The sequence below is a fragment of the Ammodytes marinus genome (assembly GCF_949987685.1).
Source record: "Ammodytes marinus genome assembly, chromosome: 17".
NCBI classification, from domain to species: domain Eukaryota; kingdom Metazoa; phylum Chordata; class Actinopteri; order Uranoscopiformes; family Ammodytidae; genus Ammodytes; species Ammodytes marinus.
In genome coordinates, this window is record NC_137221.1 from 19692008 (window position 1) to 19764096 (window position 72089).

General features: G+C 42.5%; 2 protein-coding genes across 2 annotated transcripts; both read right to left on the minus strand.

The window, feature by feature from the left end:
* Positions 1-21871: 21871 nt before the first annotated feature.
* On the minus strand, positions 21872-31758 carry khdrbs1b (KH domain containing, RNA binding, signal transduction associated 1b). The gene is made up of 9 exons (XM_080045037.1): positions 31432-31758; positions 29175-29296; positions 27814-27930; positions 27291-27437; positions 25362-25495; positions 24728-24962; positions 24005-24072; positions 23608-23666; positions 21872-23123 (listed from the first exon to the last, which is right to left on the minus strand). Exons 1-9 carry the CDS (start codon positions 31523-31525, stop codon positions 23017-23019), a joined length of 1083 nt encoding a protein of 360 aa, XP_079901163.1. The 5' UTR covers positions 31526-31758; the 3' UTR covers positions 21872-23016.
* A 25614-nt stretch (positions 31759-57372) lies between these two features.
* On the minus strand, positions 57373-60615 carry marcksl1b (MARCKS-like 1b). Its single transcript, XM_080045239.1, has 2 exons — positions 60329-60615; positions 57373-58960 (listed from the first exon to the last, which is right to left on the minus strand). Exons 1-2 carry the CDS (start codon positions 60413-60415, stop codon positions 58349-58351), a joined length of 699 nt encoding a protein of 232 aa, XP_079901365.1. The 5' UTR covers positions 60416-60615; the 3' UTR covers positions 57373-58348.
* Positions 60616-72089: the final 11474 nt, after the last annotated feature.

Here is a 72089-nt window from a genome sequence, read left to right on the forward strand (position 1 = left end):
TTAGTGTCTTATATCCTCCAGCAAACTTGATTGGTTATCGTTGTTGTCTGAAGCTTATTTACCTCGGAGACCTTCAGGGGGTCGGCGGGGAAAATGGACCAGGGTTCATTGTAAATTATGCAAGCCAAAGGGCACACGGATCAATAGGAGTTTTAAGTGCTGTAAAGTCCAACCTACAAGACGTATTGATTCGGGTGCATGTCTCGTCGGTGCACTTGTGCATGAAATTCACTGTGTTACAGCAGCGGCCATCTTTTTAATTCAAGGTGTCTAAAACCCCCTCAGGTGGCTTTTTCCGCTCTCTCGTTATGGTTTTGCTTCAAACAATGGAACCGAGGGGAATGGAACACACAGGTCAATTGAAAAGGCATTGATTAAAACTGGCTATATGGTCGTTTAGATTAGAACATGTATACAGGGCGCAGTGCATTGTGTAGCGGTAATCAAGAAGATGCATCAAGATGTCAGTTGTATGGATCGCAGGAGGAGGTGCAATACGCTTTTAATTGAAAATCTGTCCTTAACCATGCAGACATGTGCTGTCGTTAGGTATCGGGTGTTCTTCTCTGTTGACTTGATTTGTGAACCGTTACCATGGCTACCACATAGGTGATAATGATGTTTTATTTCCGGTGTAAAATGTGCAAATCATTCATCCTTGTGTGATGAGGACAATTCTTTGATACATTGACACAAGTAAAAACACCACTGAACTGCCGTTTACGAGGAAGTGCATCATCTTCAGCGAAACACTATCTACGGCGAAACACTATCTAACCCCCCTTACAGGCATTACTATTCTGATTCATCTGTTGTTTCTCCCACCGGTTCATTAACCAGCACGGTGTCTTACTCACTTTAAGTGTATTTGAGAAGATTACAAAAGAAAACAAAGAGCTTAAATATTACCCATCCATCTGCGGAAGCTGCTTCTATTGTTATGATTTGCAAGAAATGCAGAGGTAGAGCAAATGATAGGATGGAGATATAATGAAATGAATGAGAGACTGTTCATGACTGAGAGGTTCCAATACAGTTAGGTTTTTTTTATGGGTTTTAAAAATAATAATTGAATATGGAGTCAGCGATATTGGAAAATACTTGTTGAAAAATCAGCAAAAGTCTCCTCATGATTCCCCTACCTGTCCCTATACTGTGTGCACTGAAACAATGTGTTGATACACAGCCCCCTAGGCTCTGTAAACTATGTTTATGTGTATGTACGTTGCCTTTATTTGTGAATCTGTGTCCTCATGTAGCATTTTTTGGAGCTTAACATCCAACTAGCTAGCAAGACTACAACATGTTTAAAAAACAAACAATAATGACCATTCAGTGATTATTTTCTGGACTGAAGCAAAGCAGCTACAGTAGGCCTATATTGGATAGATTGAATCATCAATTTATTCCCAGGATGTCAACTTGACATTAGCCCATGATATAACACAGTACAGTATAATGCATTATATAATGTATCACTGGCCAGTCTGTCATAATAACAAAGTCAATGATGTGCTTGTTCTGTTTTTAACTGGACTACTCCACATTAAGCTCAGGCTCAGACAATACACCGGGGTTAAGAGAAAAACTTGCCACAGAACAGGGAACAACTATAAAGTCTGAAGCGAGAGGAGGATTGAGTGAGAGAATGTGCCAGCCGGAAGGACAGAGAGAGAGAGAGAGAGAGAGAGAGAGAGAGAGAGAGAGAGAGGATGAGAGAGAGAGAGGGAATCTCATTAACGATGTGAGGAGTCTTTGGCCTTGGCCTTTAATGTGATGCTATGTCTTTCAGTCTACGCTGGAAGCTGCAAACTTTCCCCCCTCCCTCCTCCCCGCTCTCTATATCCCTTTCTTTTTTTATTACACTTCTTGCAACTCCCCTTGCCCCGGCTTCTCGGTGTCTTTTCCGCTGCACTTCTTAGCGCTGCCGAGCATGGCGAGATGGGTATTATTTATTTATGGCCGTGCATTGTCTGTGTGCGTGGGCTTAAGTAATATTCATCGGAGCTGTGCCGCTATAATACAAAGCCTCATTCCTTCTCATCTGTGAGGGATGAAACACGAGCACTGGAGCCTGCTACGGTCCCCGAGTCTCAATACTCAAGCTCAAAGTCGAGCGAGCGAGCGTGTGTGTGTGTGTGTGTGTGTGTGTATGTGTGTGTGTGTGTGTGTTTGTGTGCGCCAATGTGTGTGCGTGTGTGTCAGTGTGCGCGCGCTTTGTTAAGAACTACAAAGAGGACAAACTGACTCTGGCTTTTTCTCTTTTAACTTACTTCTTGCTTGTTCCTCTTATTTTTCTAAGGCCCTTTTTTTCTTTTTGCTCATGTCCGTTCCTGTTTCCTTTTCTCTCCAGCACTAGAGAGCTGCGGGGCAGGTCACCGCTGTATAGACGTTAGGATGCAGTGAAGCAGAAGTGCTTTATCCCACTGTAGAAAAAGCCCTCTTTATCCATTCAATCTAAGCGGGTGTATTCTATCTGTCCCAGAGCAGGTTTTAATGGCCCGGCACATGACTTTAAGATGTATCTGGGGGATTTGTGCAGAGCAATACTGTATGGCGTTTTTTTCTTCCCTCGTGACTGCCATCTTGTTCTTGTCTGTCAGCAGAAAAAAAGGAGGCAAAAAGGTTTTTCAGTTGAGCTATTTCTACCAATCTGTGCTGGCCTTTATTACGTAGACAAAGAGCTATTTTGTAGTTTATACAGTATTTCCTCACTCAAAAAAGTTCACTCATTTTCCCCTTGAAAATGCTGATGGGCATGGAGAAAGAGTTAAAGGTGTATGGTGGTAGAACATAAATGTAGTTGGGAAACTTGCAATCTGTTGCTAATGCAATAGTAAGTTGTTGTGTGTGGGCATGAGGGCAGCACTGAGCACAGAGAGGAAAACTAAACTATATCCCATCGCGCGCACACACACAGACGCACGCACACTCACGCACACACAAGCACAACCCAACCAGCCGAGAGCTTCCTTTCTGAATTAGACAGCAGTGGATGTCGTTCTAATTTCCTTCTCTCCTCCTCCTCCTCCCTCCATCTCTCTATCCCTGTTTCTGCCGAGCGAAGCCTAATGATGTCCCCTGTGACAAGTGCTGGTTAACTACTAGCCATCAACACTGGCGGGCACATAGACACAGAAAGATGCACACACTGCTGCCACATCCACACACTGAACTGCCTGCCCCCTGCTCATACATTCTGGCCAGCAGCTGCTAGCTTTTGCCAACTGTGTCCCCCTGACTTAAAGGAGATATGGGGTAGCAGATGTGACTCTATTCTGCCCTGACAGGCCAGGGAGAAGGAAACAAGAGCTGGGAGACGGGGTAGTAAGGGGGGCGGAGGGGTGGGGGGGTACAGGGATATAGAAGAGCTAGTCTCCACTATTTACTGCTCGGAAATGTTCAACGGATTTGTCTGACAATGTATGACTTTGTTCTATGCAGACCCTAATGAGTGAGTGACCCGGCCTGCATCATCCCATTACCCTACAGAAAGGCCTCTCACACTCTCTCACACACACACGCACGCACGCACGTACGCACGCACGCACTAATCTGCTTTTCTATCTCTGCTGCAGCATGCCTTGTTGCAGGAAACATGCGGGACCATCCTTTCAAGAAGCCATTCCACTGCAACGGGCATCAGCTACAGTTTAAGCTGACGTCTTCAACAATGAGACAAGAATCCCACGGACATTAGACACTAAGTATAATCGGCTTAGGGAATTTCTTAACTTGATTTTTTTATTTTTTTTTATTTTTTTATTTTAGGATTTCAAAGACCTTCCCATGGGCAAGTCTCCAGGCCTTAGTTGTTAAACGTCTAAAGAAATGTCAACAGGCTGTAGCCGACATAGAGTATAGCTCACACCACACCACAGCGGTTTTAATTGTGACTGTGATCGGGAGTATTTAGCCCTGTTATTGGCCAAGATGACAGAAGGGAAAATCATCTGTGATACTGTGCAAAATCATCACGATATCCTTCCACCTAATCTACTTTCCTCTGCCAAATTCATAGCCTTTCGCATAAAGAAGAGCCGCCTTATAAGTTGCTATTTTAAAAATGATGATAAATGTGAGTCACGCATTAGCATGCCCCATAAAGCCGTGAGCCAATAGATAAGATTTAAAAAAAAAAACTTGATTTAAATTTAAGCTGTTGCCGCTCGTGCCTTCTCAGCTCCTGAATATTAAGCATGATCCAAATTCCATTACATTACTCTGTGATGTAGGATTATGATACAATAACGAATTCTTCACGTGAGGTTATACAAGCCAAATAAACACACAAAGACATGCTAATACTGAATGATCAAGTGATAGCTAAACATTCCCAGAGGACATTTCTGAGGCGTTGTCATTGGCTGTCTATCGTTTTCAGACATTTTCCCCCCCCAACATGCATGTGTGTATTATGTGTATATTGATATGTATCTATGTGAGCCTCGGAGCTTCTGCGTGTTAAACGAGTGTATTACTAGAGTTTACTCACCATTTAATAAATCCTTAGGTGAAGGGGCTTATCTGCAATCAGGCTCATTTTCTCTTATACGGGGATTAGCGGGGGGAGTCATTTATCTTTAATCTCATAAAATAGTGTGCTCAGCAGTGTTTGCACGCTGGAAACATAACATGGCAGATTCAAAACACCAACGCACACACACACACAAATAGTTGGCCGATTAACGAGTAATTTGCATTGTGTGTGTGCACTAATCTGGGACAAGGCCATGATTATACTTAGCGCAGGATGCTTGCTGGAATATTTATTGCGAGTCAGTTGGAGTAGCTGTCAGTATCCTCCAGACAGACAGACAGACAGACAGACAGACAGACAGACAGACAGACAGACAGACAGACAGACAGACAGACAGACACACAGACAGACACACAGACAGACACACAGACAGACACACAGACAGACACACAGACAGACACACAGACACACACACACACACACACACACACACACACACACACACACACACACACACACACACACACACACACACACACACACACACAACAAAGCTTTAAAATCAGCTGTAAATCCAGGAGTGTCATTCTGTTTCACTCATGTTATTATAGCACATGATAGCGAATAGAACACATTAAACATGCAGCAGGGCTTAACCCCGCTTGGTACAGGAAGCATGCAATAATCTGGTGATAAACTAGATAATGAATTTCTAACGAGGTGTACAGTCAGCAAATCCAGATATCTGTGGTATAGGGAGGGAAAAAGACGAAGGATTAAAAGTCGGTGGAATACTGATCTTAAGTCAATTTGAAGTAACTAGCAAGTTTCCATAGAAGAACATTACATCCAGGGGTGAGGAAAACTATTTTTGGGGGAAAATGCGACTAATATAAATCATATAAAATCTATATTTTATATATCTAGTCAATGTTCAAAAAAAAATAAGAAGAGAACAACTCGGACAACAAGGATTCGTATAACTTTGACCTTACAGAGAGCCGTGTGATAGAAAATGGTGATATCAAAAATGACTGCCTAAGCGTTATAGGCAATAAACTACACTGCTTAAAGTGAACCTACAGTGGAGGAAATAAGTATTTGATCCCTCACTGATTTTGTAAGTTTGCCCACTTACAATGAAATGAACGGTCCATAATTGTAATGCTAGGTTTATTTTAATAGTGATAGACAGAATATCAAAAAGAAAATCCAGAAAATCACATAAAAAAAAGATTAAGAAAATTATTTTGCATTTCATTGAGTGAAATAAGTATTTGATCCCCTATCAAAACAGTGCTTAGTACTTAGTGGAGAAACCATTGTTGGCAAGTACAGAGGTCAGACGTGTCTTGAAGTTGATGACCAGGTTTGCACACATCTCAGGAGGACATTTGGACCACTACTCCAGAGCCTCTCCTAATATTTAAGGCTTCGAGGCTGTCGCTTGAGCTTCAGTTCCCTCCACAGATCTATTGGATTAAGGTCCGGAGATTGGCTTAGGCCACTCCATGACCTTAATGTGCCACTCCATGACCTTAATGTGCCACTCCTTTGTTGCCTTTGCTGTATTTTTAGAGTCATTGGCGTGCTGGAAGAGCCATCCACGACCCATTTTTACGGACCTGGCTGAGAGAAAGAGGTTGTCACCTAGTATTTCATGGTACATGGCCCCATCCATAGTTCCCTCGATGCAGTGAAGTCCAACTGTCCACTTAGAAGAGAAACACCCCCAAAGCATAATGCTTCAACCTCCATGCTTGACTGTGGGGATGGTGTTCTTGGGGTCATAGTCAGAACTCCTCTTCCTCCAAGCTTGGTGAGTCACTATGATACCAAAGAACTTGATTTTGTTTTAATCTGACCCCATCACCTTCTCCCAAGCATTCTCTGAGTCGTTCAGGGGTTCATTGGCAAACTTCAGACAGTTCTGTACATGCCCCTTCTTGAGCAAGGGGACATTACGGGCACTACAGGATTTCAATCCATTACGGCATAGTGTGTTACCAATGGTTTTCTTGGTGACTGTGGTCCCAGCTGCCTTGGGATCATAAACAAGCTCCTCCCGTGTAGATCTGGGCTGATCCCTCACCTTTCTCATGATCATTGATACCCCACAAGGTGAGATCTTGCATGGAGCCCCAGACCGAGGGAGATTGATGGTCATTTTGTGTTTCTTTCATTTTCGAATAATCGCACCAACAGTTGTCTCCTTCTCACCCAGCTTCTCGCCAATGGTCTTATAGTCTATTCCGGCCTTGTGCAGGTCTACAATCTTGTCCCTGATGTCCTTAGACAGCTCTTTGGTCTTGCCCATGATGGAGATGTTGGAGTTTGATTTATTGACTCTGTGGACAGGTGTCTTTTATACAGGTAACAAGTTGAGACAGGTGTGTTTTATAGAGGAAACTATTTGAGATTAGGAATAATTTTTTAAAGCACGAGGACTAATCTGTGGGAGCCAGAATTCTTTATAATTGGTAGGGGATCAAATACATTTTTCACTCAATGAAATGCAAAATAATTTATATATTTTTTTATGTGATTTTCTGGATTTTCTTTTTGATATTCTGTCTATCACGGTTAAAATAAACCTAGCTTTAAAATTATAGGCCGCTCATTTCTTTGTAAGTGGGCAAACTTACAAAATCGGTGAGGGATCAAATACTTATTTCCTCCACTGTAGCTGTGATGGTTTTCACCTTTTCGTACTGTTTTCGCTGTCTCTAAAATGGGACACTCAAATCTATGATGCAGAACATCTTGGAGAGAGCCCGGAACACAATGGCATTTCACTTAATGCACCTGGCATTTCGAATCATTTTGCGCGTCTACAAGGCCAACTGACGACTGTTGAGTAGTTTTAGCAAAAACAGGCGTTGTGCTTCGGAGAAACAACTCTGGTGTTGCAGAACTGAGAGACCCAACACACACATAAACATAAACACACACACACACACACTGTCACAAATCTTTTTTAGCTCTCATCTGAAGACAGAACATGCCCTGGGCCGTGCTGGGAGAATAGCAGTGAAAGACAGAGAGATGGGGGAAGAGAAGGGAAAAAAGAGAAGGACAGGGATGGAAAACAAAATGAAAGAGAAAAGCCAAGGGGGAGAACAGGGAGTGATAAAAGGCCAAAGCAGGGAGTGGAACGAGGGAGAGAGAGAGAGACAGGGGCTGTGGATCAGCCCGGAGGATCAGCGCGGGGAAAGAGAGTTATGGTTCGTTGTAATGTCTCAACCTCCCTCCATCCTCCATCCACGGCCACGGGTCCAACCCCCCACACACCTCTAGCAGCTATTTAACATGGAAATTGATTTAAACAGAAGCCGCATATCCGCAGAGGGACCCGAGGACAGGTGCCTCCAGTCAGCAGAGGAGAAGCTAATGAGAGGTGAGAGACCCGCGCACAGCTAACAAGGAAAAGCGAGAGAGCCACAATGAGATGGCAGAGCACGGGCAGACATTAGAATGGATGTGTGTGTGTGTGTGGGGGGGGAAGGTGGGTTACTGGAGGGGGAAGAAATTGAAGTGAAAATGGAGAGGAATGAGGGAGTCGAAAAATGTTATAATTTCCAATTCCACTTCTCCTGCCAACTGCTACGACAGGAAATAGATAAATAAATGAGAGAGAGAGAGAGAGAGAGAGAGAGAGAGAGAGAGAGAGAGAGAGAGAGAGAGAGAGAGAGAAAGTGAGTCTGTGTGTGTGGGTGTACTAGAGAGCTACAGTCTTAACACCAATATACTATTTCAGTCAAGCAGAAAAACTGTCAGGATTTTACCCATATGGAAGAAAAGGTTTTATGTTATTAAATACAGCAAAGTAAAATAAAACTGCTCAATTAGTAGCTTGTGCAAAGTAAAGGTTAGAACATTTGGTAGAAACTACTTTTTCACACACTGAAGGGCTTGTCACTTTTGGCTTCTATCTGTACAGCTGGCTAGCAAGACCGGGGAACTAGCTACAGCACAATTAAGCTAACACGGTTTACTGTGTCCACAATAATAATACCCAAATAAGAGTTGTAACATAAGTTAACCTTAAAGGTCACATATTAGGCTCAGTTTTTCAGTTCCAACATTTTGATTTGGGTTGTTCATGGTTAAGTGTCCAAAGAAACCTTTATATTTCTCACAGTGCCATTGCTGAATCTCTTCTTTTTCAGCCTCTGTCTAAAATGCTCAGTTTAGAGCTTGTCCGAAAAGTCCAGTCTGTTCTGATTGGCCGTGAATAATTAGATTCAGTAGTATCTAGGGGTGTGGCTTATCAAAGGTGGAGGTAGTGCAAAGTAAGGTTGGCAATGAGGGGCCATGACTACTCCCCATATCTCTTCATATGGGGAGAGAAATCTGACTGGGGTTTTTGAACACAAGGGTTGCGTTCCGAATCGCATACTCTTTCTTTTTTCTATTCTACATACTACATCCGACGATAAAAAGAATCTAGTTAGGATGCAGTAGGCATACTATTGGGACATACTTTTCTCTCTTATTTCATCATAACATTGCGCCTTGATCTTGCCTCTTGCTTTTATATCCGTAGCATCCCCGTTTGTTTTCATATGGAGGCTTCGTCGATGTTACGTCACTTCACGTGCGCACTGGATTGTGGGTCAGAATCTCCCAAATAGGATGCACTTTTCAACACTAACAATCTTGGCCGCATGAAGTAGGACATCCGGGTACTTCTAACCATCCTAAATCTGGCCACAAGAATCGGGACATCCTAAATCTTTTTTCTACATACTATATAGTAGAAAGTATGCGATTCGGAACGCAACCAAGGTTTCAGAAAGGTGGAGGTGGAAAAAAGGAATAAGGGTTGTTTTTCCTCATACTTTGGGAGCCATGGAACCCATATGAATGTTGAAAAATCATGAGAACGAGCATTTGGCATTATAGGTGAACTTTAAGTTGAACTTGAACTGAGAAACCACACCTCTTCTAGACCTGGAGCCTCAACTAGAGATATGAAACTGTGAACATTGAGCTATAAAAACATGGCAGGCTGACCAATGAAGTCCAGGGACAAGCTTTGGGTAGATGAGGCTAGATTTAGCAAGAAGACAATGACACTACATGTTCACCTGTAATCAGACAAGCTGGAGAACCACTACATCTACACATGAATGATTTCAGACCTAGTCTTTGCTTGACTTGTCTGTGTGTTAGAATTTTTTTTTAAATAACAGTGGAATAGTCTTGTTCTTCCCTTCATCAAAGCACAGCGCTAATCAATAAGCTAAACCTAAACATATCCATCTAATGAGGGGAGTGCCTACACAAAGCCCCTTAAAAGGCTCATGGCAGGACAACAAAGCCCCTTAACCTGTTGATAAATAGCCTACGCAATTATAACGGGTAGCCTATTTAGTCAATTTAAACCCGCATTTATTGATTTTTCTTTGTGTGCTGATTTGGGGCAGTGCAACACACTGTAAACAAATCGATGACATATTGTCAATTCTTAAAGTCCAATGCTATGTTCACTAACTAGTCATTATTTATTTCTGACTTCTGATTGGTGCTGGGCAGGCGAAGTAGCCTATAGACAAGTGTGTTAATTGGACCTTCCTTTTTTCCAGCTGCATCTGAAAAAGAGGTTGATGATGGCAGTCAGTGACAGCAAGGGTGGACTGGGACACACATTTGACCCCTGCATTTGGTCCGGCCCAATTTCAGAAAGAGGGGGGGGGGGGGGGATGTGTTGCTTAATAATTGCAAAATATTAGGCTCACATCAGATTATGGCACCAGAATCATGTGGCACACTTATAGGCTCTCATAATGAAATATTAAACACGGTGAAGCAATTCAGCTCCCGAATGAAATCACAAAACATTCAATTGAACCACTATAACACAATTTTAGAATTAAATGGAAATGGATATGCTTAGGCTATATTGTTTAAACGTGACACTCAAATGCAGACTACTACTCAGGATCACACAGGCTTCCACTATGCTGAGATAATCCCCTATATAGCCTAAACACATTTCCTTTATTATTAATTCAATAAGCACAAGCAAGCAATCAAGCAAGACAGCAGCAGTTGGCACACAAGGCGGGCGCTCTTTCAGGGAGGCCAATAGGCTAATAATAATGATGATAATCATAATAACATTGCATCTCTCACACACACACACACACACACACACACACACACACACACACACACACACACACACACACACACACACACACACACACACACACACACACACACACACACACACACACACACACACACACACACACACACACACACACAGAGCCAGGTAGGCTAAAAGCAGTGACGGTTCTTACCATCTCATTCTGAAAAAAACTCTATTTTGAGCCGAGTGTCTGCAATCAGAGTCGACTGTAAAAGCGTGGCACGGCGGCCATATAGACGGAATTGAAAAAGAAGCGCCCTACCTTCAGTTGTCAGAAGAAGTCCCATCAGTTTACTCTCCCTCACTGGGTCAGTCAACATGATGTTGGTGGGCCTTCTAGCTGGACTGCTAGCATTAGCCTTTGTTTCCCCATCTTTCTTCGACTTCTCTTCCCTCAACTCAGACATTGGGTCAGTAACAGTGCTAGCTGGATTGCTATTGTAGCTGGATTGCTAATTGCTAATTAGCCTCTTTATTGCTGCTATCACTGGTTTGGCTGAACAAAAAGACATATGTGTTAGCTTTGCACATTTAGCTTCACCAGCCTCTCGGTCTTTCAGTCTTCCTTTATTGTTGTCTTTGATAGGCACTAGTGGTTTTTGAGGTAAGCTTGATTGTGAGGTTGGCCTTTAAATAAGGATAAGAGAGGAGGCTCCGGCAGTTCGATCTGTTTGGCCTTGTGTGGCCATTATTCAAGCAGCATGTGTAACAGTGACAAAAAAAAAAAAAAATCCCCTTCACCTAGCCCAACCCTCACCCTTAAATACCCTCCCACCAACTAATTGAGATGGATCAAACCATTAGTGGGGGTGATCACTTATACTCTGCATTTTGGCCATGCTACTACTATTTACATTTCACATTATCCAATTAATTTGAATAGACAACAATACATATACACTCCTAGTACACATGATTCACAATAACAGAACGCATTACTGGAAAGGCACATCAAGCTACCCCCTCATTTTCTTACACATGCAACAATCAGGAACAATAAAAAAGTCTCCGGTTTCACATCAAAATACCTTTGCTTTAGACTAGGGAAGGCAGGTAAGATCAGCAGTTTGATCATTACATCAAACAATGGGCCAACTTAGTGAAGGATTGACCTTATGACCCTTTTGCTTGAGCACATACACAAAGCATGACTTCCACATGGGAAAGAGCAGAGTCTCCATCACATAAATATTGAACGTGAACGTAGCAATGCAGTTTGAATAAGACAAATTAAAAGGCTTCAAACATACAGTAACCCCTGTACTGCCTGGGTAGGCCACTTGAATGGTGTTGGTTAGGTTATTATGTTTCAATACACATGGGCCCTTCTGGACAGGGAACCAAAAAAAATGCCATTTCTGGAATAAGGAAAATGTACTGAAAGATTGAAACATGAGTGCAGATAAACACACCACCACCACACATTCTAGTGAGGCATACGTGATCATTGAGGAGGGACTATTGAAGTGAGACTCTATCCTTTGTATTTTCATGAAACTGTTGCATAGCCTGCCTTCAACAACACAGACTACTTGGGGGAGGGCATGAACTCTGGTTAAGGAACAAAACTGATTGGAAAAGGGCCAAAACGTATGGGACTGTGTTCACTGCAGCTAAGTGCTATTCCTTTTATGTTTCACGCCCGTTTAGTAATGAGTCTGTCGAAACCTGGCCAACTGGCTTGGGTTCACGATGCACATGCAGTAGTAAAGCTATTTGGCAAGGACCACACCAATTAAGTGTGATACATCGTCAAAAGCTGATAGCTGCCAGCCCCCCCCCCCCTCCCACACACCCACACAAAAAAAAATACACAAACACGCAAATGCTTGTCCTGCCATTTGAAGTAGCGACTGACTGATGGAGGTCAAAGTAGAAATGGCATAGTATTGACGGATGAAGTCAGGGAAGCGTGCAGGTTATACCGTCCAAACCAAGCTCAATATGAACAGTTCCAAACAGCCTCTTTTGACTCAACTTGAACCTCACCTCTCCCTTTTGTGTAAATCGCTTTGGGCTCGCTGCAAACTCATCTCCACAATCAGCAGGGAGATCGAGACAAGAGGAAGTCACTTCATTATTTTTGATGGAAACCACACGCGACAAAGACGCACGAGCACGTCACCGACGAGCGGGGCCAAAATTGGAGCCCCATCTGTAGAAGTCCCCCCCCCCCCCACACACACACACACACTCTTTGGTCAAGATGTCTGCACATTTCAAAAAATAAGGCTGACTTCCGTAATAAGCCGGGCTCCTATTGATATGTGCGAGACCACACGGGGGGAATGTGGAAATTCAACATGTGAACGGCCCTAGACACGTGCTATTGAATATCAATGGGATTAGTGAAAGGTCTGGCTGTCGTGAGCTCTTCAGATTGTAAACCAGACTGAAAAGACGGGGCCATGTTGCTCTTTAAATGTGATCCGGCAAAACTTGATAAATGTTATTTAGGTTACATGACAGGTATGACATTTCCTAGCGATATCCACACACACACACACACACACACACACGCACACACACACACACACACACACACACACACACACACAGATGTAAAGGCACCCTTTCTTTCTCACCCAGACTTTCTATCAGCCTCGCTCTGCAGATACTGATGCCCGCGCACACACAGACAGACACACACACACACACACACACACACACACACACACACACACACACACACACACACACACACACAAGCACTCACTGTTCTTCTGTCTTTCATTAATAAACAACCCAAGATGTGCCTCCAGTCTCTTCCTTGCATACATACACACTCCCAGACACACACACACACACACACACACACATACACACACACACACACACACAGAGACAGACAGCCTTTCTCTAGAGTACCCCACATTGCTCTGCTGCATCGAGCGAGTCCTCCATGGCAACCATTTCAAAAGTAAGATTCATCCACTTTATATAGCTGGCCTAATTTGTCTACATTCCAGCCCCCACTGAGCACTGCCATCCGTGATAACGACTGGGCCCTGTCTGTGTAGCCTGCACAGGGGAGCTGGGGCGCAGAATCCCCTACGCATACACCAACATTTAGTCGCGAAAGTTCTGTGTTCTACTTAATGAAGACTTGGAAAGACCTAAATAAAAGTGAGATAGGTGCTCAAGTTGCAGATAAAAAGAGAGGTAGAGAATATGCATTTAAGTTGTTCCAAATGACGGAGCATGGACGCATTGCCAAAGGATGCGTCCTCATTGTGTGTAGTCATTTTGGCAGCTGTGCAGTTGTTGAGCATCTCTCTGAACTTGTACCCAGTACATTATCTTCCATTTGAAAATGTGAGACTTTGTGCTGCAGATTGGTTTTGACATATGATCATTTGAGAAGGCTAGTCAACTAGTCAAGAGAAGACACTGAGGGACACTTAGAGAAGAGGATCATGTTTAGCGCCACCAACAGTTCAAATGTGACTTTTCCATGGCACATGAGTAGTTTACTGCAAAGGGTATGTGATGTAAAGGATATGTGAATAAATATTTAAAAGGAAAATTACAAAAGTGTCACAAACTATAATCCCATGTCAAGCAATATATCTTATTTTTATTAAATGAGGCAATACTTTGGCTATGGAATTCTTCACACTATGTGTTGTTGTGTTGTGAATAAAAAAAGATTATTTGCTTTATTACTGTATATATTCTTATGGGAAATGTGTATGTGAGACTTTACAAGACGTCTTAGGCTGGAAAAGTATTTTCCAGTGTAGATCCACAACATTAGATGAATGACCACCAACGGATATATCTCTGTATGAAAAGGTGTGGCAGCTTGGCATCTGTAGTTTAGGAAGATGTTCAAGTGACAGAAAAAAAACACATTTCTAATGGGAATACTGGCAGATCGAAGGTTACTATAACAGTTTTGTAAATTAAAAAACTTCCAGATTTTGATCTTCCCTATAAGCATACACCTACATTTAGTCTCGAAATTTGCTTGAAATCTGATCTGAATATGTGAAATACTTTGCAGAAGACTGAAAGCTAATTTCAGCGTGTAGGGCTGCTGTGGTGGCCCCCGCACTGTGGAACAGAGAGGGATAATGTGACAAAAGGTCGGCAGTGGGTTTCAAATACGTTCCATTATGTGTCTATTATCGACCACATTTAAAAATCTTCCCTTTTCGTTTAACCCAATGGGTGAATAGGAAAATAAGCATTTCTCAACCCACCCAGGGAAGTTTCATCCCTCCTTCCTATCTGAAAAATTAAACCTCACCATGAGAAAAAAGATATTCCCTTAAACAGCTGCTCGATGCAGTCTGTTCCTTGCTGGGGATTATTTTCAGCTGCGGATTAATACGCGTTTGGTGCATAACATTTATCGTCAGTAGACGGTATAAATTGAACTCAAAATAAACTACAATAGAAAAAAGGCACCTTTCAGCCTGTGAATCTGTATATCACACAGAAGCTACCTATACACTCTTATAAAGCACATGATACTTCTTGGTAGGATTCATTGTCTCTTTGTTATGGGATGTTAAAAAGCCCTATCCTTGGACACTACACATGACAGACTGCTTGTTACCATAGCCATCCCTATACATCTTCAACCTGGAAGGTCAAGGACCATTGGGGGAGGGCGGGTGGTGGGGGGGGGGGGGGTCAGCTCAACCCACTTGAAGCACCTGGAGTCACCTAGAGATGATTGGCTCTCCTGATGAGGCAGGCAGCAGCTGATGTGTATGTGTGGGAGGAGGATGATTGTCACAGTCTTCACAGGCACCAGCAGCAGTATGTGATGTTCCTCAGATGGTGTGAATCCATCCAGGAGGACAGACAGTGAGATGCAATCCAGCTGTCCACCATATCGACCCACGGCATCATCCCCACCTCGGACGCACACGCAGCAGCATTTAACACATCCTCCCACACATCCTGCACCACCCCTATGCCACCCACCCCCAGCCTAGATAAGACAAGACAGCCTGGTCGCCTGTCTCCTATATGTGACTACACCACCATTTGACAACATGGGGATGGGCAGAAACACTAGACTAAGGTGGTGTTCCAGTCCACATACTTCCATGCATTTTAGTATGGTAAAAAGGATTAAGAATTACCTAAAGGCTTAGGAATATCCGGATGCCCTACTACATCTAGTCCTCAATTTTAGTGTGGAACACTGCATGCTTTTAGGGCCATTATATTATCTACCACTGCGGAACGGAAGTTACGTCACATCGACGGAGCCTTTGTGTGAAAACAACCAGCAAGAGCAAGAGGTAAATTCAAGGCGTTATGTTATGATGAAATAATTTAGTAAAAGTACGTCCCAATTGTACTGCATGCTTACTACATACTTTTCTTGATAAGTATGTAGAAAAGTAAAAAGGAAGAGTATGCGATTTGGAACACAGGGTTTGTTTCAGGCAGCACAAACCAAGAGAAAACATCACAGATGACGGATACGTTTTGCTCATATTAAAGTCTTCGTTTATTGATCATTGCACAGTAACATTTACTTTCTTCTCCTCTCTTACGCTCCTGGTCAGTTCATCGATTCAAACAGAGGAGATGGCTTCCACACCATCACTTATCCTTCATTAGATTACAGGAGACACAGAAATCATTATTCCAGACATAATAGCACATAAAGACTGAAAAATGGTCCGTTTTGGATATGGCCCCGTTGACATCTCATCTCGAATGATGGTTTCTATCCCTTATATCCAATGCTCTATCCTCTAAACTGCTAGCTTTTTCAATAAACCAAATGGAGCCTTCGAACTTGGCTAATGTCGCTCATGACCAGTGAATGGGGGCAGAGAGATGTGCTTTTAATACGGGAAAGTAGAGTTTTGACCTCTAAATGTAACCGCACCGCAGGCAGCCATAATATCATTGGTGATAATAGCAGAAAATGCTTTGGAGAGAATCAAATCAACAGAGGCATGATGGGATGGATGGATGGAGGGGAATAACGTCTTTCCTCACCCTCTGTCCTTTTCTCACATGTATAGCTCTCCTCCTGGGTCCCTCTCACCCAATTACCATACTTGGACGCTGAACGGCCGCGAACAGGCCAGCGTCGGTTGCGAAAGTGTTGCACATTTTGCAGCGTGAATACATACATGCATGCAAATTAGGCACGCTGCATTAGCATTCAATGTCCTCAGGGCTAACACAGGAGCCGTGCAGTGCCAAGATGAGGTGGGCGTGTGCGCGTTGAACTCGGCCGCAGCGAGATAGCGATCATCATTCTCAAGCGCAGTCTAATTTCACGCGGCAGCAGTAAGTATGGACACTAAACAACACGTGGGCAGAATGTTAAATCAAATGCTTGACAACGCAGACCTCACACAGTTCTCCCATCGATGGAAGCATATAGCTTTCCATGCAGGAAATAAGGGAGTTCCTTCCTTTGTCTAATTCAATTGTTAATGGGAAATTAAAACAGAATTTCACAGCATGCTATAACAGGAGTGCTCATTTTATGGTAAATTAGGCCGTGACAATTGCATTTGTCGGACGAGGGGGGGTGGTCTGTGCAGGCTGTGTTCAGCAGCAATGCAATCAGCAAAGGCTCAGAGAGGGCGTCTTCGGAGTTTGAAAATAAGCACACAGTGACACCGATGCACAGTAATTCAACATTGACATTACATGTAGAAAGATTAGAAAAATAGTCCACATGAAGTGAGAGTTGTCTGTTAAAGTCTCTGGTTATTCTGGGCTCTCCGCGGGGCTCACCGTCTCAACTGACCAGCTGCAGTCTTTGAGTCCTGATCCAGTGGGAGTGTGAGCAGGCTCCTGTGGGTCACCTGGCAGCCAGCCACCAAACCCTCTCCATGGCAGGAGCGTAGCTGGGCTCCGGGCCATTGCTTTTCAACAGGGTCCCAACACAAAATCCCCCCTCCCCTCCATTCCATTCCCCCACTCCACCCGAACACTTCCTCTGACCACCTCCTTCATGCTGAGCTGCTTCTGTGTAGCTTTCACTGCAGAGGGGACAAAAGCACGGGGTCTTTTTTAATACAATGACGTCAAAAAGGCAGATAAACCATTCTACTATTAAAAGGTGGAGTCAGCGATTCTGGACAATGATTGTTGTCAAAATCAGTGAAGATCTCCTCGTGATACACTACTGTTCCAAAATGTGCGTGCACTGACAAAAGAAATCCAGTGCTAATACACAGCCTAGGCTCTGTAAAGGGGGATGTTGCCAGCTACAGTGGGCCTCCTTTTGTTTACATATTAGCTTACAGAGCCGAGGGTGTGTATTAACGCAGCGCACACACACAATACAGACAGCTAAAGGATCGTGAGGAGAGATTCACTGATTTTGACAAAGTGATTTTCACATCAAGCATTCTCCAGAAACGCTGACTCCACCTTCAAAGGCATCATACATAAGACACACAGAAGATACAGTATATATATGAGAAAACAATGCGTTCCTCCAAGTAAAACATTTATAGTGGGGGGAGTACAAAATGCTAAGGTCACCGTGCTAAAATACTAACATTTGTTAATTAGCATTAAACCCAAGGTATAGCTGAAGATGGTGGGAATGTGATGAGTTTTGCAGGTTTAAGGACAATGAGAACCATTAAAGATTTTGGTCTGACGGTTGGAGCTTGATGGGAAAGAATCACCATTTATTAAATTGCTTCCATAAATCCCTGTGCTAAATCTTTTCAATAATTGTGAGGACATTTCACCTGAAACCAAATAAGCTAACCTCATGGTGGCGCTAGCATTAAAAGTCACCAATTACAGGATTCACCCAGGTCACCGTGAGCGTCTGAGTAAAAACATTCATAGCCTCGCAGACATGGGGATGAGCAGATCCTCCTCTGCTTTAGTTCACACTGGTTAAATGACAGATAAGAGCTAGTGTTTGGCAGAAGAATAACAAAAGAGCCCACTTGTTTATATTTAATTGGGCCTGTAGTAATTAAGAGCTCACTTTCCTGCCAAGTAGCACAGCTTTAACAGTAGCTAAGCAACATTTTGCTAAGTGAGACCTCATTACTGGCAAGACTGTTGATTTTGAATTAGTGCGTTAATATTTCAATAGACAGCTAATGTGGTCACAGGTCTAGTTTTTTTCTTCTTTTCTGCAGCGGTTCTGAACACAACAAGGACCAGACATATCTCTTTGATAATTCAAGGTTTCTGTCTGGACATGAAGCGGCATATATTTCTTTCTTTATTCAATTCTGCAGATTTTGCTCCGAGGGACATAAATGAGTCAAAGAGTTTCAAAGCAGCTGTTGTGTTGCTTCACGGACTAAAAAAAAACAGGCTGTTTTAGTTTAGTTCCATGCCGGTGGTGGTGTTGAAAAGTTTTCTTCACAAATAATTGAGTGAACTTTCTATCAAAACATCTCAGAAATGCTCTTTAAAAAAGGCTTGTTATCCAGCTTCCCTCAACTCAAATGCCAATGATGATTAACGAGGCTTTCACACCTTGTTTGGACTTTCGGACTTTTTCGTTTGATCCAAACCTAAATTACAGGTGTGAAACCTCCTGCGGATCATGGTCCGGACTATACAGGCGGACCACCGAAAAAAAACGCAGACGTCAGACGCACGCCCATCTACAAACCAATCTATGTCCATCATAGGGGGCCTCAGCCCACGTAGGTCATACAGACAGGACGTAGGTAGACCTAGGTCATGGAAATGTCTTTAGTGCGCCACTGCACTCGCAAATCTGCTATATGAAACCATACAGAGATCAAATCTATGCTGGGGTCATATGGTCCTTGGTTTGGACTTTTAGGTGTGAGAGCCCCCTTAGTTTCTCAAAGGGTGACCACCATGCATTGCTTTCACAGCCTTCATTTAAGTTTTCCTTCCTTTAAGGCACGGACAAGAAAGCCCCCCCCCCCCCTGCCACCATTTCCTCTAGCCACTGTTTTCTTTCCAGCATAGAACGCCCTGAGCCGTGGGTCCTCATTAGTCACTTTCCCTGGGACTACGCTGACACCAGAGTCGCACTCGCCCTCGCTCGGAACTTGCTGAAGGCTAGCGCGGCCACACACCAGTTCACAGGCACTGTCAAAAGGCTGGGCTACTTACAGGAGCTGGGCAATCAACAGAATCAACCAACCTTTGAAACACTGTAAATATGGTTCATGTGCTGCTGCTGCATAATGTTACACTGGCCCACAGGCATCAGCAGCAAAGACTCTTTTGGAAAAATGGCCATACCAGTGGGTTTGCATGTTCAAGACCATTACCTACAAATAGTGTATACTTCACATCACACTTTAAGATGGCTACTCCATCACAGGAGGAATCTGTCAGCTGTTTTGAAAATTGTGTTGCAAGTACATACATTTTTTTTTAAGAAATAGTGGTGACTTAAGCTGCTAAAATCAAATTGCATTAAAAGGATATTACTGAAATAAACTGTAAAGCCAGTAGCACGTTGGCTTAACGACTGGAAAAGGAGAGAACAGCTAGTCGGATTCTGCCCAAATGTCACGGTCAAAGGGTTAAGTGTAAAAGCGACAATTTGCTGTGTTACAGAAAGGAATGTGAATAGTATTATTTGGTTAGAACCAGTTGCAGGCAACCAGCAGTTGATCAATGAAGTAACCATACCCCTGTAAACCCACAATAAGTAGCTTTATTGCATTGGTTTTGTATAGAAGATGTATTTATGTTATCTTTGGAAAGAGCCAGGCTTGTTCCCCCCCCCCCCCCAAGTTTTCAGTCTTCATGCTAAGCTAAGCTAACCAGCTCTTGGCTGTATCTCAGGGTGTCCAAGTGTCCCATGAATGCATCAACAAGGAAATATTCCAAAAATGATGCTTCCTATATAAGCAATGAAGGTTTAACACCCAAAAGTACAGATAAATAAAGATGCTTGATTTCTTTCTTTCTTTCGTGCAAGTTGAATGGACATTAGTGGCTGCCGGTAAGGTAGAAAAAAAAAATCAATCTTTAAGAGCTGCTGAGCGGTAATGGAAGAAAACATATGCAGGTTGAACGTTAATGTGCCTAAGCATGCAAAAAACCAATGGTTCACCCATCTTAAAAGGGAAACGGATGCAGCGGTGGACCCACCTGAGGTTAGCATGGTCCCACTCCAGCAGACTGTCAGTCTCCGGGGCAGAGCTCAGTGACCAGTAACGAAGCCTGGAGGAAGGACAAAGCTCAAATCAATACCCTGTCTAAAAACACTGGGACAAGCTTGAGACAGAAATCATGCAATGTCTACGGGAGAAGATATGCTCATGCAACTCAAGCTCACTTTGTTTGGATAACTTTGTACAGGCAGAACCTTTTTATATATATATATTACAGTAAGCAACCTTTACACAGCAAATTAAAAAGTAACAGCAGCTCAACTGTACAGAAGATATTGACAGATTTGGCTTTGTTCATTTTAGCAAGAGTTGCATTAACACTATCCTAATAGATTTTGTTAGTACACAGAACAGTTATTTTGGTACAGAAAATCCACTACTGTATGATATTGGAAGTTACGTTGTTCTTACTTTTGAGTACTTTTTGTTGCCATGACTGCAGTGATATTTTAAGAAAGTGTACGCATTTAAACAGCAATTTTATGTCAATGGATAAACACACTACGAAATTAAACATTTAGGGTTAGGTTACCTTTACAGTGGAGTTGTCTAGGTTATAACCATCCTCTCCATTGCACTGCCATTACTCTGTACTAAAGTAGCCATCGCGCCAGCGTCATTCATGACAATGAAGCCTAGACCTGAATGGTGGTTTGAATTCAGTTAATTTTCAGATGCTATAAAAGCAATTCTCATTAACGATTACGACCACAGGTAAGAGGATTGAAAAAGTCTTATACATACCCAGGCATTCAATGCTTTAGAACTCTATACACATTAGGAAGCTATCCAGGTTATTTTAGAGGTCTTACCTCTGGGTCCTTTTTAAAAAGTATAGAAAGAGAGAGAAAGAATAAGTTGTGCTCTTTTGATAATCAATCAAGACATCATTTAGTAGGGTTAAAGTCTTCAGACGTCAATACATTCATTTAGATTTAAAATGCGCTTTTGAATGAGAAACAAAGGAAAACACCTACATCTGACTGAGGAAGGTTGTTTTAAAAAAAGTCATTTCAGAATTTTACTAGGACAGGAAACAAATAAGGCAAGTTAAGTTTCATAAAAAACAAACTAAGCTTTATTGACAAACTGCTGCAAAACATCTTTTGGACAGATTTAGTAACCTATTTAGGCAAGCTTACACATGTAGCATAATGCATTTTATGGAGAGGGTACAGATACTAGTGGCAGAATAAGTACAGTTAGGATGTTTTAAAATATGTACAAGAGTTCGGATTGAGCTGCAGGATCCCTTCTCTTTAGAAAGAGAAGACCCATGTGGAGATTTTTGTCCCATTCCTTCTTTGTGTACTTTGTGCATGCAATTATATATAGAGAATCAGATCACAAAATGAAGACCTGGACTATTTTTAGCATAACAGGAGGCCATCTCCCGGCCATGTTTTCATTAAACATTTTGTCTTCAGAATATTAATATTATTATCTTTTTTTACATGATTAACAAATTGAGGATATGAGGACAGGCCATCTCAACAGTGTCTATTAGGGCTATATTTCAAAACTCTAAGTACAATGAAAAAATATTGCTTCCTAATTCTAAAATGGACAACGTTTTAGAGCTATTTAAAAACAAACCATCATCAAGAATGAATTGTACTGATTCCATTAACATTGATTCTTTAACCTTGAATTAATTTAAGATAGTTATTTTTTTGTTGTTTCTATATTACATAATTGAACGTTTAAAAGGTATTTTATTCAGCTATATTAACAGAATTTTGAAATGTAGCCTAAATGGGAATCTGCAACTGACCCTCGACAGATTCTTTGTATTTAAAAACAATTAAATGAATTCATTAGACAAGTGGATAATGAGCCACTAACTCCACTAGAAATGACTACTCCCAAACAGTTAAAAAATGAACTATCAACAATGCAAAACAAGCCAGAGGGAGAGTGGGGGGTTAAAAAAGGGTCAGAAATAAATACAGCAAAATAAATAAAAATATAAATAAAAAAAGAAGGAAAATAGGATGCCAACTTCTCTCTAACCCATCTAAAAGCCGCTTTGGATGGAAGGAGTGGTGGCTGCTTGGTTAGGATGTTGGTCAGTGTGCCAAAGTAGGTGTGGGAGGGGAGGGAGGGAGTTTGCGGTCAAATCTCAAAAACCAGTTCCCATTTTCAGTTCTCAATTTGTTCTCTCGTATAAAGTCCGGTGTAGGAAAAAGACCAAACCAAAGACAAAACGGACAATTACTTTTGTCGGGCTTCTTAAAGCGAGAGCTGCCGTGGTAGACAGGCGGTAGTCAGGGCGACACAATAAGGGTGGTGAGTCGGCTTCAGTACTGTCGGTACGGGTGCTCCCGGTAAGGCGTCTTGGCGCCTCTGGAGGGGGGAGGGGCCTTCCCTTGACCTGTGTGCGGGGTCCCGTTCCAGTCTTCCTGACCTGGAGGGGTCAAACAAAAAAAAACATTTACGATTCAATGTTTATTCAGACCACTTCAAAATTTATCACAGAAAACTAAAAAGCTGGTCTGTGCAATGCATTGGATACAAGCTAAACTGAAAAAAAATATTACTCCGTTAGCGCCACTAGTGGTCAATTATCCACAGCGTACCTTTAAAAGATGACAATAATTGAAGTTTACTTAAAAGTAGTAGCTAAATGTAGTTGGCTGGTGAACCAAAAAGTCAAGTGTAAGTCCTGCTCCAACAGAAAGTCACAAGGAATACATGCATACAATATATGTAGAACTAGTTCCATTTGACACTCTCTGGACATTATACCAATCAGTCATCTAATCGATAAAGGAAAACACATTCATACCACCACGGAGGAATTTCTTTTTTTAAATGAAAACAAATCTATTCTTGTACATTATTACATGCACCAACGTCCTTGTTGACAGTGAATGGCGTTTTTCCCTCACCATAAGACTCGTACGACTCTGTGGTCTCTCCGTGTCCGTAGTCGTAGTATTCTGGCTCTCTGACAGTCAAACACAGGGAGAAGAGAAGATGAAAAATCACTTTTAATCTTTAAAAAACATCAAGTAGCTGCTGACTGTAATGTCTAGGGGGGACGATAATTGGCTTCCATGAATAAGATCAAAGCTAGACTCTCTGGCACGAACATGTTAGTCCCAGCTGGTTCTCACAAAATAACACCGCCATCTGAACCATGAAACAAGTACCATCAGCGCTCAATTTGTGCAGAGTGGCTGAAAAGTATTTCTGCGGCTCTCGTATCCCTCTTTTCCCAATAAAAAACAAGCGACTAGGCAAGAAGCAGGTAAAAAAAAGCAAAGAGATGTCTGAATCACTCACGCCTGCGGCTGACTGTAATAGCTGTCGTATGACTCGTAGGCTGTGTCTGTGTAGCTCTCGTCGTAGCCCTGCAGAGGGAAACAGAGAAACACAGGGAGATTTGAGCAAAGGCTTGTTCATGAATCATGAATGTCAAGGTGTCCCCAAAGTACTGCTCTTGTACTGAAGCAGACACGCTCCCCCTCATGTCTCAAGCCCCCTGAAGCACTAACCCTTGTGTTGACAGACAAGCAGTTCAAAGCCAACCGAGTGGCCAGAACAGGCGCAGTCCGAGGAGACATGCGTTGAAGGGGGCAGATTTAGCTACGTCATCTTTTACTTGTTTGTATAGTTATTATATCAAAAGGTGCAATGTGTAACTTTGGGTATGTCAAAAAAGTGAACATTTTCTTGGGCATATTTACTCACATGAAAAACACATGAAACATTGAAGTGAGAAAGCTACCTTAAAAGTTACTGTTTCACTGTTGTTGTTTACAGCAGCAGGGCCCACAGTTTGGTTATAGGTGCCCCTTGTTTTGATGTATGAAAGACATTCAATACTAAGAATTACATGTAGAGTAAATATCTTTTCTCAACAAACTGCAGGCTCCGCAAATGTAAAAAAAAATCCCCTCCCCAGAAACTGCATAACGCACCTTTTAAATATATGTCATTGTGCTAAGGACCTCCACATATCAACTGAATGTAAAATGAATACCCTTCACCACTAGTTGTACTTACATATTCCTCGTAGCCGTCAGTAGCTGGAGCGGCGGTGTGCTGGTGGGGGGGAGCCATCCTCTGTGGGGGTCCGCCCGCTGGAGGCCTGGCGCGGGGAGCAACTGCCCCCCTGGAGGGTGCTACTGGAGGGCCTCCTCGACCTGTAGGGACGCCCCTCCCTGGACCTCCTCTGGCTGGCCCGCCTCGACTCACACCTCCCCTGGCAGGGGCACCGCGAGGAGGCATTCCCCTACCCCTGGAGAAAAGAGCAGTCAGTAAAAACGTGTTCTTCTATTTGTAGGAACAGTTCATCATTTAGGAACGTTGCATTTTTCCATTATTTATTATTTATATTTGCCTAAATATCTAACAATTTAGTTTTTTATTTGTAGACGTTTATACTTTTTCGACACACTTTAATTAAGAAACTAAACATGAAACCTCAAGAGAGCATTTGGATTTCTTTTGAGTAAACTGTTACGGATTCACAGTCAAACGGTATTTTGCCAAAAATCAGCGAAAGTACACAACAAACTGTACAGATTTATAAAAGGGAGTACATACAAGGCTTCCTTCAGGCCTTGCTCAGAATTTGTATTAATTCTTAGATAAAGAGTGTGTATGTGAGTGAGTGAGTGAGTGTGAATCTCCACACCTGTGTGCTCCAGCAGGAGGGACTCCACGGCCTCTGACCTGCGGCCCCCCTCGGCCTCGGGCTCCGTGCTCCTGCCCTCCATTCAGGTAACCCATCTCCATGAACTGCTCTTGGCAGATATCATCCATCATATCCTACACACACACACACACACAAACACACACACACACACACACACAAACACACAGAGTTAGAAACAAGAGCAAGGAAAGTGAGAAGACAAGATGGCAGTGTGAGAGGAAGCGCGATGAGTTTAAGAGAATGAAACACAATCACAGAGCCACTCACAACATGGCATCCCCCTAATGGTTAATGGAGCGGGTGTTGGAAACTCAGAGTGTTAAAGAGGAGGGGGCAGAGGGGGGTCGTGGATGTGGGAGTTTGGAACACTTCCATCCACACTCCCCGTCTTCCTGTGCCTCTCCATCATGTGCAAAATGCAAATCACCTCTCGACAAGTCTGGTGTGACTGAATGCGTCAACTGTTGCCTGATTCCATCTCCAGAAACAAAACAGTGGGATGGATTAGTGAAGCTGCCCGTCTGAGCAGCACAGATCCAATGCCCTCCTTCAGGGAGCGATCACAAGGGCTGCACTGTGACCCAATCAATTCATTTCCATAAATCAGTCCCTAGAATGGTGACGGAGGTCTAATGATATGGATACTAGCATTTGCAACTCAAACGGCTGCATTCAATATAACTGCAGCAAAAGCAGACAAACACAAGCCATTTGACCGCTCATCCATTCAGTGAGGAGCAGTGTGACTGCAGCCTCATTTTACACGCCAACGAGGTGACATGTCTTTACCTAGCAACGTTTTTCCCAATATAGAAAAGATTTGAATAAAGCGTGAGCCGGTATGGAAAAATCCTTCACATAAGTAAGGTTCTGCTTTTGCATTGGCAGACATTCAGTCATACTGATATAATAAAGAAAAGGAAGAACAAAAGAGTCAATGCCTTCTAGAAAACCTGAAGAGGAGTAGAGGTAATACATAAAACATGTCAGCAATAAATCACACACAATTCCCCATTTTCCAAGAGCCTAAGTCATTGATTAAAATATGGCCTGGTTATAAATAAAGCCCGTCAAGCCTGATTGATTATGGCCTTAAATTGTAATGACAGGTTCCGCAGGGGACGGCTTTTCACATAACACCACAATACCAACATTGCAACTGGTTAATCAGACCGTTTTTTAGCACCCTGCACACTAATTATAATAGACAGGCACCTCATGAACCCCTGGGCCTATTGGCCTGCTTTGGCAAGAGCCACCGTTAGAGGACTATGGGCTTGACAGCAGACCAGGTTGGCTTGCACTCAAGAATCTCTCAGCATTAAACCAATATAGTAGGCATAGACCACGCAGGGTGAATTCTACCACATATCAGTCTGGTAGCTCTACAGAATGAGCCCAGGGTACAGACACACTGATGGAGCAGCCAGGTGAAGGCAGTAAGCCTGCTGACAGGACCCCATCCCTCTTCTTAAGTGGATTTCTTTACATTGTATTGCTTTGTCTCGCTCTGAAAAGGCACACAGTCAATTACCCAGCAACACTTAAAGCAGGGGTTTCTCAACCTTTATCAGCCACTCACACCTGTTTTAGATCTGCAATCTTCTCTTAACCCAACATGTCACAACGCTGTGGGAATACTTAATGCGTGTATGACACAGGGTTTGCATGGAATAAAAAAAAATCTAATTAAAACTATAAACATACACATATATAAAAACACCAGTCTCAAATTTGAGCTTCTCCTTTGTGACACTCTGGTGCTTTTCTTTGTCTTATGTGAAAGGGAATCAATCACTTACAGTGTTGAATACACTACTCTTATTTATTTAAACTTAAGCTTATTTATGTATGAGCACATTGAAAACACAGACAGCAGCGAACCCAAGAGAGCCAAGCCAGACTCACAGGAAACAGGAACTTCTTGACCTCCTCCATGGCGTGGGCCATGCGCAGGTAGACGTCTGGTACGGGGGCAAACACCTCGATGAAGACGTGCAGCTCCATAGACAGGTGGGCGTACTTGGGCTCGCCGCCTTTCCTCAGCCCCTCCTCCTGAAACAAGGGGAACATCATCACACAAGTGTCAGTGAGTCAAACTGAGAAGCAGAGAAAGCTACAATGCTGTACATTCTGTAATGTGACGTAATCATATTTCATCGTTCTATCCCGTTCCTTCATAAAGCCTCATTCACACTGGTGTTAAACAGCTTGAGCAGGATATCCTGAAGATTCCTGGAACAGATGTGCAGTGTGTGGATGCCCTTAGCTTTATGTTTACATTCAGCCGATATCCATGTGAGCTGAAGCCATCTGGGCTCACTGCCTGCCATCCGTCTCAAGTACAAGCCAGATGTGTTATGGCTGCAGGTACCCTTATAACAGGCGTGTAAATCCAAGTGTGGTGTGTGTGTGTGTGTGTGTGTGTTACCTTGGATCTGTCTCTCATGGATCCTTTGCCCAGAACAGAGATCTTTGCTCCGGTCTCCTCCTGCAGACGTTTGATTGTGTTGCCCTGCGGTCCCAAGATCTTCCCCACGAAATTGAACTAAAGGCAACACAAAGCGGAATAAAATGAGCCTGACAATCAAAGCCCAAGCGAGTTTACGACCGAGAGCATGAAGGAGAAACCGCTGTCAGGGGTCTGGTGGCACATACTGCAGTCTCAAGTAGTAGAATTACCACAGAGGGTCGATACGAGCCCCTTGGGGCTGGAACACCGCCAGTTACTATTCACTGTAATCACCAGAGCACTGAGCCAGAACCAGCTTATGATCAAAACGCTGCAATCTGTACCTCCTCCAGCTTTGAATACGGCAATTACCATGTGTAGATGACATGTCCTACATTAGCCGTCACTGCCAGACACATTTAGCAAAGGGTTGCCCCCCAAAGGAAGCGATTCCTCCGAGTGTTGTACAAGTAGCTTTTGTAATCTAAAAACAGTCATTAGCTTTGTGATCCCTGTAACAGTGGATGATGGATCAACTAACACCTACGTCTAGCAAACACAGATGGACTGATGAGATGCAGGAGGACGACCAGCATCTATAGCTCTTACTCTTGTTAGAACTTGTAGGTGGGGAAAATGCAAAGTAGGCATTGCTTGAAGAGCAACGTGCCGTTTGAGTGTCACAGGGAAGACTATACCCCTCACATGCAGTCTCCCTCATCATAAACACTCATCCTAAAATCAATGTGGCCATTTGCGAGAGCCAGGTATAAAATATTGAATGGATGCGGACGAATACACCTGAGCTTACAGGAGTGGAAACATTTGCTGAACACAAACAGACAAGCGGCTCCGATGTGCTGCAAGCAGTATGAATTATGTTGCTGTGCAGAGCCATCCTAACCACATTAAAAAGGCGGAGTCAGCCATTCTGGAGAACGCTTGTTGACACAATCACTTTGTCAAAATCAATAAATATCTCCTTATGATCTGTACTGCGTGTGCGCTGAAAACTAAATCCAGTGTTAATTCACAGCCTAGGCTCTGTAAAACAGGCATGTTGCTAGCAACGATGGTCCCCTTTACTTTACAGGTAGCGGATCATGAGGAGATAGTCACACTTAATATTAGGATTTTGCTCCTCTGAGTGATACTATGAAATGTGCAAGTATCGGCAGTAATTATACTCTCGAGCTTCAAGATCAAGGTTGAGAAGAGTAATTTGAAACTCCCAAGTAACCCCACGGCTTTGTGTAATTGAAACCCGCCAGCAGGATAAATTAAATCAGGAGCAGAGAGGATGAAGAAAAAGAGAAAGAGAAAAAAGCCTAAGAGCTCACCTTGGGGTACTGTTTGACAGGTATGAGCACCCGCTCCTTAAGTTTGATGTTCTTTGTTGTGAAAAGGTCCAGGTATGCGTCTTCCTCCTTTTTCGTCTCGCCTTTCTGGATTCTTTCAATTTCTAGAAGGAGGGGGAGGAGGGGGGGTGGGGGTGAAGAGGTATCGTTTCAGGCGAAGTGTTCATGCAGTCAGACAGGGATTCACACAGTACTTCTCAGCCGGGAGGGAGGATTTATGTGCACACTTATTCATGCGCATCATCGAGTAGGCATCGATCTAAAAGACGTGATGCAGCTCATAGCATATAAGCCATCCCAGTGTCCCCAGGTAGAAATCTGGTGGGAAAGCCTAAACCATTTGTAGACACTGACGTTACACTTAACGACCGTTCCAAATGCAATTCTGTGCTTCACAGAGAAGACATCAGAAAGAAAATGAACTTTTGTCGAAAATTTGCAGCTCATCTCATGCCGATCGGAAACAGACCCTACGTACCAAATCACACACTTTTTTCTAAAGCAATCTGGTTATAGTGCAAAATGCAATTGGCTGTATTAGGGCATCTGGGTATTTTTGGCATACCCCATTTGACATATTGGGACATCCTGAATCTTTTTCTAGCATACTTAAATAGCATTGAAATATGGGTATTGGAATGCAGGGGCAGTCTCTTTGGGATGATCAGTCAAAAAAATAAGACATCCAGGGATATTTTCTTTTATCGTAAGAAAGAATTCAATTAAAATCAAGAAAAAATGTGTCAAGACTAAATCCATAATGACAACAATCTTTGGATCTAATGCCCTGACCCCTAAAACCTGTCTAACCACAATTTGAAAAAACACATTTCGAGACCGAGCCAATAGCCATCAGTCTCTTCCCCTCCACACCTGCTGTCGCCTGAGCCATGAGGCACACAGCAGCACATCGCGCCCAAATTCATCTTCATCTCAAAGCGCCCCCTCACTCCTGGCTACGACAACTCCTGAGCGCTGCCGATGTGCAAACATGTCAGCTACCCCACGGTCTAACCAGCCACACATCCTAGAAGGAGGGGGGGTGGGGGGGGTGGGGGGCTCACCACCAGATGTCGAAACTGAGGGAACCCACCACAGAACACAAACTGACACGGTTTCCTGGATGTGTCTCGCTTACTGTGTCAAGAGATGTAGCCTAGATTTGTGCACACCCTGTTACACAGAAGACAGCCGCAGCTCAGCGACTACCAGAGGCACCACCAGTGATACTTGAGATGGAGAAGCATTTTAGGAACCGGCCAGCAGAAAAAAAATGTCTCACCACCACAACTACTGGAACAGCACATGGGAAACTGACAACACAGACTTATCACTCATCTAGCAATCAGTTTGTCTATACTATAGGCCAGCAGCAATCAATAGATAGCTTATAATGTCCTCATGCTGTATGTTCTATAACATCACTGTTTTGATGACATAAGTCATAGTTTGTGCCCATTAAAATGCTGTCCCTGTTTAAATGTGTACAGAAAAAATTAATAACAACACGATATGGCTTGATTTTAGAGCTTGCTCACGACCACAAGGAAATAAACGAATACCAGAGGTAATTGTTTCCTTTGTCCCCTCTTCAGCACGGCTCTACTGGACAGCATCCCAAGGCTGCATTATCTTCTTCACCAAGGACACTGAAGCAAGCAGCGGGACTTTAGAGATGTCTGTCACCGCCGCTAGGCCGCCTTTCTCGGCAGGCGAGGTGACCCCCTTCCCCTCCTCCCAGCCCCGGAGACTGGTGCACATTCACAGGCTGCTGCGCTATATCGCTGCCGAATAATGAGCTCAACAGGGGCTCGACACACGAATAGCCTACAAATGGGGCGTTTGTCAGAAAGAGTCCGGGCTTCCTCCGAGTTTAAACTCGGCACAAGCCACAATAACGTAGCGAATAAATCAAATGTTACGAGATGCAGCTGTGCGAGTTGAAGCAGCAATTCGAACAATTAAAATAGTCTGCTTCTGTGGTGTTGCGACAGATGTAGCCTACCTACCTACCTCACACACACCTGCTCTCTCCATCTCTTTACACAAACACCCACACATAGTCATTGAAAGCACTTCAGCGTCCCGTCCACAAACATGATGCATACAGCGTGGAGGTGTGCGTCATTATTTTTGTTTTAGCTGCGTTCACAAGCCGTGTGTGGTCACCCTTCAGCTGACAGCACGAGGAACATTGCGCGAGACATATTTAGCACGCGACAGTTGTAGCCTACTTTACCTGCGTTTAAAAGTTTCATGGCGTGCGTGAACGACGAGTCCAGGCTGTCCTTCTCAGCCAGAAGCTCGGGCAGATATTTGTCTTCGTTCTCCATGTTGACTGAAGAGAAGGGGGCGATTCAGTTTCCGTGCAACAACAAATGTTTAAAAAGACGTAAGAGGAGAAAAAAAAATCCCCAAAACAATAGAAAAAAGTAGTCCAGTTATGTAACTACGGAGAGCCGCGTATCCTCTCTGCAGACTGCGCTTTGCATGTGGCTACCGGGCGGTTTTTCTGCAACCAACGGCTCCGTTACTTTGCATCTACGCTGTTTCCCCGTCCGGCTGGCTGGCTGTCTCTCCAGCAACAAGGGCTGAATGGAAATGGGAGAACAAAAGCGGTGAGAGACTGTCAAGAGCCGATTCAAGCCGGCGGAAGTGAGCTCAGAAGGACGTAGTTCTCCGGTCTGACGCCGCCTACTGTGTGTGAATCCGCGCCGCCTCCAGCAATGAAAACCCCTCTATCAGATTTTCAACAGTGAGGAAGGTGTGCCCACTATGCTGTGGTGATGCTGCTGTTATAATAGAACTGTTGAAGTCCCCTATTGCTGTGTTGACTTCACTCTCATGTGACCCAGATAAACTTATCTAGGAGCTTATTACAATAGGCTACTATTAATATTTGGAGACCTGTGTAGCCTGTGTGTAGGCTATCAAAGCCAAAGGTGATCAGAAATGAATACAGACCTACAGTATGTGAACTGTATTGTGTGTTCTATTGTGGCAAACAATGTGTGTTTTTGTGATACAGTGACTTGGAGCCCAAGACACATTTCTCCTATACTGGACAGTAAAGTATCTTAGATGATAGGCTAATATGGTGTTAGACAGTATATTACTTTAGGCTTATAACTACACCCTCAGACTATATTGCAAATCAAATAAGTATTGAATTGTTGTCAACATATGCTACTGCAGTGTAAGACCTTTTCATATCAAGGATATACTAAGTGATGTAATGTAAATAGGATAATGATAGACGATGACACATCCTCAGTGTTAGTATAATTTCCCTTTCAGACAGGGAGGGGGGGGCCCTGAAGATGAGGCCTTCACCTTCATTCCAGGCTCTCTACTGCCCCTTAGTGGCGGTGCTGATCATAACAAAGAGAGTGCCTCATGCAACCCAAACTGGGCTCCATCGGAAGAAAGGAGCCTGTTCTTATAGTCTAATTCCCTGTTTTCTCCTCCACTTGTATTGATTGAGAAACGCTGTTGTGCAGGTGAAAGGCGCGGTGAGGGGGGAGAATGCGTGGAAGAGATTTCTAAAGGATTGATTCCATTCCATTCAGATTGTGGTAATGAACCTGTCACGCCTTTTGAGTGGAGCACAGGAGGTCAGGGGTTAAAGCCGACCTTATGCATACAAAGCAAGAGCAGGCCACCGCTCCTCGCGTGTCACCTCTACAAGCATATACAGCATATAGCATGAATTATCTGCAGATGGATGCTCTTTGAACAAACGGCGAAAACTGCAGGTCATTTGTCAGTCTGCCCGAGCGAAAACTATTACGATCGACCGCGGCAGCTGTACCCAGGAATGCATCTGCTCAAAACAAATGAAGGCAAACATTGTCTGCAATAAACACTTATGGGAGGCCGAAGAAGACCCACTCTAACTATCGGCGTTCAGCTTGATCTATCTCTGACTGTAACAGTGTTATTAGTGTTGGGGGGCTGCAAGGTTGTCCTGGCCCCTCTTGTCATTGACGGAATGGATAGCCTGTGAGCTGAATTTCAATTGGCTCATAAAAGGAAGACATACTTCTCTTGGCAGGTGGAGGAGTTCCAATCCGGTAGCTTGAGCTCTTGCCTTCTGCTTGTGTGGACTTCCCCTGTCCCCTAACATAGCCACATTCTGGGGTAAACAGGCACAGATGGAAAGGGGTAGACACTGGGGTTAGGCTTATTTAAGCCGCCTCTATTCCAGATATTTGCATTGGATAATTTTTCCTGTCGCCAAAGATTTCCCCCCCAAAAAATGGCAAGGATTCAGTGTTACAGAGGAACCTATGAAACAACCTGCAAAGCATCATGGGATTCTCAAACTCAAAGTCAGGAGCAGAGTAAGGACATTCTTCTGGAAGGGTTTACTGCAAATGTTTGCAAACGTCAATTTAAAACTAAGAGTCTTAAGCAATCTTGTAAACTCTGTGGGGCTGTACTTAGGCACAGTGATGCGTTGAGCTTAATCTTGATTGCATGCTGATGTATAGCAGGTGTAACTTATGCCATTTTCAACATCTTGGTTTAAAGCTATAGTGCGTATCTATATGTTGCCCCACAACACTGTCTACATGAGGTAAGTAAACCTCATGCATGGATTGTATACCTTTTGTTGTAAGTCCAGGTTTATTCTTAGCAGTAGAATAAACAAGTGAAACATTCATTGGGGCTTCTTGAGTTATTCGGAGCTCCTATGCCAGTGTCTGGGGGCGAAACCAGTTTGTAAATGCTGCCATGCTGAGAAATACAGAGAGTTTTGTGGAACTGATAGACTTATTCAACAGTGTGTGAACTTGTTTGGCGATGACTTGAATGTACCTTGTACAAACTGTAATAGCACTTCATACAGGAGTAGTTGTTGAGGTATTTAATTCAGGAATGGTACAAGTGGTTATCCTAATGGACATCTCTACAGCCATAGCATAAAAAAACTCCCATTAAAACAAATACATTGATATGGAAAAATTTGTAATTGCAGCAGATTTTAAAGGTTTGATATTAAAGGTGCACTATGTAACTTTTGGTGTGTCACATAAATTAACATTTCCTAAGGTATATTCTCATGTCTGAATAAACAAACTTTCTCCACAAGAAAATTGGATACCTGAAACACTGTTGGAAGTTAAAAAGGTACCTGAAAAGTTACTATTTCATTGCAGTTGTTTACGGCAGCATGAATCGACAGTTTTGTTTTCAAACATATTCTAGTCTTAAACTTCTGTGCCTCAAAATATATAGTTTTTAAAGATTTATGATGATGGAATTATTCAATACTAAGAATGACATGTAGAGTAAATATGTTTCGTAAACTAACTGCAGGCTCTGCTAAAGTACATAAATCCCCCTCCCCTGAAACTGCATAGTGCTATAAACCTTCATTCTAGTAGTATAGTGGTAACGCTTAAGTCGACAATAACTTAATAGAATAGATCAGATGAAAGGGGTGGAGTGACAAATAGAAGGAGAAAAGGAATTTGTAAGCTTAAATCCTATAGTCTACCTTCTGTCTGTGGAGGGTTTTTCTTGCTCTAAGGCGGTTTAGTCAGGAAAGGGAGCGAGGGAGTATGAGAGGGTTCAGTCCCAGGGTCACGCTCAGTTTAGCATCGCTACAGGGACACAGAAACCTTTTTTTTTATTCCTCCCCATGAAAGCTTTCAGAACTGTCACACTTGCTTAGGTCTGTAACACCACGACACCCCCTCCCTCCCTCCCTCCCTACCACCACCCTTTTTACTCCATCCCCTCCTTTTCCCAACCTTCCCACACCCCCCACCCCTCCATCACCACTCACCGACCATAAAAAACAAGCTCTCTCTCTCCATCCAATCCCTCATACTTTCTACATCCCTGTCATGCCCACATTTTTGATGATCAATGTTTCAGGGGAGGCATCTGCATCTGAAGAATTGCTTACATGATAATATTTACAATATACAGTATATATTTTTTTTAAATGACATTTTATTAGAATATCTTGTGTTTGTAAAATGACCCGGTACTTTGTTTAGCATTATTACTCCGACTTTTATTTACATATTCTGCTAGTACTGCAAAAAAAAAAAAAATATCATAAAAAAATTGTCACATACCCAGTAGCCAAAATATTCAGTTTACCCTCTTAACCGGAGGCAGGAGAAATCACGATGCCTTTTGCTTCAATGAATTAGTAATGTGACATTTCAGATTGTGTTATTTCTGACAGAGCGGAGATGGATTGGGGGAAACGACTCCGGTTCTACTTGTTAAAAAAAAGAAAAAGAAAAAGAAAAAAAAGCAATAGCTAATGTGAGGGTAAGAAAATATGAGAATGTTTTATGCTCTAATAACTCTCCTTCTGTTACAGTAATTTATTCTGGAATGTGGACACCATTAGCCCAACTCTTTTTTAAATAAAGCATAAAGTAAAGGGAGACCAATATAAATGTGCAATTGGAACTAACAAAATCCAATAGCCTTATAATTGGAAAGAACTTGGACACCAACATCGTCCGTCTTTCCTGAATAGAATAATATTTCTCCATGCTAACACTTTGGAATACACTTTGTTGATTGTAACATTTATTATGGGTTCAGAAAAAAATAGCTACCCTCCACCGTTATGCATTAGCCAAGATCTTTAGGACTGCAGGCGTTAGTGTCGTAAGAACACTAACGCTATTGTCCAGAGGGGGCGCTAGGATCACCAAAAACTGAATGTTCCTCGTAGCCACTTTAAAGTAAGAAGGTGCACTTATGAGCTATATAGTGGTAGAGGAGCGTCTGGTACTGATAACTCCTCTTAATTTGTTATTTTCAGTAGATTTCTGTAATCGTTTTGCCTTTCTGTGTGCAGGGAGGTATCGCTACTTGCTTGTGATTTATGCAGAACATGCTTTACACCCAGGGGCTTTTACCTCTCTCGGTCACATTCTGATGTTACGCCCTCCTTGCTAAAGATATACCCGCAGTATTGATTTATGGTGCCCGGCTGCATTTGTCGAACCCAAATGAAAAACCAATATGGTGTTCATAGACACATATATATCTTCCCAGTATGCCCTGTGGCTCGTTAAGTTTTTATATTCAGTGTTACCTCTGGGAGATCGCTCAGGTACCAGTTTGCATCAACCTTGGTTCTGTGTCATCAGTAAGCAAACAGTGAAGTGGCTGTGGGAGATGTGTCTGCTCTCGGGCAGGGTTGTTGCGCCCCACATAGACTGAGTGAGTATATCATTGTGTGCTGTAGACACATTTTAACAGGCAGTGTGAGGGAATATACAAGTACACGTCTCCTTGTAAGGGCACAGTAATCCTCCTATTAATAATGGAGTGGGTCATCGTGGTACTATCTGTATATTTTTCCTCAGTATATTATGAGATTCCTAGTTATTCTGATGCCAGGATAGGAAAGAGGGAAGGTAACAGTGTCTGCTTTTTATATGGGCCTAATATATAGCAAAGTGGTGACCAAAGTCAGGCATTTGAAATCCTAGCTCTCAGTTCATCCTTCACCTTCAACAGTTAAAAAAAAAAAGTCAGACCTTGAGCTGTTCACGCTGCTGGCTCAGTGACACAGCAACATCAAACAGGGCTTGCAGCCCGTTTGATACGTCTAACCGTGGTCTCTCTCTGCTGAATGGTGTCAAAAAGGCATAAATGCTATCGGTAATCTCTGAAACCAATAGAGGATTTAGCACTTGGTTTAAGGCCTCAGTAATTAGAAATGCATTTAGGTCTTCAAAGGGAGGCTGCGGATGGAGATCATAGGCTTCTCTGTTAAAGCTCTGTAAAGAAATACCAGGAGTGCTGGGACTTTTTTTTTACCGTTTCTTCACCTGCTTTCTCCCTTCAGGGCGTGTGTAAAAACACAGCCAAAGTCATCCCATATTCAGTTTTTAATGATTTTTAATCATATATCCCTCTTCAAAGCTGCCATTATTTTAAGGTATAAAACAACAGTAAAGGAGAAAAATCTCTTCCCTTTGATCGAGGTCCAGGTGTGTGTGTGGTGTGTGTGTGTGTTTGTGTGTGCGCGCATGTGCATGTGTTTATGTAAACAGGAAACAAAAATGCTATGTTCCCAATTGCCAGAAATGTGTGATCAAGCACAACACTTTGAGCAATCGGTTCATCTGTATTGAACTGCGAGGTTTTTGCACTTCCCAGCTAATGAAGGGTGCCCCGGATGGAACTTTGAATGCTCACAACAAACAAACAAAAAGTCAACGTTCCATGTTACTTTCCTTGCATCATCACGCCTTGCTTTGAATGTTTCATGTACCAAAATGAATGCAGAGAAATGCAATTTATCATACCTCTTCCCTCCACATACCGCTTAAAATTATTCATGGGAAATTCGCAATTATGCAAAGGGGACACTTTTCTCTTCATTCCACAAGAACAATATTCATATTCTGACTCAGCTTTCTGCAGCAGGATCCAGTACAAAAAAAAAAGCCCAGCCGACACTTGGCCACTTGGCTCACTTTGTACTCATCAACAAAGTTTTGCATTGTCCACAGCTCCACAGCCGTAAAGTTCAGTGTATCTCTGCACAGCCACAAGGCTTAAGCTCTAGAAGTTGTCTGTATACGTCATGTACAATGCCGTTTTGCATTCAGCTCAGCATTCGACCGGACAAACCCCACAGCGGAAAATCACGTTACACCTGCTAAATTAAAACACAATGTTTTGTTTCTCGACTCACAAGGCATGCCCATAAGCCAGATACCTGGTTGTACACACGCAGGCTGGCAGACACACACAACAAAGAGGCCATCAATCAAAGCCCTGAGGGAGTGTGTGTGTGTGTGTGTGTGTGTGTGTGTGTGTGTGTGTGTGTGTGTGTGTGTGTGTTTTTTTGTGTCTTCTCACATATCAGAGAAACCCGCCTCTCGCCTGTCGTTCTGGGTAATCCAAATTGTTTGGCAGGGCCTCCTTGCGTCAGGGTTACCAGGTCCTTCTTGGGTGTCTAGTCAGATTTGTCTGGTTTGGCCTTTAGTAAAAGCACGCACACGCTTTCTCTCTCACACACACACACACACACACACACACACACACACATGCACATACACTACAACACAACACAAACAATGCACCACATGCCTTGATGAAAACATACACACTCAAGCTGTGGGTGAAGCCTCTCCACTCAGACACCAACACCTGGATGCAGACAGCTGGCCTGATGAGGTCTGATGTGGCCCGAAGGCAACTGAAGCTCTGCATTCTCCGTAGACTCACTCGCTATATACCTGTAGCCTTTCCTACAGAGCTGAGGTCAGACAGACACCATCCAACTTCATGCAGCCAAGGCCGTATAGATGAATTTGAAAAAGACAGCTCTTTTTTTGTATCCGTGTTTTAAATCCCACTCCTTTTCAGCTATAGTGATGGGAGATCAGAAAAGCCTCTGACATATACAGACAACCAGACTTTACCAAACAAAACATGCAGTTCAAACTGGTGCTGAAGGCCCCCTGCAATTACATCAAAACTTGAACTGCTTACACTGTTAACCTCGGTGTACTAAAGTGCTTACAGACACTACTTTTCATCGCTCACATGTCCACACTTCGACTCCGTTCAGCGTTTACACTTTAACCTTCGTTTTACCTGCTTTAAGTGCATTCACATTGACTCAATCCTCCACTCCTTTGACTGATTATATATCCACTGACACGTCAAAGCCCTTTCAGCACTTCACCTTCAACTCTAACTCCCGTGCAGCATTTCAAATGTGGAAAAGAAATTCTATTTTACGTTGTGTTCTTTTCACCCGCGGTCTTTTGTGTAAACTAGCCCTCGCTCCTCGTCTGAAGAGCATGGAATATGACAAATAGGAATAGTTGTTGAAGTGTATATATGTCATTTTATGGTCTTTCCTCCTCACTCATATACCATGACATTTCTGATTTATCCACACATATACTGTAGACTAAAATTAGATATGAGTTTGAGTGTATTGAACTCATGCTAACAGTTTAACAACTGAAAAAGCAGAATATACATCAGTTTAGAAAAATAGAAAGTCTAATAAATAATAAATACAGGCTACTGTACATATGAACCTGTACATTTTGCTCACATCCTCATTTCAAAAACCGCCATCCTATTAAAACACATATATATGGCCCACGTAAGTGCCTTACCATCAATGCTTATGCAAATGCATTATGTACTGCACAGCCAACAGCCGACTACAGCTAGCAGTTCCATTCAGTATGGCGACTGGCCAAACTATGCCATACCCAATTTACCCCCACGCATACACCTGCGGGAAATGCAGCGAAGTCAATCAAGCGATTCAGTGATCCAGTCAAACTTTCAGCTTGAAGCACTTTTCTCCCCCGTTCCGCCGTCGGGCTCCATGCTGCAGAAAGTTCCAGCCCTGTGAATTCCATTAAGATATTCCGCCCCCACCGCTTTCTCCTTGTGGCTTTGATTATGATATGAGCTAAGGAGTTAATAAGCGTATTAATTACCTGTTTAGGAGACAAACCAGCTCCCAGAGCAAGCCCACTAGACCCCCCTCCCCATCCTCCCACACACCAACCACACTATCACCATTGCGTTTAAATGAGCCATCATCTTCGGACATGTCTCCAAGGTCGGCCGAGGCTATGCCGTTAGCGCGCTACTTGCTACGGGGGAAGTCTCTGAGGTCGCTCGGTAATGAGAATAATTATAATAATACAAGGTCAAGCAGGACGACTGAGGTAATCGGCAGAGGGGGATGTGGAGAGAGAGAAGGAGTTCAGACAGGAAAGCAAAGTAGGAAAGGAGACAATGGTTGAAATCCTCCCGGAGAGTGGATGTGATCACGGCTCGATACTTAAGTTTGTAATTATCTCCGTAAGAGAGTGAGGTTTCTGTAAGACAGCCTGCACACGTACACACGTTTGCACGGCAATACTTGTGAGGACACTCATTGATATACAGTAATGCATTCCCTAGCCCCTTACCCTAACCATCAAAACTAATTGCATAACCCCAACTGTTACACTAACCCGTACCCAAACCCAATTCATACCTGAACCTTTAAAACCAAGTCTGAACCCTTATACAGCCCTTTTAAATGTCTGTCCCAAAGTCAGAACTGGCCCAAATGTCCTCACTTCCTACAAATATTCTTACTCTTATGGTCAAAAACTCAAATTGGTTCTCAGAAAAATAGAAGTTGCCTACACACACACACACACACACACACACACACACACACACACACACACACACACACACACACACACACACACACACACACACACACACACACACACACACACACACACACACACACACACACACAGAGAGAGAGCATGACACATCTTCATGTCTTCTGTCTGGGGAATCTCTGAAGATATAGCATCAAAACCTCATAGATTCCCTAGATGGACATGCAGACAAAGCAACAGTGTGAGATTTTCTTGAAATTTTCTCAACATGGATTTATAGTATCTGGCACTTTGAGCGTGCCGGGGCATAGGTGCCCTCTCGCAGTGAGCTCTGTTGGAGGAAAAGCCAAAAGGCGCAGTCAGAGAAGAAGAGCATCAGCTCGGTGTGTACAGCGCATACTGGCAGAGGCCAGCAAAGGTCAGCACACAGGAGTTGCCCCACAGCCCAAATAACAAGCAGAACAAACAGCAGGATTTCATTTCTGGATGGTGGACTTTCTCTTCTGAATGCTCTCAGGAAGCGTATTACACCAGTGCTACCATGAAGGACAACATTTGAACTTCCACAGTTCCACAATAGTCAAGTGTGTTATGTTTAGCTATTTGTAATAGTAACACAACTTCATGGAATCCATATTGTGCTTCACATTAACCCACAGCATGGAGTGGATGGACTCAAAGATGTTGGGCAGTGCTCAAACAACTAGTCCTTTAGATTGAATTGAAACCATGATTTTGTCTTCCGGGGTTTATTCCCATTGCACTGGATGCTGGCAGCGTGCCGTGACTTTGCTAATCAGTATCATCTTTTATTTAACAGTTGCTGCATTCATGCTCAGATAGGATGAGAGTGAAGAACAAGCTGTCCAATGTTATTTGTCTGACAATTTAAACAGTATCACCAATGGAATGGCACACGTCAATGGCCCTCCAAACCGCACCACTGTCTGTCACTGAACTGAGAATCACATTCACACCTCTCCCAACAGGTACAGATCATTCTGCTATGTGACATATCCATCGTGGTTGTCACGTACCAAATTGAATGAGAATTGAATCAGATTTTGACACCCCAAAAACATGTATCCATAACTCCTGGAAGAGGAAAGCAAGTATTTTCGCCAGGGTGAGGTTGTGCTTGTGCATGCTTAAAGCTCCCATATTATACACTTTTCGGTTCTATTATACACCATATTATATGGTCTTAGTGGTCCCTAATACGTTTTTCTTTAATTGTTTGCTGAAAAAAACTTTCAGATAATTTATTGTACTATGCTGATGTTCAGCTAATCTCACAATGGCCTATTTTTAAAAAAAGAGTTGCAGGTCCCCTCGTAAATATACAATCTTTGAGCTCCCCCCGCCCCCTGTCCGGAAGCGAAGCCAGATACGCCTCGCCCTCTGTCTGTCAGGGCCGTGGACCAATAAGAAATAGGGGTGTGGGCTGCACAGTGGAAGCTTCTGGCTTTACGGTTTGTGAGGTCAGAAAAGGGGATAATTCTGACTGGAGTGTTTTTGGGGGGAGGGGTGGGGGTTTCAGAAAAGGGGAGAGTGAGAAAAGGAGAGATTGTTATTTTTTTTGATATTTTGGCAGTCTCTAGGCACACCGTGGACGCATGGATATGTTGGAACACATTTAAAAAGTGCATTTAGCATAATATGGGACCTTTAAGCAGTATCCAGACGTGTCTATCTCCGGGGCTGTTGGTTTTTGTGCATCTGTTGTGTCTCTTCCTTACACTCTAGGCCTAATTTGCATTCCAGCCGCCGAGCAGGGGCCGTAAAAGTGACATAGGTGGGAGCGTAACGTTATGGCCTTTTTTAAAGTAATAATGCAATGAGGTGGTATATTTATATGATCGTCACATTGTGTGTAATGGCATAGGGCAAGAGTTACAGTGTGTGTGTATGTGTGTGCGAGTGTGTGTGTGTGTGTGTGCGTGCGTGTGTGCGTGTGTGAGGGGAGGTTCATTTTCCTGCTTCATGTGGGCCGCTGCACATCATCAGTGAAGTGAAAGACAGCATTCTGGCATCTTTTACACTCGAATACACAGAGGAATAAATTCCCCGCAAAAGACCACTCTTTCCTCCACACACAAACACACACACACACACACACACACACACACACACACACACACACACACACACACACACACACAGCCGCATCCTGCAACAAAAAAAAGGCATAAACACACGAGGAAGTTGCTGAGAAGCGAAGAAGCCGCTTAAGCTGTTGATCCCGTTTGCCGCTTTGAAAATTTTTCCAGGAAATTTGGGTTTTGATCTTTTTTAACAGAGGGATTAGCGTGTGGCAAAGGCAGGCGTGGTATTATCTATTGCAGGGCAGGGTAGCGCTCTCTGGAGCTGGGCACACACTCAGGTGCTTCTCCTCATGTGTCCTCCGCCAACACACCTAAATAAAACCCTTGTGATACAGCATGAGACAGCAGACATGAAATCAAAAAGAGGAATGCAAGTGTGTCAAAACGATTGTTTAAAAATGCTCCGTTCAGCATCCATCCACCATCAATGACTTTTCAACCCCAGTTTTCCTATGCAAAAATGAGCAACATTACAACAGTGAACATTTGGAAAATGGTTTTTCCCTCAAATACAGTATCAGTTTGTTAATAAGCTGTCCGGCCATTTGTTTTTGCCCCACTGGATCTGTAGCTGTTTCGCTGTGTTCCCAGATCACTGTTGCTTTGATTAGCACAGTATTTATGGTAGGTGTGATGGCTGAAGCTACCAAAATTAAACCCCAGCTATTAAATCAAGTTCAACAACAATATGTAGCCTTCATTTAAGAGGTTATCCAGTGATTGGATTTTAAAATAAAATGTTCAACACATTTACTAGCGATCAAATGCTGTATTCATTCTGATGAGGTCAGTCCCTCTTGGTGCGAGTGCCAGAACTGAATGGGAACACTTTGGCGGTGGAAATCAAAAGAACTCTCCGGAGTCTAAAGTGATTGACTTACTAGTGCCCTTGAGAGCACAGTGTACACTTAATGGCTTTTTTCACTAAGGCTGCACTGGAATTACTGTGTGTTACTCTGCAAGGAACTAGGGAGGGCATTGTTTGCCAAGAGCACACACGCTCAACAAAAGCCTTCCATGACTGAAATGAAGAATTTTAAAAATATATGGGTCTTATTTGAACATTTGAGGTTTGACGTTTTTTTTTTTTTTGAGCAAGGGTTGGATTTCTTTCAACATGAACTTTTTAAAGTCTGCAATCCTATTGAAGGGAATGTTGTTAGGAAGAACACAGTAAAGATAAGTTACAGGTACCAGGGGAGTTTTGCTTATTTTATTCTAACCTGTGCGTGTTAAAGGATGGTGTGATTGGGACAATTCCTTTGTGGAAATTCTTATCTGAAAGGATTAAAGGGGGCGGGGGAGAGGGGGGGGACCAGGGCCCCTGACAGATTCAGGGCATAGCATGTCGTTTTGTGTGTGTGTGTTTGTAGGTGTGAGAAAGTGTGTGTGTGTGTGTTTTTCCTCTTATTTGTCCTCCGAAATGGGGCACGGTAAAAAAAAAGGCTTCCTACTCATCTACTCTTGTGTCATTCTTTCAAGGGCAAACAACCTATTCTGGCTGGTGCCTTATTTAAAAACAAAAATGGAATTTGGAGCGCTGTGGTAGATGGGATTTTTCACACACGTTCACACAAATACAGGTCTAACCTTTTCCCTTTCCTCTCTTTATCTCCATCCGTCTCTCCACACTTCATTTCACACCTCGCCCCAAAAAGGACACGTCGCTAAAAGGTGAGCTTGCAATGAGATGCTATTCAATCAGACAAGAGGGCCATAGACACAAACACGTTCTTCTTCTCCCACCCTGCTTGTAAAAAGAAAGCGTCCCGTAATCGGATGAAAAAATAACTGCGACTGCACCTATACAAAGTAATGACCACCACAGACAAATTGAATTGCATACTTTTCATGCCACTTGTGTCATCAAGTGTTTTGTGAGGCAACTGAAATAGCCGGGAAATCGTTTACCAATGCACTCGGATGGGCCTGTGCAGTCAGCAAAAAAAGGTGACGGGTCATGAATTCTGCTTTTCCACAGGGAAAAAGAGGATGAAAAACACTTCTTAGGGGAGTGAATGATAGAGGAGCCACGGTGATCTCAAAGCCTGACGCGGCCAAAATACACCTCAGTGTGTGTGTATGTGTGTGTGTGTGTGTGTGAGAGAGAGAGAGAGAGAGAGAGAGAGAGAGTGTGTGTGTGAACAGTACTTTTTCAATGTGTCTTTTTTTGTCTGTGTGTGGTCGTTTGTGACTTTGTGGTATAGCACGGAATATTGTGTGTGTGCAACCGCAGCACTGAACCACGCACAGTATTGTAACCCTCTCTGCCTGTCTTTCCCTGTCAATCAAATAAGAATGAAGTATATTCATAAGTTATATTGTCGAGGAATAGTGAAGCCTTCTTTTATTAAATGAGATGATTGATAAGAGCTTTACAGCTACTGTATAGTGCTTAACTGTTCCATATGAATGAATGCAGGTTTCTTTCAAGCCATCGCCAAATGAGTTGACACAAAGTGGATTAAGCCAACTCAACAACACTCCATATTTCTGAGTATGGCAGCGTTTACAAACTGATGTTGTCATTTTTACTTGTCTGTTTCTGAGATACAACATGTAAACTAGTTTTAGCTTTAGAGTTGTTGGTAGCTTTTTTATTTATTTTCACTTTTGGACGGAGCCAGCCTTCTATAGCCTTAAAGATCTGTTCTTTGGCCAAGTGATAATCCAATCAGATCAAAAGATTGTAATAAAAAAGCAGCATGCAGGCTTTATTGTGCAGGGCTCTGCTCCTTTCCCTAGTGCCACAAATGAAACAACATCTACAAACTGTTTTCTTGTTGAAATTCAAACATATCCCAACGCACAACGAGACAAATAATGTGTTCATATTGACATGCTTGCACCGCAGAAATTAAGCAAACAAAGCGTACTCTGAAGCAGCTGAGTGTATTCTGTGGGATACTGAGTCTAGCTTCAGGCTGTCAAATGGACCAGATGGTTGTTTTTTTGTTTTTCTACCGCAACACGACTCTTCACGGTGTGCCACACAACCAAGACAAACAGAGAGCGCTGCCGATTTGACTTGCAAATATGTCCGTGTGATTGCAGACACTCATCATATTGTCTTATCTTGTGTACAAAAAAAAAACATGTACAAAAAATACAAAAAGACAATGTGAGAAGCTATCTGTTCCCAGTCTTTCTGAAAGTCATTTGGAGTTCAAGGTGAGAAACAGCATTGTGTTTGTGAAACTAGACAATGTGGCAGCAGATTCCATTGCTGAAAGAACAGCAGACAATGTCTCCCTCATGTGGTTTAAGGAAGCAAGAACAGTTAAAATACGATACAATTAAGCCTGTAAGCATGCGTCATGTGAACACACACACACACACCCTGCTGCATACACATACAGATACACAAACAAATACTGACATGCCCGTTTTCTAAATGGATTACAAACATTTGGAGTATCTCCAGACTCAAACCCAGAGGCCAAATGTTCAGCACACAACAGCTTTCTGGTGGATTTGGGGCCAATGTGATCATGTTGCCATCACATTACATCAGTCACTGTGACTCTGTCCACGGGCAATGAAGCACTAATGTTTTTCTAAATGCCAATTTCCCCAACACAAGTTAATTTCAACTCTGCATGCCGCCAAGTGCCTCACGCTCCGTGCACACTGCGCTCAACTGAAAATCACTTAACAAGTTGGACAACATCTGTGCATATCTGAAGATGTTCTGATTACATTTGAGGGAACCCTTGCTCATGAAATGTGTGTGCTAGACAAAGTTGTGTTTACTGCCTAACTAAAAGTTAGTCAGACTTTGTAACACAGGCTGTGAGAAGCTCAAGCTCTTCCTATTTGAATGGCACTGAGACCACACTGCAATCAAGCCTAAGAATCTCATCTATAGGTAGGATATCACAGCTTACTTGAACAATTGAAACTTCAAACAACAATAATCATAATCATAATATGGAAACCGCAAGACTTACATGGCCAAGAACTGTGCCAAAAGACAAATACTGTAAACAACAACTAAAGGTCCAAATTAAGCATTAAAACAGCATCGCATAAAGACACACGCCGCTCGAAAATACACACAAATAAACAACAAGTCAGCAACATACAATGCACATTTGCATCATTGTCTGCGCGACGGCACACATAACTAACTGGCCCTCCAATGTCGCCACGTTGTTCCATTATGGGCAAAAGGTTCTAGTTGGAGTAATAAGATAAAGCCATTATATTTGGTTTAGGGTTAGCAGGACGCACAAGAGATAATTGGAGATAATATTTAACAATCAAATAACCCTAATTAATCTATTAAGTATTACAGTAAGTTATAAGAAGTTTCAGTTAATGATTGTAACTTGAACAATTATTGCTTCAGTGATGCAAGTGGATTTCACATGAAATAACACTGCTGCAAAAGAAAACTTGTTTCTTTGTATGTTATACACTAGGGAAATACATGAGTGAAAGTGAGTTAGCAGAACTTCAGTCTGTGTTAAATGTTGACCTGTAAATGACAAGCGATATAAGCAGACATTTTAATTTGAGTATTTTTATTGAACTGCTGGTACTGTTGTTATTGAAATTGTTACAGATTATTTTCAACGAAACCTAAAAGCTTGGGTCTTAATGCTATATGTCACCCCACCCCACCAGCCTCCTACCCAACCCACCCGAGAACCCAAGCCCTGCCTGAAAATGAGATGACATATGTTACAAATTATTATTAATAAAACCATTAGGTAGTGTCTAATTGCTTTGTGGTGTTTGGGAAACCGGAGCACCCGGAGTAAACCCTATGATGAGAGGCCAGAAGATGAGAAAACAGATTTTTTTTCCATCATAGGCAGGACTTGAGCTCTGTATTGTATTCAATCTGAAAGAAAACAAGACATTACTTAACAATTTCCCCCAAAATGAATGCTACATTTCACTTACCTATTTCTAAATTCCAAGAGGTCTGGTAATGGGTTGAAGATTACCTGACCCAGACTCGGATAAGCGGATGATAGATGTCACAAGTTCTTATTGATAAAACCAAATAGCTAGTGTCTACTTGCTGTGTGGTTTTTCGGGACACTGGAGAACCCGGAGAAAACCCTTTGATGTTACACTGAACCCAAGTCCTGCCCCAGATGATGGTAAGACTTAGCCTGGTTCTACCAGACCATCATACTTCATTTCATTTGTACAGAAGGTCTGGAATCGCGCAATTGACAAACGTTAACTCACTTGAAGGCGGGTGTCTGTTGAAGTTTAAAACTATTGGATCTGCCCAGTGCCACTCTGGATCTGCCAACCAACCATGTCATGCGCCGGCTTCTGAGCCACTCCTTCTGTTCGCTGATTGGACCGGCAGAAATCTGTCCGGAGAAAACCTAAGAATATACCGCACACCCAGACTGACTACTGAAGGGAAATGAAAATTGAGCGGAAGTAGTAGGCGGGTCCTGCTGACTCCTGCTTTGTTCAATCTCCTTGTCACCAGCTTCTCCACAAGTATCCTCACAGAGTATCACAAGTATCCGCCACTATTATTATTATTCTAAGTCTGAGCGTATATCCACACTTTATTTCTGCCTACAGTAACGTGACTTCACACACTGTGTGTATGTGTATGTGTGTCTGATTGGCAGATCTCTGCTCTCACAAAGAGACTCGCTTACAGCCAACATGTCACACAAACACACACACAGACACAGAGGTGAAGCGGATTGATTTTGTCAGTTTTGACGTGTGTTTATCATTAATCACGGCGGCCTGATGTCCCGTAAAAATCACCAAATAAAAGGAACGGCGTATAATCTAGCTGGTCATAAGGTCCGCTGCTCAATCCAAACCCCTGCGCTTCATTTTGCAGAGTGTATGAGTCAACTTCTGCCCAGGGGAAGTTGTACAATGGGAAAGCTAGGCTAGGCTAAGCCACACACACACACACACACACACACACACACACACACACACACACACACACACACACACACACACACACACACACACACACACACACACACACACACACAGACACAGACACAGAGGTGAAGCGGATTGATTTTGTCAGTTTGGTTAACAGTCCCAGTGATGTTGGACTCAGCGCGTAGCAAGATCAACTGGCACATCGTGGGGACAGTAAAATACGGCCCTCTTACTGCAAGCTCCAGCACTTCTGCTCTCAATTCACTGGCCAGTGATGTTGTTGTAAAGCAGCTGACCGGCGCGGCGCTAAATGTTTACGTCACACCTGACGCTGTTTACAAGCACCTCTTTCATTCCGGAACGCTGTGTAAAAGGAGCTACTGATGCGCCAGCAGGCCGGCGTTGCTTGGTTCTGTGTAAATAACACAGAAGCAAGCAAAGCCGGCATATTGGAGTGATGTTGTTCCGTCAATATGCCACAATCTCTGTGTAAAAGGGGCTAATGTTTCTTCCTCTGCGTTTGTTTCTTCAACAGGTGCAGTTGCCAAAGGTTCACTCACCTCCACTATGGTGAGAACCTCTGATTGGGTTGGTACCATCGGCTCAGTATCCATTAAGGCCAGTGTCACCCTTTTACTATGGCCGCCAACCTGGGTGTTGACCCACCAGCTTATCTGTCCCAGGAAACACCACACTTTGTTTCTGATGTCAAAGTGCATGTTGGCCTGGGTCGGAGGAGCAGACCCTGTGCTGCAGGCTGGACTGATAATAAATGGTCCTGGAGTAATATTGGGCCCTAGTCCATCTGTGATGTGGCCGTAGAGGAGAGTGCTAAGTTCTTGCGTGAAGAACAGCACATTATCAGAGGAGATATTTGTAAATCTCTTTAGATATTTGTAAATAGACACACTTCATTTCCACCCTGTTTGTCATTGTCCCCTTTCAGGAGCAGAGAGTCAACACTTTCTATGAGCGACTGCATTGAGCTCCTGCATTCAACATTTGACTCAAGATTGAACGTGTTCTTCAATTGCGCCACTATGCGCTGTAAGGACGCTTTGGCAAAGCGTTTTGCAAAAAGGCTCCTTAACAGTGCTCCTAGCATTAAAGGTGGAGAACGCTTGTTGTCAAAATCACTTTTGGTCAAAATCAGTTAAAGGTGCTGTAAGCAGAATGGTTCTTTTAGCTAACTTCCTGTCAGTTACTGCGGTTAGCAGTCCCCTCACTCGTCCATACGTCACCACATTAATGCACTGCGGTCTTCAAGCAGTGAGTTATCTAGCATCATCTCAGATCCATAAGTGTGATAAAACATGATAAAAACCATCAAAACAGACATTGGGAAGGATTTTTACCTGCTACGCTAGGCGCATACACATTCACCCATCTGTTGCTCTGGCGTGCACCAGCAGTGAGACCATGGAGTGTATATAGTATTTATGAGTGAGACGGGTGTCGGTTTGTAGCGTTCTCTCTTCTGATTGGATAAAAATTTCGGGATACTCCAATAAGTTTATTTGCCGATTACATGCAAAGCAGCTGACTGAGAGATCAGCGTTATGAAACGCGCACATTATGTAAGTGATCACTGTATGAATAAAGAGCGATTTAACACTTATATTAACATAAATAACCCGCTTACTTCACCTTTAAGCTTGTGTTTTCAAAGATTAGCTGGGTTTTATAACTACAGTGCATACGGAAAGTATTCACACCGCTTCACTTTTTCTACATTTCGTTATGTTACAGCCTGGAATAACACTGGATTCAATGTATTTATTTTCCTGAAAATTCTAAACATAATACCCCATAATAAACTTCAAAAAAGTTTGTTTGAGCCCATTGCAAATTTATTAAAAATAAAAAGAACAAAGAAATCAATTGTACATAAGGTTATTGGCCACTTTTTTTGGTCATTTTTATGGGCAAGGGACTCAAACCAGAGTGACTTTACAATGTTACCCCCAACACAGTGCTGAAAGTACAAGACAGTGGATGGATAACAACTGAGCTGTATTTGGATTAGGGGAGACAGCTCATTGACATGCTCCCAAAGTTTGAGGTGGTGAACACGACACAAAATAGTTTTTGTGTCTTTAATACTCGACTATACTATGGATTTGGTGGTTGAATTGTATTCAGAAGATATAACAGAATGCCTTAAACTCAACTGAAATCTAAGCAAGGCACAGCTTGTATTAAGTATATCACAGGTGTCTGCTCAACATTACATTACGTCCTTTCAATACATAAAATCAGTGCCTACTCTCAGTCCCTACAATCTGTTCGAAACAAATGGTAGGAACTAGCGCACATGTGACACTTCTATAAACATCGAAATGAAAATAAAGAAATACACATTATGTTCATATTCTACTGAACCAATTGTCAATTCAAAAACATTTCTGCAGTGCAGCTGAGTACACTGACTCAGTCACACAGACAGGGGTGCAGTGACGTGGCATTAAGATAACATGCTTGTGAAGTGGAACTACTTCAGGTCCATAAACAGCACTAAGTGACAACATTACACATTATTCACAGTACACAGTTTTATGTTTAACACTCATACATGCAAAGAGAAGGTACCTGAGCATGACTTTCACATGAGGAGGACGGGCCAACATTTTGAAAGAAACTTGACAAAGACAGTATTGATGGACACAAGCACAATAGGCCAGGCAAAGTAACCCATTTTTGGGCCAAAAAACAGACAAATTGTAAAATAATTTTTTTCAGCTCAGATAATTTCTATGAGGTGTCCAGAACAACATACCAAAAGTCCTAAGAAATCCTAGTTGAGGAAATATGTTTAATTCTCATCAATCCGAGATGTGTGCCAATAAGGCGAAACACCAATAAATCCCAATAGGGCTATTTTTTTCCCTTAGTCCTATCAAAATGAAACTTTACACAATGAAAGTATCCATGAAAATAAAAAAAAATTGTATTACAAGTTTCTTTGAAAATGAATTTTAATATGCAAATGAGCTATACACTAATCGTACATGCCCAAAATAAACCCAAATAGGCTTAATTTTTTCCTTTACTCCTACCACAATAAAACTTTACATAGTAAAAGTATACTAGAAAAGTCACTTTTTTTGTATTACAAGTTTCTTTTTAAATGAATTTGAATATGCACATCAGCTCCACACTTATTGAATATCCAATCATCCTACTGCCAATGGGTGATGGCAATGCTGCTTTTAGACTGGCCTCAAACCTGAAAAACTGCCTGGCTTACCTGCCAGGGGTGCCTCTCATGAATTAGATTTGTCTCTTCAAATGCCACTGCACGCAATTTGATAGCACTACAACCAATCAGAGCAATGAACAATGTGCCGTATTAAGCCCCGTTCATTTAGCGAACAGCGGGATTAACTGTTAAATTTAACTTTTGCCGTGGTCGTCTGCAAAACAGAATATTCCTCTTACTTGCTAATGAAAGATTGAGTGCCGTCTTCCAAATTGTAAAGGGTCGAGGCCAAAGCCGTCTCAAACTCAAACAACATATCCGCAGCTATCTTTGATGTTTACTATCACGGCTTCGACGGCGCACTGTCGTCATCCGTTTACGTCCGCCCCAGAGCACCATACATAGGGCTCTGGCCCGCCCATATCAGATAGAACCAATTGAAATGTAGCTCAGGATTTCTTGACATATTTAATGAGCTTCAATGGAGAGTGCCCAGACCAACAGGCGCAGCACATTTAACTTGCCAGCGCCTAGTGGCAGGTCTGGATTTCCAGGCTAGTGCCATTCCCTTTCCTATGCCAAATAGACGAGACGTAGAATCACAGCCTGAAATGGCATGGAGAAAGAGGAGATTGTCACACACCTTGGGACCAAGTAACTCCTTTGTCTACTTTATGCACCATATCCGTCTTGTTTTTGTTGCTTTCTTTGGTTCTTGTGCCATAAACGGCTCCTGTGCATTCAGATCAGCATGATGCAACAAGAGTACTAACAGGTCTGTGTCATCACCTACTGAGACTGTCTTTTGTTCTGGCAGAGGCAATGGCAGTTTGGACAATGAGCACATCTGCATCGTGCTTTGCATGGTTTGTGATATTCCATTTTTATCTTTGAAAATGGATTTTAATATGCAAATTAGCTATACACTTATCAAATATAGGCTACCCAAAATATATTCGCATAGGCTTCATTTTTTCTTTTAAAGATCCAAGTGACTGCTGCAGATATTGCTGCAGTTGGTCGCATACACATTCAGTACTTTATGATTCCTCCTATACGTGAGCCTATTGTGTATCAGCCACTGGCTCTGTTGCCAGCAGATAACAAAACATCACAGCTGGATGTTTTGTGGAAGACAACCCTCCTCCTTCACTCTCAAAGGCCATCATGGTCTGGTATGATGCAGATCCTGCATCTTCTAGATGAACACCCTGGGAGAGCTTCAGTAACATTCCTTCCAATGATTGATCTTGATCCCAGTGATGAATCCTGCATATACTCAACATTGAGGTTTGTGGCAACTCAAGCTCTGCAGTATGATGTGACCCCTGTTCTGACGTTCGACCAACCCCTTCTGGAAAGCCTTGACCATTATAAGTTAACTTCTAATACAAATGTTTTACTTTTCATGTAGACTTTCATTGTGTAAAGTTTTAATGTGGTAGGAGTAAAGGTTCAAATTAAGCCTATGCGGATATAATTTGGGTAGCCTATATTTGATAAGTGTATAGCTCATTTGCATATTAAAATTCATTTTCAAAGAAACTTGTAAGACAAAAAATGGTGTATCACAAACCATACAAAGCACGATGCAGATGTGCTCATTGTCCAAACTGCCATTGCCTCTGCCAGAACAAAAGACACAGTCTCAGTAGGTGATGACACAGACTTGCTAGTACTCTTGTTTCATCATGCTGATCTTAATGCACACAAGCTGTTTATGGCACAAGAACCAAATAAATTAATTGATAGCTGTCCCCAGACAAATGTGCAACATCACATCTCTCTTCCTGAGATCCTCTGAGATTGTCTTTCCCTTTTGGCAAGTCTGATCTGTATGGGTTCACTTTGGTGGGCCTACACTGACCTGGTTTGATCTCTGTTTTATCTAGTGCCACCCAATTTCTTTATTACATTGGTCCATTTCATCACAAATTTGGCCCACCTGATTACCAATGCAGCTCAGGGTTCACAAACTTTTTCACATACAAAAGTTGGCAAATCATTTTTTTAAATCTGTTTTAACAATTGATTTCTGGAAAAGAAAAATGTTGAATTGATAAACAAAAATCTGTTATTTCATATAAAAAATACTGGTATTGATAAATAAAATTCACAAAGGCTCAAGGGGTTCACATACTTTCAAGCAGCACTGTATGGTGCATAAAGTAGACAAAGGAGTTACTTGGTCCCAAGGTGTCTGACAATCTCCTCTATCCATGCCATTTCAGTCTCGTCTATGTGGCATAGGAAAGGGAATGGCACTGAAAAAAGTTAAAAATTACACTAGCTAAGGGAGGGGTTAATCTAATTCATGAGAGGCACCTGTTATACCCCTGGCAGGTAAGCCAGGCAGTTTTTCAGGTTAGAGGCCAGTCTAAAAACAGCATCGCCATCACCCATTGGCAGTATAGGATGATTGGATATTCAATAAGTGTGGAGCTCATGTGCATATTCAAATGCATTTAAAAAGCAACTTGTAATACAAAAAAAGTGACTTTTCTAGTATACTTTTACTATGTAAAGTTTTATTGTGGTAGGAGTAAAGGAAAAAATTAAGCCTATTTGGGTTTATTTTGGGCATGTACGATTAGTGTATAGCTCATTTGCATATTACAATTAATTTTCAAAGAAACTTGCAATACAAAAAATGTTAATTATCATGGATACTTTCATTGTGTAAAGTTTCATTTTGATAGGAGTAAAGGAAAAAAATAGCCCTATTGGGATTTATTGGTGTCTCGCCTTATTGGCACACATCTCGGATTGATGAGAATTAAACATATTTCCTCAACTAGGATTTCTTAGGACTTTTAGTATGTTGTTCTGGACACCTCATAAAAATTATCTGAGCTGAAAAAAATTCTTTTACAATTTGTCTGTCGAAAAACGCTATTTTGCCTGGATTACAAGGCACTTTAGGTTATCTTTAAAAAACATTTAACACTGCAAGAAGGACAAAGACACTAATGTAGTACTTGTCATGAAAAGAAGAAATTCTGATGGTGTGCATCAGACTCTGAGCTCCATGACAGGTGTACATGTAATCCAGATAATCCATATCTAAATCGTACGTGCCAGATTGGTTTTTACCAGGCTCTGAAAGTGGGTATTTAAACAAAAGGGGCTCACTGTAGCTAACAACATGCCTGTGTACAGAGCCTAGGCTGTGTATTAACACTGGATTTATTTTCAGCGCACGCACACACAATACGGACAGGTGAATATGAGGAGATATTCACTGATTTTCACAAAAAGTGATTTTGACATCCAACATTCTACAGATTCACTGATATATATACACACACACACACACACACACACACACACACACACACACACACACACACACACACACACACACACACACATATATATGCCTATGTATTTTGCATTTGGACATTTATTTCATTCCATTAGTTTATTCAACTGGGATGGACAAATAAATGGGTTCATGTTTTCAGTCAGATGTGTAGAAGGCAACCCGATCATTCATTAATGTAGAAGATTGTCCCTCTTGATCAAATAAAGACTGAGTAATTGATTGATTGAAAAAGAATAAAATTACATCTGCAAACAATTATATCTTATGTAGGCGATGTATTTGAGCCAACACTGTAAGAAAGAAACCATGCATGTCCTTTCTCATTTATTTACAAACACGAAACACAGCCATAAATACAATTTGAAGAATGCATTAAATGTAAAATCTACTGTATATTGTTAGAAAACCACTCATTGTCCTGTTTTACACTGCAGTGTACAAAGACAGTGAATATATGCATATTGGTGCAAGCTTTGCTGGAACCAATTTGGAATGCCAGACAATAGCTGATCAGATTTGTGGCATCCCACATAAAGGCCACCAGGCGGCAGCATAAGCTCACTAGTGTTTGACTGTCACTTCCAGATCTCTGCAGACCCTGACGATGCTGGATGAAAAATGCTGCACCCCTTGGTTGATCCCTGACAGAATCTCTTGTATACTATGCTGAGCAACCAAAACAATTATACATACAACAAACAAACACTGTAGATGTTAAACTCCTCTTAGAAAAGACGTTAATCATTTATGGTTTACTGTACATGCGGATGTCAGCGCACGGTGTAAAGACATGGGAGATTTACTCAATATAGGTTTGAGTTGTGGGGATTTTTCACAACATAAAGGCACTCATTACTTATTATCCAATCAACCTACCATTTGCAATTGTAAAACATCCTTTGCTTTTAAAGGCAGATAGCTGTATCAATGTGGAGCTACACTACAGCTTTATCTAAATAATTCATAACTGTTTGAAGGCTCTTGAGTCCAAATTGTAGCTCAAATCTCTACCCATCATATCACCATGTGAACTAGGTCAGCTCAGGGCTGATGCTGTGTTCAGTTAGAGACATGTTCAGGAGGATGTTCGCCTCTGTTCGAATGGAAGAAATACTGTAGATGTGAACAGTAGAAATGGGGGAGTGGGGGGCTTCAGAGGTAATGGTGCTGATCTGAGGGCCATTCGATTAATAGAGGGCCAGGGGTCATTGGCGCTAACATGGTAGTGTTGATGGTGTGTTCAATTACCTCCAAAGCAATCGGATATAAGACATGGGAGTGAAATATGTGAGTGTTTCCTAGAGAATCACAGTAGTAACAGGCCTGGCCATGTGATGTATCAAGGCAGCGCCACGTGGAATAAATTGCCCCCCTGATTTGAGGTCTATTAAAATGCTGGCCTTTATACTGGGAAAGGTTATGGCGGACCCCTTTTCACAAACTCTTTGTGAAACACCAAAAACCTCCCGCCACGAGAACAGCTTCCTCCTCTCAGCAGCCGGCCTCATTACCGAGGCCCCGGAGCCAAGCTGACATAGACTTTTATCCCCTCCCATGGACACACTACACGTTTTATTAACCTACACTATCCTTAATGCATTACTGAAACACATCCTCATCCTCTCCAAACCTGTGAGATCTCCTTTAATGTTCACTACTGCACAGTTGCACGTCAGCTCTTCCTTTTAAATGGATGATGGCACATGGTTGTCTTTTTTATAGTATTTTCTATTGTAAATTGTATATTGATATTCTTTGATACTTGCCTTAACATACGTTCTCTATGTGTCTTTTTTTGCATTGCAGCATCAGACAATGGTGAATTGCTTGTGTGAACGTACCTGGCCATAGTGTACATCTCATAATGGTTCTGATCTTGCTTTTATCGTCAATGGTGTCTCATTATTTTTCCTGTTAAATGATTGTCCTTTTTTATGTTCGTTTGAAGTGAATGCCAATCCAATAGTAGCCAGTAATAAAAATATATTGATGTCAATATGAATAACAAGTGGAACACTAATACACCTGATCAGTGTCGGGATTATTTGTTTAATGTCAAAACCCTTGAAAGAGAATATTTCCCGACCTGCATATTATTGCAAAACTACATAACTCGTTCTGAATAGCAGCTTATTAAAATTATTAATGTTGTTTTAAAAGTTACATGGCCTCGCTTTAAACTGGGTTTTGAGGCCAAACATGGGAGGAAATGGTGTAGCTGCTCTAATTTAACATTAAACCATAGTTTTCCTCTTCATACGTTCCTATACGCACACACACCAAAACAGTTTTAAATGTATTTTAATGGTTATTTTCAGGGTTCAATTGTGTGCTGAAACAGCTGCCTGTCACCTGTTAGCACTACAGTGCAATAAACCTGTTAAATGTGACAAACAGGCTCTGGGCCCATCTCATTAAAGTGTACTGCTTTGTGGGGTAACATATGCAAGGCGTGATGCTGTAAATAACCATGAACACACACACACACACACAAAACGGGCAGGTAACCAACATTTATTTACCATTATCAACTTTACAATAAAACCAGTAACATCTGTCAACATTAGCAAAATAAAGAACAGAAATCAATCCAATGTATTTACAGAGACAAAGCAGATTCAGGCTCCACACACGACAGATAAACAACTCTGCTTCATATCAAACCGCAACAGTGAACATAGCAAGCTTAAGTGTTCTTTTTTTTTTTCATAGTAAGGTAAAAATCAAAAAACGGTCTCTTTTTTTTTCTTCTTCTTCTTTTAAACAAACAAGTAATAGCTTCTCTGAATCTTTAAGATGGTTCTCTATAATGCACCACAAAATACTTCAAATTTGGATTAAAATATAGGAATGTAAAAAGTCGGCGAGTCTCTTTAAATTTTTCGGATTTCATTTTCTTTTCTTTTTTTTTCTCTCTCTTTAATTAACAGTCATTTCAAGTGGTGGTTGGTGTCCTAGTATCTTTATCTAGCTTGGTTCCATTTTGTCGAGGAGGAGGCATCTCGATGTGCAGATATTTAGGGAGAAGATGCTTTGACTCCATCCATCCATCCTTTTCACGGTGTCATTATAGCTGGCTGCTCTGGCCAATATTAAAAATCCACTTTTTCCCCCAAACACAGAGGCGACCAAACCACACAGCCTAAAAAAACCTCCAGTCCGGGTCCCAGATGTTTGGAGCAGTAAACCAGGGAAGTGATCTAGTAGTGAATCTAGTCTGTCGTCATCTTCTTCTTCTTCTTTTGTTATCACGACGATAAAAGTGGCACGTCAAAAGGAGTCTCTCACATACATGTGTATATATTTACATATACATATATCCATATACATATGTATACATATACACACATATATATAAATATATATATACTCTTTAAATCTCTTTCTCTTTCTCACTCTCTCTCTCTTTTTTTTGAAAAACAGTTCAACCCAGTTCATTGGTGAGCTCGAGGTATTACACACACGCACACAACCACACACGATCACTCTTTCTTTTCAGAGGGAGCCGGGGTCGAGGGGCTGGTCTCCTCTGTGGGTTTTGTGACCTCTGGGGCTGGGGCGGCTGCTGCCTCTTTGGGGGCGGCTGCTGCCTCCTCTTTGGGGGCTGCAGCCTCCTCTTTAGCCGGAGCCTCCTCTGCTTTAGGAGCCTCGGCAGCAGCAGCAGCAGGAGCAGCAGCAGCAGCCTCCTCCTTCACCTCCTCTTTCTTCTCCTCTGCGGGCGCTGCGGCTCCGTTCTCAGCTGGCTTCTCTTCGGCCGGGGTAGAGGCGGTTGCGGCGGCATCGGCAGCAGGGGCGGCCTCCTCCTTGACCGCCTCGCTCTTCTTGGTCTTCTTCAGGTTCAGTTTGAAGTTGAAGGACTTCTTGAGGGAGAACTTCTTCTTCTTCTTCTTAGGGGTCTCCTTGGTAGCAGCCTCGCCCTCCGGTTTGGCGGCCTCTCCGTCGGCGGCGGCGGGCGCTGGTTCGATGGCGTCCCCGCCAGCGGCCTCGGCAGCGGGCTCCTTGCCGGCCTCAGCGGAGCCGTTGGTGGCGGCGGCAGCCTCCCCGTCAGCGGGCTTAGCGGACACGTCACCGTTGGTTTTCACGTGTCCATTCTCCTGAAAAAATAAGGAAATCCCCACAGAGTTAAATAGGCAAAGTGTTAAAGTGCATGAAAGAGTGAGTATTTACAATGACAGCTGGAGTAGAATGCCCCCTGGTGTTGTTGGGTCTAAATATCTTGTGGTTTTAAATGTACTCTATGAACCCATTAATAGCCCCCCCCCCCCTCTTCTCATGTCAAAACCTATCTCAATCTTCACACCGCCATTTTCTTTTTTCACTCTGTTGACAGTGTGGAAAGCGATCATTTAAAACCAATTCCTAGTGGGACCAAAAAACACTTGAAATTGGTGTTAAATTTGACTCTTTGTTGTGATCATTTTATGTTACACTTCAAATTGAACTGTGAAGGTTGTCACACAATGAGTCATGTGTATCCCAAACCTTCTGACACAGAAATCATTTTTTATATCGTAAAACCTCTCTGCAAGCGCATGAAAAACAAAGGGGAACGGTATTTGATGTGTATTTCTCATTTCTCCTCAGAGCATCGTCGTGCTCATCAATTAACCACCGTGTCGCCTGGCTCGGGGAGGCGACGCCTTGCAGTACCCTAATCAGGCGATAGGCGGCGGTAGCGCCTCACACACCGCCGAGGGTACCAGACAGACAGCGGCTCAACAAAGACTGGAACTCATCGATGGAAGAATGAACACACTTTCCGTTTTTTAAATATATATAAAATTATCAATTCAAACAAATAATAGGCCTACGAAAGGAAAGGAAATACAATGAAATAAAATGTGTCAATTAAAACGCGTAGGCCAAATTAAAATGTAATGTAGGCTATAATGATATACAATAATAGTTTTCCTAAGTAGCCTATCAAATGCATAACTTAATGTGACACATCCCACGTATATGACATTTTGGAAAGTCCCAGGTTGCAAAGAAGGAGTCCAGACGACAGCCAGGCTTGTATTTTATATAGGGAGGAGTGGTAGACTGCCTACGTGCGCTCGAGCCGGCTCCCCCTCCCCCTTTAAGCCTGGCACTATGTGCACATTTTGGGTTGGAGACCTCGGTGACAAAAAAGAAGAAGAAAACACTTTCACAGTCGCTTTAAATTTTAGACTCAATTTGTCAACCGAAAACACGCTAGTCCTCCCCACTTTGTGTGTGTGTTTTTGGGTGCTCTGTGACCAACCCCATCAGCAGCACAGAGCGATGCTAAAAAAGCCCCACCTGACTTGCCCATAAATAAAATAAATAATGCCCTCACATTCAACTTTAATCAACTTAACGTCGACTGAAATGAGTCTAAACTCATGTTTTGGTGTGAGAAATGTGCCTTTTATCAATTTCCATCCATGTCCTTTATTGATAAAGTGGAGTAATAAAGCCTAGTAGTGGTGCGTAATTACCTGTCCGTTGGTCTTGACAGCTGCACCATCGGCGGCAGCTGCGTTCGCCTCCGCGGCCACGTCTCCCTTGGATGCCTGGGAACCCATTGTCTTCGGTGTAGTCTTGTAAAGCAAACGCAAAAGAAAAACTTAAAAAAAGAGTGCTTTTCAAGTTAATCCAAACCCCAGGGCGAGTCAAGTATCCTGCGGTGAAGCGATGAAAAGTCAGGCTTTTATTTATTTTTTAATTCAGACGGCAGCTATTATTTCCCTTCGGCAGCTCCTGTATTTGGACTTGTCACCCCGGTAGAGAGAGACCCTCTAAACTCAACACTGGTTGAACACAAGGCTTCAACAATACAGTGGGTTCAAGGCGCCACCCGTAGGCGGGACCTGCAGAGCGTATGACCAATCATCGAGCAGTCTGAGGGCAAGTCTAGTCGGCTCTGGCCAATCTCCGCCCTCACTCCCTAATTGTCCCCGCCCCTCCACAGGACCCCCAGCAAAGACATCAATTTAGTTCAACTGAACTCAAGAGAGTGAGAAACAGCACTGCAATGGCACCAACATAAAACATAATGATGTTTATTTTGTTCTGTTTTTTACTGTCATCTTTTTCCTCTACTACTGCGTGTGTGCAGGAATATCAACCTATCATAAGGCAAGAATAAGGTCTAGTTTGCATGTGCTAGTGTCTAAGTGCCTGTATGAGGGCTACTCTGAAGGTTGATGTAAACACTAATACATCAGTATCAGGAATGTTTTTTAAAATTGGGTCTATTACTGTCATTCTGGTAACTCTGTTCACAGAAGCAGTTATTGACACAGCAACCAAGACTAGCTGATACCTTGTGAATACATGGCAATAGATTATTTCCTCGTTTCATTGATTATCATTCAGAAATGAGCGCCTGTATACAGTCAGAATGTTCAGAGCTCAACTGGAAGTATTCGGACTGATCGTTTTGGCCAACAACACTCACATCCCAAACTCCCAAACGTTTCCATTCTATATCAGTGGAGATTTACTGCTGAACGACTAATCGATTGATCAACTTTTATCAACTCAGTTTCTGCTTTCAGTTCAGGAGGTTATGCACTCTGCTGCAACACTTTCACTTTTGAGTCTTGTTCATGAATGCAGTGTGTGTCTTTTGCTTTCACTATGGTCATTGCAGTGTGTGTCTTTTGCTTTCAGTATGGTCATTGCAGTGTGTGTCTTTTGCTTTCAGTATGCTCATTGCAGTGTGTGTCTTTTGCTTTCAGTATGCTCAGTGCTTACACAGATACACATTTTGAAATTGAAATGATAAACTGATTCAGCACTTCAGTCAGAGTTTCGGTCAAAGCCAATACCAGAAGCAGAAGTGTTGCCGGGCCGGGAGCCTGTTTATGTCATGTATACATTTCCATACAGTCATGATTCAGTTGTGAAGCTGACAAGACAATGTGTAGTTTAAGGTAGGGTCAGCTATTTTGGTAGAATTATTGTTGTCAAAATCACTTTTTGATTAAATCAGTGAATATCTCCTCACAATCCGCTACCTGTACATATACTGTGTGTGCACTGAAAACAAATCCAGTGTCAATACACAGCCTAGACTCTGTAAACAGGCATGTTGCTAAGGATAAGCCCACTTACTGTAACCCTTTTGTTTGCGTACCATTTTACAGGACCTAGGCTGTATATATATTAACACCCGATTTGTTATTCACTTTGATATTCACTGATTTTGAGGGGGAAAAAAAAACGCATTATCCAGAATCGCTGACTCCACCTTTAATGTCATAAGCAAACAGTGATATGAACTGTATCTTTCTTTACTGTTGACGATTCCAAAAGTGTGCATTTTTCTCTCCCGACGGCACACAACTCTCCAGAGACAGAACACCATGGGCTCACAGCGCAGTATGTGACCCAGCTAATGAGCATTTAGCTGCATCTAGCCAGGTTAGCACGCCAATCATTTACCATGTAAGTGAATTACAACGGTCATGAGATCACGGTCACGGTCTCTCGAAAAAATAAGTGGGAAATATTTCACAGATGGACATGGATGGAGACAAAACTCACAGCTGAAAAGTACAGTATAAAGAGATAGGAAGTGTGGACTTTGAAATGTGTGTTACTTAAAGCTATTAGTGCGTAAATGTTCTGTTACATTTGGAGTAATAACAACAACTCTGTCGGTGGCATCTACATGAGGTAAGCCCTCGGTGATCGCACAAAGGATTTTATACCTTCTGCTTGACATCCAGGTGTTTTCCTTAGCAGTAGAATCAACCAATGAAACAGTACTTGGACACTTTCGGAGCTCCTGCGCCATTGTCAGTTTGCTCACGCTGCCATAATTAGAAATACAGAGACATGTTGTGGGGGCTGATAGACTTAATCAACTTTTTCGTCATACAATGGTGAATGCCGGTTCAATCTCGTTCGACGGTGTGCTCTTATTGTGGGCATATGGGGACACAATATTTAGTGATGGAAACTCGAGAAGCGGATGAGCGTTACGGTACTATAAGCAGGTTAAGATGTGTCTCCTGATGGCTCCTTGACTGACTGGGTTCCTTGTTCACTTCCGCTGGTCAACAACATACCAAATGAGGCAAGAGAAATATGTCAATGTGATGATCATGCACATTCCACCTGATGGCATTCCAGGCAACAGCTGCCTAGGGGCTGTGGGAGGAAAAGACTTCAGTGTTCAGTGTCGCAGACCGTCTCCGCTGCGACCAATCAGACTAATTGATTTTGCGAGACTTGGGACCGCTGGAATGCGAGTCAGCAGCCCTGTCCTGATGTTCAACCAACCCACCACCGGCTCTCCACTCCACATGATGCAAGTGAATCAAGTTTCATCGAAATCAGCGCGACAATTCACAAAATGACTCTTGCATAATAGCCACATGACATGTTTATAATCCACTCAAGACAGTTAAGGCCTTATGTTCATAACTCCACATTTTTCATGTATGCAATAAATATATTTTGTTAATTCATTTGGGTATCTACTTTATTTCCACATTTTCCATAAGAAATAACTTCAAGTACATAGGCATTGCCAAACACTAGATTTATTGCCGTATTTATAGAAAATAGTTTCATTGGATCAAAAAGTTGAAGTACACCAAAGTTGTCCATCTCTTTAAACTACATTATATGGGAGATTCCAGAAATGTATGCAATTATGTTTTGGAAACTTCTGAAAGGCCGATTCACATCATTTGAAGGTCATGAAGGCAACGTGCTTTTGTTTTAATTTGGGGAGTGAACGTATATTTACCCTAGTCTACCCCAATCAAATCCATTTCTTTATAGGCTCTTGCTAGTTTTTTCACAGGAGCATTGTCAGGTTGGAACTGCAAAGGGCCTGGCTCAAATAGCTGAAATATATCGCATGATGAATTCCCTCAGTTGGAAATATAGGGCCTCTTAATCAGCATGGGACAAAAAAAGCCCATTAAACCGAAAAGGACACAACCTTATGGGGACAGGGGTGTTCACTTACTTTTGGCCAAATTGTGTACCATGATCGGATTTCTTGAGGTGTGTTCGATGCATGCATATTCCTCGCGTGGATCCCACAGACATGTAGTGTGTAAAATGGCAGCACGATTCAACACAACAGTTGGACAGATGCCATTTGGAGGGTATATGTTTGTGTCAGAATACCCAGAATCATAGCTGACAGAGCCTTTAAATAGAGCAAACAGAAAACCAATTGTTCTCATATGTAAAAGGCATGGTCATTCTTAACTTCTCTCACAATTTAAATGACCTTACAGATGTAAATAGGAAATGTATAGGCAATTGTAAATTCTTTATTGCAGTGTTTGCAGGACTGGATTTCTTTTTAATAGCCATCCGACTGTTATGGAACATCAATGCAGTGCGCAAAAGAAATCCCCTGCTCCCGATCAATCTCAAATGCATTGCAATGCATCAGAGCCTAGATTGTGTGACTGTGGTTTTGCACTCGCTTTCATTGTGGTTTTGACTGAGAGGACAACCATTTTTCTCACACACGTATAACGCTGTATCTATCTAGCCTGGCCTTGTACATGTCATAATAATGTGTCCACTGTCTAGTGTTGGAATGCCTGGCACGCAGAGCCCTCCCGTCTCCTTCAAGCTATCTTCTCCTGTGAATGGCTCTTCTTCAGCGCTGCCTGAGGTAACTCAGCCCGGGTGAGACGCAATCGTGGTTAACTTTTGCAGATGGAGCAACATCAAGCGCTCCTTTCTTCTTCATGCTTCCATGAAAAAAAAAGCCCAGTCTCCACGCTAAGTTGATGACGACAGCTTTGAGGGGGCAGTGACGAGGCTGCCCCGGCTCATCGCTACACTTGACACTTTTTGCTCTGTGTGTAATGTGCGTCTTTGTGTGTGTCTTGCACATGTGGATCTGTGTGTGTGTGTGGACTGTATGCATAAGGGAAGCATTGTCATGGGCCCAGGGAGCGTCAGGGGGTGAAAGGCACAGAAAAGCCATCTTCACACATAGACAGACACACATTATGCACTCACACACATACATACATACATACATACACGTGTCACACACACACACACACACACACACACACACACACACACACACACACACACACACACACACACACACACACACACACACACACACACACACACACACACACACACACACACGCACACAGTCATAGGGCATCAGCTGTGACAGACTTCATATAGATGTGCCGAGGATTGGAATGCAGAGAGGAGGAGAAAGAGGAAAAAGGAGAGGGGAGGGGGGGCTTCTGATCTGTATGATAGAGACGAGGCCATGGTTGGGACTGTCAACAGAATAGCCTGCTGATAGCTGAGTGATAGCATTAGGTGTGGCCAGGGGCTGTGATAGGTCATCAATCACCATTAATCCTCCCCTCCCCCCCCACACACACACACACACATACACACACACATACACACCTCCATCAAGGATTGATTCTGGTGTTGGGGGAAGGAGGAAGGCGATGTTGAAACTGGTACAAGACCAAATAAGGTGCGGTAAAATAAATATCTGGAGGATTGATTCCTTAGTATACTTCCAGTTTACAACCATGAAAACTTAAGGTTTGTCTTACACTTCAATACTGTGTCAATATCTTTCTAGGGCACATCCGCAGTGCCATACAACCAGAAGCATTCAACTTAATCAACAGGTAGATATGAGAGGCTCTAGTATCGCAGCACTAAGGTCCATGCTAATTATCCATAAGCATTTCCATCAACACTATTTGATCGTTTTGATATTACTCACTTCTACCTTAGCCTTCGTGGCTTCTAATGAACACCAATGTGACATTCATAAATTATAACCTAAAGACTGTATATTCTGAGACAACAATCCATCATAGTAGATTTGGTTAGTTGCCTACTAGCATAATGCAAGGAGAGAGAAAAAGGATGGGCCGACATGACACTGACTTGATTGTGCAATTGATGTATTTCGACTGCATGAATCATTCATGGGTGCACTTTTCGTGTTGGTAAAATAGTCAGCGATATTTAACCTTTTCTCTACGGAAGTCACCTAACTCTCTTAGGACTGTTGTCAGGGTGTTTGGTACTTTCCCATATGTAGTAGTGACATAATAATCAAGTAGGTGGGGAAACTGAAAGTAGGATGTTGTCATCGCAAAGGAAAACACCCAACACACCTATGAAACGGATCAGAGGTTTCATTTTAGTTCATAACAGTTTGACAAAATTAAATGACTCATAATTAATAATATTAATAATAGCCTTTATTTGCATAGCACCATTCATACAGGAAGTGCAGCTCAATGTGCTTTACAATATAGAACATCCATGGATTACAAGAGTGCCTAACATCGAAAGAAAATAAGAGGAAAAATATATCACATTATATTAACGAAACATCAATAAATAGCATTGATACTAACAGTCAACATATGATCAAACAACGTAATAAAGTCATACAGTATTTGTTTGACTTCAGTGGTCTTAATAAGCCAACACTCTGAAAGTTTTTCTCCTTATGCAATCTACAACCTGCTTTTTGGTCCACACACAAATGGTGGAAAATGTGTGTGTGCTAATCGAAAGGTTCACTTGAGCGACAATGGTTTGCAAATCTAAATCCTTTGCCATTAACCTAATTTAAGCTTCAACGAGCAGCTATCAGATCAGCTCCTCGGCCTGAACCGATCATTCACCACTGCCAATCACCTCAAACTGTCGTGGAAAAAAAGGGATTATTGCGTTACCTCATTGGGACGCTAATTGAGCCAATAATACCCTTTTAAATGTGTCCATTGCGTGCTATCACCTTACCACACCATGTCAATTGCTTAGCCCTCAGGGGACCCTCCAAGTCGTCCCCACCCTTTGACCCCGGCATACAACCATTCCTTTGATAGTAAGAGTGGAGGTCGCCGCCCGAGTCTCGTCATCCAACTTTTTGGTTTTGATCGCTACAGGAATGCTGACTTTGATATCTGCCCCCCTGTGTCATGTCTTTTGTCCCGTGGCAGTTGTAATTCAGTTTCATGTCAACCTCTTCTTTTAAAGCTGTACTACATAGCTATTAGTATTGCTTTGGTCTGACTGTCATTCACCGAGATCCTTTCCAAACTAAACTATCTCACCTAAAAACTTAATCCAGTGTTGTAGTTTAAGCTCGGAGAATATTTTTGGATCCTAACTGGAATTTTGTTTTTATATTGTCCCTGGTAATACATTCCTTTTTTTCACGTCACGTGGTGAATGGGCTTAATCACCATTGTGCCAACTTTTTTGGCCATGGCTTGAATGTAAGCATCGTTCATTCATATGAAAAAGTTACGCACTATAGCTTTATGCGAAAAAAATTTTGTGGACGATAATCTAGTGAAAATCTTATATCGTAACGCTTTATGCTATGCGCGAAAACCCCCCCCCCCCCACTCTCTGTTTGTCTGGCTGCAGTCAATGAAGCCTTGTGTATGTACTCCTGGTTGTTGTGTGCTGTGGGTAAGCTCTGACTGTCTCCCAAAGGCTCCATTGTTCTGCACTAGATCACCCTATATGGATGAGCGTCACAAGTCCGGCCAGAGGGGTCTAGAGAGGAGGTATCGCTGTGTGTGGGTTGGAGGCAATGAGGAAAAGCCACAGAGGGGACAAGGGATTATGGGTATTAAAACCAGCAGAAACTGATCTGATTGAATGGAGCGCGCTGGAAGTCAATCAAGTCAAACGGGAACTTCCTGTTGCTATTCCTGGACGTCGCCCCCCCCCCCCCCCCCTATCCCCCCATCACAATTTTTTTTTTAAATCACTTTAAAGAGCATATACAGTAGAGTATAGAACCATGGCCCGGAATTATAATCAGCCATTTTAATCAACGCCGGCCCGGCCTAGTCCGCGGTCAATATCTCCTAAGTGCTCGCTCAATCGTATAAGCGCCTCGGCGGAGGGACAATAGATAGCATATGGCTTAACGTTTGAGCTGACAGATGTCCACGCCACACCAACATAGAGAAGCAAGAAACTAAAAAATAATCAGGATGACTTTAGCTCTGAGCTGCCCAAGAGAGGCAAATTATAAGGCCTGCCTATAGGGGGCAAGGGGGGTCAGAGTTGGGGGGCAAACAACAATGGTGCAAGACAATTAGGGGGAGGTGGGGAGTGTTGTAAGTACACCAGCCCCCCCCCCTGTTAAAAACCAGCTAAGTAGGTCACGTTAACAGGTCCTCTGACGTGACAGAGATGCATGTTTGACTTTTACAGTACAAGACTTTGGTTTAGTTTCCTTTTTTTTTATATATTGACAGGTTTCATTATACATTATAAATTGTAGCTGAACCGCAAAGGCCAATACGCAGTTTCAGAGAAGTGGTTGGGACTTTCCATGTTCAACTCAAATACTATTATTAATGACCCTATTGGCAAGAGCTATGGATCACTGTGTCAAGCATTTTCAAAACATTTTACTTTCACTTTCTGTCCACTTCTTCTTTCCCCCGCCTCTCACTGGTTTATGGTAAGAGAGAGGGGGAATCCCTGAGAATTCCCCCAGAGAAGGTGTGTATATATTACACTGTACATTCTGTAATAGAGAAAACGTGCTGGCCTTTTTGGATTTTTTCTTTAAGGTAATGTCCAGTATTTTTGAATGGAGTTTTACAATAAGCCCCGATTCTGAAATAGGCTAATAAGGCAATTTCAGGAAATGAAGCATATACAGTAGTTTTGTTGTAAATGGGGAATTTTAGCCACGCTGTCAATGACAAAAAAACACCAAATTCAGCCTCCCAGTTTGTCTTTGTGTAACGTACTGTACACACACACACACACACACACACACACACACACACACACACACACACACACACACGCCTGGCACATGCAGCCCTGGAAATGGTGTCAGCCCAGTATAAATCCCTTTTGACATATGAGCATGCCAGTGACCTTATTACCATGACAACAGCTTCTACAGGATAATAACGTTGTGGCAATGCTGACACAATATGACACAACAGCGCCGAGGCTTATCATGTGTTGTGTTGCTAAGAAGTCAACCACTGGCTCTTCATTTTCCTTTTTACTGATTCTTCTCTATTCCTCCGGCCTCATGTGGTCCATGTCTTTTTTTCTGTATTTGCCCTGATTTCCCTGTGTTCCTCTCTCCCTTTCTGTGTGTGTGTGTGTGTGTGTGTGTGTGTGTGTGTGTGTGTGTGTGTGTGTGTGTGTGTGTGTGTGTGTGTGTGTGTGTGTGTGTGTGTGTGTGTGTGTGTGTGTGTGTGTGTGTGTGTGTGTGTGTGTGTGTGTGTGTGTAATGTACTTGGAGTATTGAGGTATATGGAAAAGTCTTTGAGCTTGAGAGGAAAGCATCCTTCCAGCAGCTTTCAAAACAAGATTGATACAAAGGTAGGTCAGGCCTGTCCCTGGGCTTGTGAGCTCTCACTTCCCCAGTGTGTGTGTGTGTGTGTGTGTGTGTGTGTGTGTGTACACCCACACAAGAGTCCTAAAATACATGCTTCTTCTTTCATACATGTGAGTACATTCAGCAGAAGTGAACAACCCCCCCCCCCCTTTCCCTTTCTGCCTCCTTCACTCCCCTCCATCCATCTTCAGAGGGAGAATTGAAATTGAACAGTTTCGTATTAAAGGGTCAATTCATCCATTTTGCTCGTCAAGTTTCACTACCGAAATGTTTCACTGTCAATAAAAACTGTTGTATATTGTATTGTGTGGCTCTGGACCAAGCTTTCCAAAGTTTGAATAAAATAGCTCAGATGAGCTCATCATCATATTAAAGGTGTTATATAGTTGCTTTATGGGAAATGTAGGATCCTTGGGTTTTTGAGCTTGATCCAAACAATAGGATACAATTGATATTTTGATCCAATAATGGATCCCAGAAAATCTGTAAACACATGTTGATGTTTAAGCATTGATGGTTAAAACATTTGTACCACCATTTTCCTATCTACTACTATGATTGTTCACTTTATTCAGTTGGATTACATAATAGGTTTCCTGCACATGCTCACCCACTTTGAGCAATTGACCTTATTGATTTTCAAGGAAAGTCAAAATCCTCCAGATTTGAGCCAATATCAGTGTTGGATGTTGCATGTTGAAAGAGTGCAGCATTGAAATGAAGGCTAAAGCTGCTAATTGCCTCTTTCTAGTAGGTCAGACCTTTTATATCTTTATATTAAATTATAAGTTTAAAAAAATACTATTTCAAAGCCATTTTGAATAGTATTTCAAGCTCATTTTGGAAGGTGCTGAGTTTTACCACCCTAACATTTCCACTGCTAATCCATTTCCACTGATTTGCGTGTGTGCACCTTGTTAGCCGACTTCATTTATACACAGCTCATTTGGTATCTTCAATCAGAAGGAAAATTAAGAGCTAAACCAAAATAGTCTGCAGCAGGCACGCAATTACTCTACAAACTTTGGTGAGCAGACGGCGCAGTCAGAGGTATGGTAGCGGGGGATGGATGGAGGAGTAGTGAGTCAGAGGGGAAGAGAGAGAGGGAGAAGTGCTGATGAATGGGCTGATGGCACACTGACCCACTAATGTTGCAGCTGCATTGCCAGTGGCACTGCCTGGCCTGCTAAGCACACACACACACACACACACACACACACACACGCACACACGCACGCACACACACACACACACACACACACACACACACACACACACACACACGCACGCACACGCACGCACGCACGCACGCACACACACACACACACGCACGCACGCACACACACAAACTAGCCCCTTTACGCCACATCTAGGCCTTTGTTTGGATGAGTCATGTGCATTTCTATGGTTGAACTTTTGGATAAGGGCTGCTGAATTAAGCACTGAAACCACACACAGGCACACGTCTTCATCTCAGATTGACTCAGAATGTTAATGTGTACATTCACTTATAATTTTTTATGCCACTTTATAGTTATACTTTACTAGATTTCAGAGGCTTTAGTTATTTGGTTCTTTACAAAGGAAGATTTTGGCACACAAAACTCATGAAGAATATATAAAATATGTTCTTAAAACAATAAACTACCATTCAACTACTAACAGTTTGTACACATATACAGTATACATTAAATTCCGCTAAATGAATCCATTTCTCTAGCTTGGTATCAGTATTTGTACTTAAGTAAAGGATCTGAAAAGCACTGTTTTGAGGAAGCAGTGCATTGCCTGGCTGGGCCGCACAGGAAACATACAAAGCATGTTTCACAACTGTTGTGCCCCCGCTAAGTTTCTAAATGTGTCAAATATATTTCCGGATCACACCTAATGAAGTTTAAGTGTATAACCTTGTTGTGGGGGCGAGAGGGACTGCTGTAGTACAAGATTAAAACCTATTATATTTTACCTAATTTTATCCTTAGTTTACCTCTGTTTATCCTTTTGTTCTTATTGCACCGTGGGTCGGAGATAAACGCAATTTGTTTCCTCTGTATATCTGGACTGGTACATATTTTGAAATTGACAAATAAAGTTGACTTTGACTTTGACGTGGATAGGAGGTTATCCGGGGACGGTCATCATGTGACGTTTATGAAGCCAAAACAACTGTAGAGGGGGAAACAAACATATAAGACTCAGGGAAGTTACTGCGCCCGGCCAAGAAGAAGTCCTGCATATTAAAACCCCATCATTTAATAGCTTGACTGTTTGTGCCTATTAAACACATGAGATATAATGTGTCAGTAAGACGACTATAGACACATTTTGTTTGCTCGCCGCTTCCCCTTTTTTCAAGCTTAACCTAATGGTCTTCTTGCTCTGTACTTTCACATCTGTAGCACAGACATGAGAGCAATGTTGATGTTCTTTTTTCTTTAAAGATTAACAATCTATTTCTTCAAGCAAGCACACAATGTCCTGTATAGAAGGTAAAGATATGTTGATGTCAAACATTTGCACAATACCTCTTGCCACCATTCGAATCCTCCAATCTTTACAATCCAATTCCACCAATTCCCAAGTTGCAATGTCATAGCTTTGGAGATAAGAGATAGGCCATCTCTGCATCTCTATAACATATACACTTATCCTTACTACATTTGAAGCAAACAGTCATTCAGCATTCAAACCATTGAAGCTGTTGTTGGTTCTGTGTACTTGACTAATAAAGTCAATCTGAGAGACTGTATGTTAAGATGCTACATATCTTATTAAAAGCTTCCAACACCTTCCAAGGTTATCAGTGCTGCCAGTGACGGGTGTGTCCCCTTGAAATGACAATTTATACACAAACACAAACCAAACCAAGCAAA

Bases quoted from the DNA above. Each gene is read 5' to 3' on its own strand.
- khdrbs1b (XM_080045037.1), bottom strand. From the start codon at position 31,525: ATGGAGAACGAAGACAAATATCTGCCCGAGCTTCTGGCTGAGAAGGAC. The intron at 29,297-31,431 runs GTAAAGTAGGCT...CCCTCCTTCTAG, and splicing joins CATGAAACTTTTAAACGCAG to AAATTGAAAGAATCCAGAAA. The intron at 23,667-24,004 runs GTGAGTGATTCA...TTTGACTGTCAG, and splicing joins TATTACAGTCAGCCGCAGGC to AGAGCCAGAATACTACGACT.
- marcksl1b (XM_080045239.1), bottom strand. From the start codon at position 60,415: ATGGGTTCCCAGGCATCCAAGGGAGACGTGGCCGCGGAGGCGAACGCA. The intron at 58,961-60,328 runs GTAATTACGCAC...TTATTTTTTCAG, and splicing joins CTGTCAAGACCAACGGACAG to GAGAATGGACACGTGAAAAC.